The sequence below is a fragment of the Amblyomma maculatum genome, chromosome 8 (assembly GCF_055883805.1).
Source record: "Amblyomma maculatum isolate TAMU_Amacu chromosome 8, ASM5588380v1, whole genome shotgun sequence".
Taxonomy (NCBI): domain Eukaryota; kingdom Metazoa; phylum Arthropoda; class Arachnida; order Ixodida; family Ixodidae; genus Amblyomma; species Amblyomma maculatum.
Genome location: NC_139351.1, coordinates 67932069 through 67989710, shown reverse-complemented (window position 1 = coordinate 67989710; position 57642 = coordinate 67932069). Strand labels below are relative to the sequence as shown.

At 43.7% G+C, this 57642-nt stretch overlaps 5 protein-coding genes across 7 annotated transcripts; 2 read left to right on the top strand and 3 right to left on the bottom strand.

Moving 5' to 3' along the window:
• Window positions 1–1683: 1683 nt before the first annotated feature.
• LOC146181386 (protein lethal(2)essential for life-like) lies at window positions 1684–2647 on the top strand. The gene has a single exon (XM_084576428.1). It carries the CDS (start codon window positions 1782–1784, stop codon window positions 2319–2321), a length of 540 nt encoding a protein of 179 aa, XP_084432554.1. The 5' UTR covers window positions 1684–1781; the 3' UTR covers window positions 2322–2647.
• Window positions 2648–6928: 4281 nt separating this feature from the next.
• On the bottom strand, window positions 6929–28067 carry LOC146181385 (nuclear pore glycoprotein p62-like). Its single transcript, XM_084576426.1, has 9 exons — window positions 27910–28067; window positions 25378–25485; window positions 24610–24744; window positions 21495–21546; window positions 16491–16581; window positions 14798–15024; window positions 11702–11813; window positions 9467–9533; window positions 6929–7066 (listed from the first exon to the last, which is right to left on the bottom strand). Exons 2-9 carry the CDS (start codon window positions 25436–25438, stop codon window positions 7017–7019), a joined length of 795 nt encoding a protein of 264 aa, XP_084432552.1. The 5' UTR covers window positions 25439–25485; window positions 27910–28067; the 3' UTR covers window positions 6929–7016.
• A 7394-nt stretch (window positions 28068–35461) lies between these two features.
• On the bottom strand, window positions 35462–46282 carry LOC146181384 (uncharacterized). Of its 3 annotated transcripts, XM_084576431.1 has the most exons (5): window positions 45323–45414; window positions 44275–44462; window positions 42629–42760; window positions 40507–40692; window positions 35462–35914 (listed from the first exon to the last, which is right to left on the bottom strand). In XM_084576431.1, exons 4-5 carry the CDS (start codon window positions 40589–40591, stop codon window positions 35637–35639), a joined length of 363 nt encoding a protein of 120 aa, XP_084432557.1. In that variant the 5' UTR covers window positions 40592–40692; window positions 42629–42760; window positions 44275–44462; window positions 45323–45414; the 3' UTR covers window positions 35462–35636. The 3 variants fall into 3 exon arrangements, with proteins under 3 accessions (XP_084432557.1, XP_084432559.1, XP_084432558.1); XM_084576433.1 differs by lacking the exons at window positions 42629–42760; window positions 45323–45414 and adding an exon at window positions 46185–46282; XM_084576432.1 differs by lacking the exon at window positions 42629–42760.
• A 7732-nt stretch (window positions 46283–54014) lies between these two features.
• On the bottom strand, window positions 54015–55089 carry LOC146181383 (heat shock protein beta-1-like). The gene has a single exon (XM_084576427.1). The coding sequence runs from the start codon at window positions 54952–54954 to the stop codon at window positions 54358–54360; it is 597 nt and encodes a 198-aa protein (XP_084432553.1). The 5' UTR covers window positions 54955–55089; the 3' UTR covers window positions 54015–54357.
• A 1328-nt stretch (window positions 55090–56417) lies between these two features.
• On the top strand, window positions 56418–57322 carry LOC146181382 (alpha-crystallin A chain-like). Its single transcript, XM_084576430.1, has one exon. The coding sequence runs from the start codon at window positions 56520–56522 to the stop codon at window positions 57045–57047; it is 528 nt and encodes a 175-aa protein (XP_084432556.1). The 5' UTR covers window positions 56418–56519; the 3' UTR covers window positions 57048–57322.
• The last annotated feature ends 320 nt before the right edge of the window (window positions 57323–57642 follow it).

Below are 57642 nucleotides of genomic sequence, written 5' to 3'. Positions count from 1 at the left end.
TTCTTGGTGTTTTTAATGCAAAGTATGAATGCCATTTTCGAAATGCATTAGGGGAGATTCCCGCAGGAAGTATACATTTGCATGTTGGGAGTCGCACGCACAAATCAATGTCGACACTCTGTAAAGCCACTTGGTTGCACATGGGTGGACATTGTTGAGCAATTATACTCACTTACTAAAAAGTGTATTGGACTACTAATACGTGACTCACAGATAAAATGTTGGTATCCACAGAATATTGTTTATTGTCTTATCGATTTCATGTGTGGACGTGCTGTGAGCATTATATATGGGCATCTACACTCTTGGAATTTGACATCGTATGGGCGTTATATCAATACTATAGTACTAACTTTCATAGATGTCATATGAATGTCATATGAATGTCAGATAGTGGTGGGTATGTACTGAATGTTTATTTAACATGAGCTGGTTGGCTGGGTATTGTAGTTAATCCTCTTTGAGCCGGACATTGTAGTGCAGGAGGAGCTCTGGGATTAACCATGATTGAAGGAATGACAGTTGAAACATAACATTAGCTGGAGAAGCGTGCTGCTTTGTCGTTGAGGTGTATCCAAATGTATGTAGATGAACTTACCCCACTGCAATTTCAGAGTTTGTTACACAGCTGTTGACAGTCTCCTAAAACCATGCTGTGCCACATCTCCATTTGTATGCAGCATGCAGTTGCAAATACATTTTCTTTTTCGGTACCTCGCAAATAATGGTATGTGAAAGCACAATGTATGTGTGTGTGATACTGACTGTAACAGTGTCTTATAAATGCATGTATGCTGTATGAATCTGTTTTATTGAACAGTATTGCTAGCTGTCTAACTCATGAAAAATATATATTGCCTTTTTAAAAAAATTTCCTCCGGGCGTCTGCTTGCTTTCGAAACAACGCTGTGTAATGCCTATAGAGGTCTGCCGGTGCGGAATATATCAAAACACAGTTTATATGCAGTTGCGTCAATTCAGAAACGGAAATTAGAACAATAGAATGGAAACTTTCTTTAGCACGCATTTAAGAGTATGGTGCTTACTTTTTCATGTGATGAATATCACATGCATTATGGAAACACATATATAAGACTAGCTGATTTCATTAATTCCGTATTCAAGAAAATTTTGCACATTCAATTACAGTTTACATGTAAATATAGTTACGTGATATATGTTTTAAGGCACAAATGTCTCGAATTAAGGAACTATGAAATTCCAGAAATAAAGTAAACGCCAATTTTAACATGCTAGAACGCCGCGCTCAATTTCAAGGAACGTGCGCGCGCTTCGCTCAACGATAAAAAGACGCCGGTCGCGGTTCATCGCTCGATCCATACCTAGACTGACCATAAAAGGATGTCTGAGAAATAAGCGACCGTGAAGCTACGTCATTTTATTTCGGCGGCGTCTCACTCCGCGACCAACCGGTCGCCAACACGCGGGCGAGCGGCCTGAAAACCAAGAAAAAACAAAGCTAACAATCTTCGGCCGCGCTCGAAAGCGCGCGAAAATTCTCGAAACGAAACGACCGCCCACCCTACAACCGACAGCGCAAACCGCTACGCAACACGCGTCATCGTGGACACGTGATCACCGCGGACCAATCCGCATTCACATCTCCAGGCCCAGCCGCCCCCTTTCTCTGCTCTCGAGCTTTCCGGAACATTCTAGGAGCAGACGCCGATTTGTATATAAACAAGTGACGGCGGGATAGTGGAGCAGATTTGACAGCAATCTTGCGAGTTTCGTTAAGGTCAACCAAGCGACAACGAAGCATGGCTCTGTTCCCCGTGCTGTACCGAGACTCCTGGGGTCCCTCGGACTTCGCCCGGCGGTTCTTCAATGACGACTTCGGGAGCTCGTTCTTGGATGGTGAGCTGTTCGACCCGCCGTTTTTTCACCAGCGTTTCTACCTTGAGCCCACATCACAGGGGCGCTCCGAAGCGTCGCGGGCGTTAGCCCAACAGCGGCAACAGCAGGGTTCTGCGGTGGCCTGCACCGGTGACAAGTTCGCCATCAACGTGGACACTCGGAACTTTGCTCCCGAAGAGATCACCGTCAAGACTAAGGACAACAGCATCGTCATCCACGGCAAGCACGAAGAGAAGTCTGACGACCGGGGCTGCTACGTGAAGCGTGAGTTTACGCGTCGCTACATTCTCCCCGAAGATGTGGACCCGCAGTCCGTCAAATGCCACTTGACACCCACGGGCGTTCTGGCGCTGGAGGCTCCTCGCAAGAACCCACCGAAGCCGAAGGACCAAGGCAAGCCGATACCCATCGAAGTTCACCACGAAGGCAGCGGTGACAAGTGAAAAGCCTAGTCGGTTCATTTCGACTGGCCGGGGCGTGTCACAAGCAGGCATCAGCATCGGCCGTTGTCTTGCCAAAGAGCATTCCAGCCTCAGCAACAAATTCGGCCAGTCGGAAGCAGCTAACGAACGCTTCGCTTCGTCAAAGTAGAAAAGTTTTCGTACGCAAGCGGGTTCTTGCAGTCGGTCTTCCACGAACTTTTTTTTTTTTCTCTTGTGGACTTGTTTTCTGTGTTTTCTACATTGTGTTTGCTCATCACGTTTGTGTTCAGAGTTGAGATACATCCATCTTTTGTACTTTAATACTTAATAAAGTGTTCCTGAGTTCAAATTCGTTTGAACGTTTGTGGTTAATCTTGATGCAGTAGTGCGCCTGCAGCTTGTGCTGGCGGTTGCCCACTGTATCGAAGGTGTTTCTCTTCAGTAACTCGGTAAGTGTGCGTGCTCGTTTCTCGCGTCAGGACCTGCTTTACAGGCGGTTCTAATGGTTCTAGCAGAGTCCCTCGATACTTTCTTTTGGTTAGGGTTCACGATAAGGACTGTATTGGAGTAGGAGTTAAGTTGCCTGCTTATATCTTTCGTTTATAGTTAAAGTGCCCGTGATTAATTGCTTCCTTAAATAGCAGCTATTTTACTCTGGTGCGCTGAAGAAAAACAAAAATCCCTGCCTGATGAGTGAACGAAGCAACAGCTTGGAGTTACCTGCCTGTCTGGGAGGATGGCAGACTCTAATTTGAATGGCATCAGTTTCAGGCATGCAATAGTTGCACTGCTACAACACACGGAAATTTCAACTATTGTTTCAGTGCCTCTCAGCTGTTCATGAGTCTCCCTAATTCCCTCTCCTTACCTGCTAATTGGTAAGCTTTCATAACCATATATTGTTCTGGTAGTGGTTTACTGGGTGCACTTCGCTATGTTAACATATGACCTTCCTGCAAATGTAAGACCGGAGTTAATCTGCTGGACCTTGAACAAACTGGCTCATACAAAAAGGGCCAAAGATGCATTAGCACACAGGTGGTGGTGTGATATACCAGACACAACACTTGCAACATAGGTGCCATTTTTACTCTCACATTATTTTTACTCCCAATATGTCATGGTCAAAGCACATCACGGCTAAACTTTTAAGAGGGTTAGTTACCTGAGGCGCACAGCAAGAGCAGCTCCTAAAGAGTCCAAACTGCTGATGTACAAAACTTTAATCCGGCCTATTCTTGAATATGCGTCAAATGTCCGGAACTCGTTTAAAAACCATGAAATTGATCAAATCGAATGTGTACAGTGGAAACTAAGATTTATTTGTTGCTGCTACAACTTCCATTTTTCGCCCTCATCTGCAATGTCTTCTCTAAAACTAAGTCTGCTCTCATCCCGCCGTAAAACTGAGTTCCGCAGGCTCCTTCATTCTATAGTGCATTCTTTCAATAGCCTGTCGGAGCATATCTTGTTTTCAGAACCATAATGCAACTAGCAGCCATCATAATCTAAACATACAACCGTACAACATACGAGATCATTCCAGACATGTTGACCAGTACATATTCAGTCACTCAGAAGTTCCTAATATCAAAAATTTTCTGTTCATGTTGTCAAACACGTACGGTTCTTTTTTTTTAAACTGCAGACACGCTAGCATGCATCCTGCAGATGATGCTAAAAACGAAATGAATGTCAAGGAACTATGCCACAACTTAAAGCTCTCTGTAGATGAAAGTAACGTCAGTAATACTTTACTGTGCATGTCATCACTGCAGAATTGAACAGTGCCCGCTTGCAAGCACAAAAGTATGGACTGCAATCACGAGATAGCTTCAGGGTTCATAATCACCGGTCAAGTCAAGCTGAATGCATAAAATTAGGCACTTGATTATGTGTTTTGTTGAAGTTACAGCTAAGCTATCCTTACAGGTGAATTAAATGCACCACAGAAACCGATTCCCTTGTCTTCATTCCCTTTGTGTCAGCTCAGTCAGTCGCACACGGCTGCTTACCTCTCGTGTGCATCAAGTGCTCTGCCCAACTACATTTTTTAGCTGATGCTGCTCTTTTACACTGTCCCTATCATTTTTCATTCTATTACTCACTTCACAGTGTTCAATTTCTTTTCAAGCCATTCTGTTGGCATCAGACTGGACTGTATCTCGAATCTTTAAATTATTTTGTTCTGTGAACCATACTAATAACTCCCCACTTCTATTCCTGCTTGCTTGATTTCTGCCTACCTTGGCACTGAAGGTCTCGTTGATACAGAGTACCATGCTTTAACTTTGTCTTAAAAGCTTTCGAGCGTATGGTCATCGCAGCTTGATGTAAATATGTGAGCCTATATCACCTTCAATGTGATCCTCTATAAGCTAACACAATTAGTTTACACTCAACAGCTGGAGCTACAGGAGCTATAGCTGAGGCCCTATGGGAGTTTCCCCTCTTGTAAGTCTTCTTACTGTATGGTGGGGTGGCGACGTGTCTTGCTTTATTAATTTTTTTCTTGCCTAGTGGCTTGCGTCGAGTCGAGAGAGGAGAGGAGGAACACAGTTTTCGTTTTCGATTGCCGATATGTTTGGTGCTAAAGAAGCCAGCTTAAGAAATTTTGCGCTGTGGAGAGGACTGATGGGATACCTGTTGCTCACTTACCACACCAAGGACCAGTAAATAGCTTTTCGTGGGCCGTTTAACAACGCAGATATGGGCAATTAAAAAAGGCGCTCCTCCTTTCTCCACTTAACCAACACTCTGAGACACCGGAAAAAAATCAAGAGTACAGCAAGGGGACTGAATCCACCCATGAAACATTACCGACGGTGCGCAGATTTCCGGTTGTTGGCCTAGTTTTCTCGACCGTGAATTTTCTCCTTACAACGAGCTCCAGAGTCTCTGATGAATATATGTGGCTATGGTAAATCGTAATAATATCTGCGAAGGCATTGACACCACTCACGCAAGCCTGACTAGATCATGCACCACAAGAGCAGATGACTTTTGCAGCTACCGAAGCGCATTCGTGACAGCAAATGGCAGCCTCTAGTGGCCTGTCACTCATCATGACATCGCCATACTTGTGATGCATTAGTCAAAAATTAGCCCAGGAATATCAAAAAACACTGCTGTGTGCAAATTTCCAGCAAGGCTGCCCAGCTGAAAGGCACGCACCAAATATCTTTTAAATTCAAATCAATTGCTTTGTTCCAAGGAGCTATACTTAGGATGAATGCTCAAAACCATTTTTTCTGCGCATTGAACACATTTATCGGTAATCTCTGCAGTCATTTCATAGTACATTAGCAACATTGCCTGATTCCTTGGCACATTTTCATAGCTGTTAGAGTTCTTTGAGCCAAAAATGTTTGATAATCCTTGTTTTAGGCCATTGCCACAATCCAATATTGTCTTTGATTTGCATTTTCAATCAGTGCAACACATGCACAGCTGTTGCCATTCTTCGTGTCCTATTAATTTGCTGTGGAGAGCAGGCCATGGTTTGGCAGCGCTGTTTGTGGACACATCTCAGCTGTTCAAATAAACAGAATTTCCAAGACATACTGTGACTGCCCTCAATATATTAATCTGCAACAACGTGCATTTCCTCAGGTCAGCCAACAATAAATGTGGCAAACTATCGACCTTTGCAACGAGGGCCTCCTGGGCGTCACCATATTGCTCGCTGGGCTGTTGTCTGCGCCTGACGTCAATGCGGTGGAGTCTGCAGTGGAACCGGTTTGCAACAGTCCAGAAAGGAGGCGTTTCGACAACCTCCTCACCCGATGCAAAGGTCTATAAGATCCAACCAAGATCCCCTCATAGTCTTGAACCTTTTGTTACAATGTACTCACAAACAATGCCAACCTCACCCTTCGAAAGCACAAATTTAGCCAAATAGAAAGCATTTGGTTTTGAATGGTTTCAAGCTGGGTAACATTAACATAATAGAAAATCCACCTGCCGTGGTGGCCCAGTGGCTAATGCGTTTGGCTACGCTCGACTACGGGTTCAAATCTGACCGTGACCGGCCTCATTTTGATGGAGAAAAATGTAAAAGCGTCTATGTGCTGCTGTGAGATGTCGCAGTGGTTAAAGATCCCCAATGTCCAGGTGATCAAAATTGCTGCGTAGACCTCCGCTCTCTCTTCTTTCACTCCCACCTTCTTCCCTTCCCTTGTGGAGCAGTTCAGGTGTCCATAGATAAAAGTGTGACATTGCTGCGTAGACCTCCGCTCTCTCTTCTTTCACTCCCACCTTCTTCCCTTCCCTTGTAGAGCAGTTCTGGTGTCCATGGATAAAAGTGTGACGGGTACTACGCCTTTCCTTTCCTATAAACCAACAAACTAAAAGCCCCAATTGGTTTAATAGTCACATCATGCCCCAATATGCACCCAATAACAGTCCCAATATGCACCACCTCAGGCCAGCACAGGACAGAGGAGGTGGTGCTATCGCAATCATGCGCACCCAATTGGCCTCCACGCTGAAAACATTCATGCTGTTGAGACACTTTTAAACCTGAAAAGATCTGCCAGCAAGAACTGGCAGGTTACAGATGTCATCATTATGTGAATGTGCATGTATTTTTTGTTGTGTTGTAGAAGTATGGCAATAAAGAAAACAAAAAAACAAAAACAAAGAAACATTTATTAAGCGAATATGGTGACTTGTGTGCGACGTGGGCTCTCAGTGTTTCTAGAACGGCTCACTCCTCTATTCTTGGAAGGTGCGCTCCATGTCTTGGATCTTCTGCTTCATTTGGTCTGGCAGACACAAAAAAGAGACACCTTTAGCCATATAGCATGGGTGTGGCACGAGGCAAGGGCATCACATTAATTACCCACTAATTATAGCTAGTCAGTATACAAGCAGGCAAGCCTGTCTGTAGTACATATAAGACGAAGTGTAGTACAACCATAACAACACCGCAAGAAAGCAGGTGGGACAAATGCTAACTCTGGATTATTTCAAGGACAAAAAATACTTTAACATCCACAGTTTTCGTCACAGAAGTGGTGGTAAATTTAAATGAGGGACACAGCCCTCAATGAAGAATTTTTAAGTCGGAAAGTCCAAAAAATTCGATCCAGGGGCAGATGCGTGTTCAAAACACCACCCATAAATCTGGCGCTTCCTGTAAATGAAACCAAGAGGGGAAAAAAAAAAATAAAAAAAAAAAATGAACGGCGATAATTTAAGAATTTGGGTATAGCGAGAAGGCAGGAGAGATGCTAACCTCTTGTTATATCCATGCAGTGATTTTGAGCTCCTGTTTTTTTTTTTTCCTTCGCTAGAGTCGGAAGCAACAAGTCCAGCAACATGACATGAGAGCAAGAGCTGCACTGCACTCCACCATAATGTATTTGGTCCAAGGCCAATATGGACCAATATAAACCAGGCCTCACATGGGCCTAAACAACCAGGCCTCGTTTGGGATCACTGGGAACATACAGGGCCAAGTCCTCAATCATGCAGTACAACCTCAGGTGCTCCCACTCATGGGCCCTCTCGGATAACACTGGCGAATATGGGAATACATCAGCTTTCGATTACAACGCGCTACGAGACCAACGCTGTTTACCTCTGATGTAAACTCTGAGGTAACTTTAAGGTAAATAGAGCAAGTCCTGTGCACAGCCACAGCTCTTAAAAGCATAAGACAGGAAAACAAGAAAGACTGAAAGGTATTTTTCCACCTGACTTTGCTGTTATCTTGCAACCCTTTTAAGTGGAAGCTGTTAACAAGGTTTGCTGTAGCCACATAGCCCTACATTTTACCCTGAAGTCTAGTGTCAGCCGTAAGACATTAATTACATACTTAATTATTTATTTCATTAAATTTGATTTGAGATAATTTAATATTGTTTCGGAAAAGAATATATTTACAATTTACACAAGTGAGATAACATCAGCTGTGAGCAGCGCAGAGAACAGAGAAAGATCTTTGTCATCATCTCTACCCGTCTTCGGTTCATTTAATCATGAGACGCCGCCTGCCCCTATTGGCAGGTGGCGAAGTGGACAGAGAGAAATCCCCACTCTGGACTTGCAGGCGAGGGGAGAGAGAGCATAAGGTGGCTGCCACAGTATGAACCGAATCAGTGACTAACACAAACGAGGTCTCAATGTGGGCAGAGGACTGTGCAACCTGATGGTGGTTGCCACGGAAACAACCTGGTGGAAGGCTCTACTGTGGAAGGTGGGGAGCCAATTAGCCACTGCCAATAAATTTTCGCTGATTAATGCACCAAGCCGGCAACCTTAGATGTACAATTTTTAGTGTGAACGCGTTAACCCGGAGGTTACTACCTCTAGAAAAATTTTGCCTTCTTTGCTAGTGGAGCAGTTGTATAGCAATGTTATGAAGGTTAGCCAAGCATAGGCATGACGATGTGCCTATATACGATAGCCATGACCACGATCAGTCATGACCTGACCATAACTGGGCCTTTGACCTGTACCATGCTTTTTGTTTCTGACATTTGACTTTGACGATTGGAGCGAACTCGTCTTCAATACTAGAGTCTATGCCGAGGCAATGGTAATATCCGCAGTACAGCACTGTAGCCATGCAGCCAATCAAAATTCTAAGGATGATTACGGTATTCCCCAATGCAAAATTTGAGCGCAACTACTTAAGCATTTTTTTGGTATACTGAGGCAAAAAATTTAGAGATGCCTGTGTGCATGTATATACAGTTACAAAGCACTCTTTGTTTTTCTCATGAGCCAAAGAGGATTTCTCGGAAGAAGAGAAAAGAAGAGCCGCAAATAAGGAGTCTTTTCTGAAAAATTCTCTTTGGCTCATGAGAAAAATCTAGATTTCTCTTTCGCTCGGTTACACTGACGGCACAAACGACCAATGGATTCATAAGAGCTGCGTTCTAATAAAAACACAGATTTAATTGGTGACGAATGTGTGTCTCAATACAGCCAACTGAATGAAGCTAGGCAGCAGAAGAGCAAAATCTGTGTAACATCGCTTTTGCACGATATTAGAATTTTATCCAAAATTCTTTACACTTTTTTTCGGTCTGCACCTTGGCAAGGAAAAAGTATCTCCAAAATTAGTCGCCGTGTAACTGGCTTCACAATCACGAGATGATCAGATTAGCAATCCAAACTGCCCGATCAGGCTGGGTGCAATGACGAGTGCAGCTCACCTGCGTTGTGCTGTATCCACATGAGGGCATCCATGTGTGAATTCAGGACCTTCGAGATCTGCTGCAGCTGCACATAAAAAGCGAATAAACACTGAGGAAGATGCGCACAGGGCCCAGTGCCAGTCTTGTCAAGTGAACACTAGATTCGTGCTCGACGTGCTCACTCTCCACTGGCCCGCTATCAAACGGAATATAACCTAGGAGAAAGGCAATAACGCAAAGATGCTCTCAGTGGAATTATCGTCATAATTAATCTAGCATGTATGCTTCAGGACAGACTCCTCTGCGGCATTCAATTCCCCAGTCACGTCATCACACCTGGTTATTTACTCACACTGGCAATACCCCCCCCCTCCCCCTCGTGTTATATCTTTTATTCACTGAAACTTCTTTCTTTCCAGCTTACCCGCAAAGACACACTTTAAAAAATCAGACCTGCAATTTCAAAAGCAGGACTTCTGCTGGGTGGAATTGCAATAATGGCACAGTTCTTGATTGGTGAAACAAAACTGAGTGAAGTACATGGTTGCGGGAAAGGCAACAAAGCGCATACAATGAGGCAAATTACATGCAACTCTTAATCCAGTCACTAATCAAGATTAACACAGGCACATTGATGCTCACATTTTCAATGCCAATCATGTCTGTAACACCACACTTTCTGATCCAAGCATTTGTCACGGAATGGAGATGAAAGCAATCCAGAGCCTTGCATGCCTCCCACGCAATTAGCCTGTCCAATACGCTCAGGTGGGAGCAATCATGTGCCCAAGCCATGCAAGATTATCTACACGATCTTCGCAGTTTGACATAGGAGCAAAATTTTAATATAGATTTAATGATTTTAGTGGCCTCACAGCAAAATATATAAAGCACACGCATACTACAATGATGAAAATGAATGACATCACAGCAGCAAGCAGAATATTAATTTATTAGGCAAGGAATTAAATAAAACCGCTAAACAATCTTTCTCCCAGTGATATGCTCAACTGAAAAATCTCTCGGCGTGGCACTAAACATGCCAAGTTTCAGTTATGTATTTCAAATTCCTTTTTGTAATGACTGCTCTCATTCAGTGAGACATCCTGCACATTACCTGCAATGATGCTGTGGAAAATCTTGAGCAGCGAGAGAGAATTGTGGCAAGTTTACCTCCGGAGAACTCCTGGCGTAAAACTCATCTAAACTATAAGTGCAGTTGAACCTCGATACAACGGAGTCGCAGTTTACGGGAAGCACCACAATTACACGAGGGGACCAAATGGCTGTCTCAACATGTCCGTGCATGGCAGCGAATGAAACAGACACTTCCGAACATTGAAACATCACATTCTATTTCGATGTCAATACACCAAGGGCTTCACGGAGGGGAAATTTTTTTCCTGTTTTTTTTTTTTTAGATGTGTTGCCTTACAAACACTTCATATTTTAGCAATAAAGAAAAAATTTTTTTTTTGTTTCTATGTGATAAGAGTTTGCAAAAATATGCTTTTCACGCTCGCTAAAACTGCTGCATCGAAACTGTAGGTTTCCTCTCTGAATCCTCGTGCTAGTGCAAAAAATCCGAGTCTGATTGATATAATCTATGCACTGTGTAACTTAATTCGAGTGCCAAACATTTAATCAAAGCGCCAGCATATCTAATCCAAGCGAGAGCTTGAATAATGCCAGCGCCAACCAATTTAATCTGAGTGCCAAAGCAATTATAATACAAGCGCCAGCGGATTTAACCCGTGTGCCAACCAATTTAATCCATATGTGGAAAATGAATGTGGTAGAGGGCTCCAAAGCACGAAACATGAATTCCAGAAATAAATCGATTACAGTGCTGGGTCTGTTCAGCGAAAGGAGGGCACTATAGCACTTGGGATTGCAATTCCCGCAAACTTTACGAACCGTGCAAATGTTTTTAACATTTGCTGTGGTCAAACAAAGAAGCCGAAGATTAATGTCAGTGAACATGTTAAAAACAAACCAAAATGCATCTGAATGCTGGAAAGTGGACTCTCGGAGATGCTTTGAGGCCATGAATAAAGGAAAGGCATAGTATTTCAAGGCAAGGCCCCCACACAGACTAAAAGTATGCTGCTCAAACAAGACCGACAGTGGTGTGTGAATGCAGCCTATAACGAGCTGTTCTGGTGAAGTTTAGCCCTAACAACAACAAACGGCACTGGTGCCAAGTTCGAGCTGGCTAGTGCCTCTGTTGTAGTGACGTCGAAGGAGACTAACCGGTTTTCCCTGTGCAGCGGAAGCACTAGCAGCATTAAGCTGCTCCACAATGTCGCGAATGTCCCGGGACATGCCACTCAGCTCGGAGCTGACATCGTCAGCCAGGTGGTACCTGCAGTGCACCAAGCAGAGAAGCAGACGTCACTCTGAGGCAGACGACAAAGCCATCGAGAAAACAGCACAATCTCTGGTAAAGATGCAATGACCCCACAATGACAGAGATATGGAAACTGGTGCCAATTTGAATGGTCGGCCAGCTTTGATCTTTCAGACGAGGATTATTCCTACTAATGAAAAAACCTGAAAATTTGTGCGCATATATTTGTAACCCCTTTTTCAAAGCAATGACATGAATGGCTCAAAAACATTACAAATTAATTCATGCTGTGTAGCTTCAGCTCGGAGAATTACAGCAACAATATTAAACAAGAAAAAACAAAAAGAAACCTCTCTTATGTCCATTATTTTGTTGATCTGAATATGCGTCCACAAACAAAACTTAACTACAGTGTCCTTTAGGGAAGCATTCCACCGTCCAAGAGAAGAAGTTGCTGCCCCGAACAGACTGCCCTCCTAGACACACTGTACAACTTTGTGGCATCTATCTACATTTTTTGTCTTGCAAAGCGATCCTTATTTTAATTTTTTCTCATCAACCTGTGCATCAGGGACTCCAAATGCGGCTGGAGTCACCAACTTAGTAAGAACGCCTTCTGGACGGTTCAAAAAAGAAGAGTTGTGTGCACACAGACATTGTGACGCAACAAAAAGGCTATGCCGCACCAAAAATCATCCAATTTTCATGGCCTTCACTAATCGTCTATGTTTAGCAAAAAAAAAAATCTGGCCCCGCAAACTTTTTGCTGCCACAAAAGTAAAACTTCGGCACCAAAACATGGCCCTTTCTTTGGTGCCAGTCTAAACTTGCTTAAGTACAATTGCGAAGGTCATTATGCTACTGCAGTGCACTCTTTCATTTGGCCTTCAACGGACTAGGAAAGGTGCTAGAATTAGCCTAATGTTAATTAGCGAACGGGCCTGAAAAAAACTGCTGAAAACTATTTACATCGCAGCAATTTTATTTGATGAACATTGCCCCACGGTGGTGGTACAATGGTAAGACGTCCGAATACTGGGCCGGAGTACCTGGGTTCGATCCCGACTGCTGGCGGCTACGTTTCAATGGAGGTGAAATGAAGTGGCATCCATGTGCTGTGCGGGTTAAAGATCCCTAGGTGGTTGAAATTACTCCATAGCTCTTCACTGACTCCTCTTTCTCTCTTTCCACTTTTATTCCTCCTTTCCTCTACAGCTCAGTTCAGGTGTCCACAGAAACAAGTGTGACAGGCACTGCGCCTTTCCCTTCCTGTGAGCCAATTATTTATTATTATGAACATCTGCTGTATGACGGCAGTCAGCATTTGCAATCAAGCCTAAGCGAGAACGACAATTTTTCCCAGTTTTGTCACGTACTTTGCTTTGCACACATTGTCGAAAACACTGAAGTAGTGCTCCAAAATTGCAAAGGCCTCTGCTACCATTTCCACAGTGTGGTGCCATAGCAGTGGTGCCTCACCACAATACACGCTACGCTTCACCGCACACTGAAGATACCCAGGTGGTCAAAATTATTCTTGATGACTTCCTCACTTTTGCAGCTTCCTTAGTTCAATTTCTTGTCCATCCAGAACACGGCTTAGGTGTCCATTGAGATTTGAGACAGTTACTCGCCTTTACCTTCTTCAAGAGCAATTTATAGTATAAGCCATATTGGACGCCACCAACAGTCCCATTTTCAAAGTGACCACGTGCCTTGGCTCGCAGAGCTTTCACTGTAGGCAGCCTTGATGGCAACGTAGAGTGTGCCATTCTGGAGAATGGTTTGGTTTTTGTTTATAGAGTTTAACGTCCCAAAGTGGCTCAAGGCTATGAGAGACACTGTAGTGGAGGGCTCTGTAAATTTCCGTCACCTGGGGTTCTTTAACGTGCACTGACATCGCATAGTGCACCTTGCTTTTCGCCTCCACCGAAAAGCGGCCGCCGCGGATAGGATTCGATCCCATATTCTTGGGCACAGCAGTCTAGCGCCCTAACCACTGCACTACCACGACAGGGCACTCTCGAGATGATTAAAGTGTAAATAATGGGGCACGAACAGCTAAGCCTACATAAAATCCTATCCACCTGACTGACTCTATTCAAGTCCAGGTTGGGGCTTTCCGTGGTGGCGAAAAGCCGGTTGGTTTTGACGGTGATGCATGCCCATTTCTATGTTAGATACAAAAATTACTTCCCAAGCACTGCTGCCATCTATTTTAGTCTCAAAAACAACGAACAACTTTTGGACTTCTTGGACTCTACAGTCTGAAGTTACAAAAAGCCAGTGTCCTTCAGTAAGAAACAAGTGCTCCACACACTGGTTTCCACTCAATACACCAGTGGCCAGTGAAATTAGATGACGGTGCACTGGGAAGATACTGGATGTACTAACATCATGTTGGGTTATGCTGAAAGAAAACCACTGTTGCTTAAAAGCTCAGACAGCATTGGTCCAAATACATATTATTGAAAATGAAAAAAAAAAAGCTATCTTCTTGGCATACATTTTTATTTTCTTGCTCTTTGCATAGCTGAGATAAGAGAGAGACAACCTGTCTCGAGATAGCGCCATCGGCATAATGGCATTTGTCAACACTTGCAATGGAAAAATAAAAGCAATAATTCAAGCCATTGCCACCAATGTGAAAAATACTGTTCCTTGTTTGGGTGAACAAACCACTCAAGGCTGGTGGTATTTTTTACATCAAGTACAAGATGCTGGTACAATGAAGGGCTTTAGTCACTGCGACTAGCAACTGCGAGGCTAGTGGTATGCTGCCAATAAGGGCCATAAACCTGGTATGTAAAAATTTAATTCAAACAGGTAGTTTTTCAAATTGACATTTTGGCTACCGTAATGTCAACTGCAATAAAAAAAGCTAATAGAAATTCAACAAAATTTCCATTCAACAAAGTATGCGCTATCGAGAGCTGACAAAAGTGGTGCAGGCTTCACGGTGCTGCGCTAGAAAGAACGGCTGAGAGGGCCACACGCACGTGTGCTCGCGTTCCAGGTTGGCGTGCTGCTGCACAGAGAGAGCCGGTGTGGTGCGCATGGCACTCTCCAGGGGCTCCAATAGCCGCTCCAACTCCGCCTGCTGGGAAGCCACGTAGTCCAATTCATGATCCAGCCGCTGCTGGTCTAGTTGGGCGCGCTCCACCAGTCCATTGAGCTGAGCCACTCGTTCGGCGTTTGCCAAAAGCAACCGGTCCCGGGTGTCCACCTGCGCCACATGCGCAACAAAACACTCAAAACACTCCACCCAGAAGCCCTAAAAAAGGAATCAGCACAGCTCAGAGGAGGGGCAATGACCCTAAAAGATGAGAGAGTACAGTTGCCACTTTTATTATCATGCTTTCATTTTCATCATCACAATCAGCCGGACTATACCCACTAGTACCGACTGTGTGTTCACGTTTTTTTAGTTTTAGTAAACGCCTTTTCAAGGTCCCTTTAGAAAACAATGCACTGCAGAGTTACAAGGATGTCAGATTATCTTGCTGTAGCATTCTATGACTCACTGCTCTTCAGCTATCTTCTGGAGTGCATGTAGAGCATAACACTAAAATCTCTTGGAAATTGAAACAGGTAGCATAATAAACTGCACCTAAACCACAGTATAGGAACTTAGGATTTAAATTAATATAATTATAAAATAGCATACTACAGACCGCATTAATTTGAAGCCATTGAGGTCATGGAAAATGTTCAAAATAGTGGGGTTTCCAAACCCCAAACTGACTGAACAGAGCAAGACAAAGACCCAACTTCATCCCGCTGTCACAATTTGTTTTGCTGTTCCTCGCTAGATGGCATCAGCAGCCACACGCCCAACTTAAAACAATAAATTGTAAGCATGTTACAATGCCAGTAGAGATCAAAAGGGAAACGGCTTTCCACACTGCCTTCCACAGTTGAGTGCGGCCCGTTTGTCCTTGTGGAAAAGTTGCTTTCTCAATACCTACCACTTTTCCGAGGAAACCGCAGTGTGTATGAACCCGTCAAATTATTTATCAGAACCTGTTCTTGCAATACCTACCACTTGTCTGTAGAACCGTGCGTGAGGGGCATAGTTTCATTGGTTTGCGGCGAAATTGGGAGCTAGCATTTACGCACAGTTCCTCAAAAGTTCAAATTAACCAGACAGGGGCAAGCAGCTGCTTTGAGCTACTTCGCTATTTGTATAAAAAAATTGCAGGACCGCAGAAATTCTTCGAATTATAAAGGATTTCAAATTTATTGAGTTCCGAATTATTGAGGTTTAACTGCATGTGTGACATCCCTGGAACTCTGCTACAATTAACCTCCTATTTTTTTAGAGGTTCTGCCCAACTGAAGCTAGGCTCACCAACATAAAATTTTGTTGAAATTGGTTTTCAACTTGTATAATGTTGCATAATGCTTATCCCATTAGATGAAGTGTTCAACCAGGAGACTAATATTTTTGTGTGTGTGTGTGTGTGGGGGGGGGGGGAGACAACGTGCTCTGCTGGAATGTACTAGGAAGACACAGTGCTCTGTTGGCATCATGAACAGTGTTGTACACCGTACTCACTTCGTAACTAAACTGCCTCACGAGTCCAAAGAGCATACAAAATGCAACAAAAAACAGCGGCTAAGTCAATGCTTTGCCTTGAGCATCTCCCAAGAAAATCCGCCATCCCCCAACAGTAGCGCAGCGCACCATACCTGGGTGGCCTGGTTGATGATGTTCCTCTCAAGCTCTTCCAGCTCCCCTTTCCAGTGGTTGACCGAATCCTCCAGCAGTCGGTAGTGCGACCTGCAACATTGTCCACACACGCTGTCAGGCACACTGCGCACAAGTCCTAAGGAATTCCATAACTTCTTATCAGGGACGGGACAAATTTGTGCTGGCAAACAGACGATGGTGCACCCGGACTTGGAATACAGGTGAATTATCAAACTATTCAGCACATTTTTATCTTTTTTTAATAGCACTGCTTAGCAATATGCACGTTTTCACAAGTGCAGTAGTGCAGTTCGACGTGAACCATTCTGGTGGGAAAAAAAATTACAAGAGTTCAACGCTGCTGAACCAAATATTGAGCGAAAGCATTAGCTGCGGGCGACCGAGCGTTCTTCTCTTTTTCTTCTTCCTCAGCCCACATATAAAGCCCCGCTTTAACAACCCATATGAACGTGCCTTAGTGGCCTATAGGGGTAACGTGAATGCCAGGGTCCTAGCAGGCTGATTCTGACATAACCGTCCCATGTGAAACGAGAGACCCAAGTTGGCAGCTCCTGCCAACTGAGCCGCAGCTCTGACCACGCCACGCCAACCGTTTGAGTTGGGAGCCCATCTCTCGCCTTTGTGTCACGTGGGATGTGGTGTCACAGCGTCACATGGGTAAGACGTACGTGGCTACCGCCGCTCTATGCTGAAGGCTTGAAACCTAGAGTAGTACTGCTTTCGCAATAAAAATGTATTGGAAAAGTGGTCCAGCTTTCCAGCCTTTCCTGAATCAGTCAGCTGCCTCGTAATACTCCTTGGAGAAATTTTCAATTCTAGTACAAGTTCCCTTATGCGTCGAAAAGACTGAGGTAAGGGCACAAACTACAATTGAGATCTTTTTGCAAAGTGATCTGTACCAAAGTTTAATCCCCCCCCACCCCCTCACCCCTTTACAAAGCCAGTGGTCGAAACGGCTGGAAATGGAATTAATAAATATATAGATACCTTCTAGGTTCATTTTTATGCATGCATGTGAGGAGTATATGGAGCCTAAGACGCATAAAGGGTTGAGGCTGCCACGGTGTTGCCAGGCTGAGCCATTCTTACTCCAGCCTCTTCCTCTCCTTCTTTATGTGTTTAAGGGGATTTCCTTCATCACTTGCCACTTGCCATGATTAGCAGATGGTGAGAGAAATTCCTCTAAACGCCGCCTGTCACAGTTGGCATGAGGGAGGATTGACACAGACGCCGGTCAATTTTCGTCTCCATGGCGATCTTAACGCTCTGTATTAAAACACAAAAGCTTGCCTCGGAAAACAACCAGCGCTACCTCGAGGTTAAAATGTGCGTGGGGCCATTTCTTCCATGCTTGCTCACGACATCTGAAGACGTGTAGAATGCTGCCTCGACGCATGCTACTACTGACGGAGCATAAACCACTTAGCTCTCGCTTATTGGTATCGCTGTGCTGACAGCCATGCAACGGCCGCAAATGCCATCATGAAACAGAGGGATGAAAAACATTTACGCTGCTTGAGATGTAACTGCGTGAAGCTCAATCTAAAGCAGCTTTTTATTTGATTTTTTTTTCTCGCCCTCTGCAGCTTAAAATACAGGGTTCCCGAGTTCTGACACATGAAAATTTGTGCAGAATGACAGTGGTCACCGCGAGCTAATTGCAGGAGCACGTGTTCTATGGCTTTGCTTCTTCTGGGACACGAAGCAAGAAACCTTTAGGAGTGGAAACTACGCTGTTTGTGACGACCAGAAAAGATCACAAGCCCGCGGCGCCACTATCAAGCTGGTGGCGCCTGTCGGCGTGGCTAGAAATTACCGCCGTTTTGGTTGCCAAGGCAATCAGTCCAGGTTTCTTTTTTGTCATTGCGGCTTTTACAACGCGCCACATGCCGCCGCCACTGCATACAGCCGTGTCATGCTCCGTGCCGTCGGCGCTACAATTGTGGCCTTATCTGGTCGCCCGCGCTCGCTCGTGCTGACGGGAGTTTCACCTCCTAAATGGTTTCTTGCTCTGTGTTCTGGGATCTTCTCAAGAAGTTCCTTTGCACGTGCCGCATCTTAGTTATCAAAACCGATTCAATCGTGACTAAGAGTTAAACAAGAATCTAATTCAACTGCAGCAACCTGGAAGCTGTCGAGGATGTCACCAGCACAAAGAAATGAGGACTAATGAAGAACTGACACCATGAATGCTAGACATCAATTTGAGGTGCATGCTCGTCCTTAAGTTGTTTTTTTTGTGCTGGTAAGAATTTGGTTATGTTGCTTTCAAAGCCACAAATTTACCCAAGTGTCCACACTATGTACAGTAAAATCTCGTTAATTCCAACCTCGCCAATTCGAATTTTTGAATTATTTGAACTGCACTATTTGGCCCAGCCAAGCTCAATAGAAGACTATGTATAAAAATGTTCATTAATTTGAACGCAAGCTGGTATCGCCACGGAAAATTCTGATTATGAACCGCCGTGTCTGGGCGGGCACCCTCGAAATAGGGTGGCAAAGCTAAAAGGCTGTGCCCCTCCAAAATGGAGAGAGAAGATGAAACCAGGTACTAAAACCATAGAAGAATAGATAAAGCCATACCAACGTGGCACGCAGAGGTAAAGAGTGACGGCCGTGACGTCGGCTGTCTACTCTTTTTTCCAAGACTAGCAACTAAACGCTCATTAACTCAGCCCCTTGATTTATAGGCCCATGTCATCAGCTACCTGCTCTCTGATCCACGTGACATCCGGAACCTGCAACTAGCGCCTCGTTGACCTAAGTCTCCTTAATTCAGAAGTATAGACAAGTCTCGTCAGTGCGGTCCGAGCCAATGCCCATGCAAGGCTATGGCATTGGACGGGCGCTATGGGCCTCGCATTGGTTAGGCTGCGTCTAGGTATGATTGGTGCTGTAAGCAATCATCAAAATAGTGCTCCTCAAACCTGTACTACATGTTGGTGAGTTTACTGAACACCTCTGACTTGCTCGAAACAGAAAGTGCTGACAAAATAGTCGGCCTCATCTCCAATAATAGACAGAGTAAATATTTCTAATTTCACTTTTATGAGCTGCCAGCCCGCGGAAATGACAGCTATCAACTGTGCATCAGCCAGCTAACCAATTGTAGTTGCTGGTTTGACTGGTTTGTTTTATGGGGTTTAACGTCCCAAAGCGATTCAGGCTATGTGAGATGCCGTAGTGGAGGGCTCTGGAAATTTTGACCACCTCTTTAACGTGCACTGACATCGCAAAGCACACGGGCGCCTGGCTTTTTGCCTCCATCGAAAAGCAGCCATCGCAGCCGGGATTCAATCCCGCACCTTCAGGCACAGAAGTAGAGTGCCCTAACCTCTGCGCCACGGCGGCGGGGTGCACGGCGCTTTTGGATGATCATTGGTAGTACTGAGCATTCTCTACGCTTCCATCTACGTGGTTCTTCCACAGCTCTGAAAATATGCACTCAAGTGCCATTCAGCGCGTCGTGCAGTGAAGTCTCACATCTGACAGAGGCTGTTTGTGAGGTGGTACCGAAACTACCATGTCGCACCATGAAGGATGCCAGGAAGGCCCTTAACATTTTCGAGCAGTTCTGCTTTGATGCTTCTGACAATAAAGCATTATTAGAATGTAAAAAATAGCCATTCGCAAGCTGTCCTTGTCTCAAAAACAAATGACATATTTTGCCAAATAAATTTACCGTAATGCAAGTGGAATTCACACATCCTTTTAAGGCGATAGCATTTAATGGCTCATACTCTCGGATCGCGTCCATCTGTCCGTCCGTCAACGCTTTCGCTACGTGGGAGGCGGTAGCTGGCAGCTGATATGGCTGAGCCCTAACTGGACGTAGTGATTTCTGAAATTACGTTTTGGCAGGAGCTGCCAACTCCTCGGGGAAGGTGATATCACAATCAGCCTGCCAATACCCTTGCATTCACGTTATCCCTTTGCCACGCAGGCACGTTCATACGGCTTGGTTAAAGCGGGGCTTTATATGTTGGCTGGTAGCTTACGCTATTGCATCATTTCAAAAGTGGGAGTGAAAACAGAGAGAAAGAGGTGCCGTAGTGGAAGGCTTTGGACCACCGCGCTATAGATGCTTTCGCCTCATCGCAGTTTAGTGATCCAAAGTGCCCCCTAGAATTTTTTCTTTCCCATGAAACTGGAATCAATGAGCTATTACTGTAATGGTATCAAGGGAAGAACCATCCTCAAGCAAGATGCACAGCAGCAACTAGCTTTTTTTTTTTCGCACTCCAGGATAACCTCTAATGCTCAGCAGAGCGGATGAAAGCCTTGATAAGCGGGCACCAGAGTAGTTTTGCAAATAGGAACTGACCATGTAAAGATTTCTGGATCGTTCACAGTAGGGAAAAACAAAATACCTCCAAGAACAATAAACAAGCACAAAAACAAAAAACCAAGCCACTGCTGTGGAGTTTCTTGAGTCAGGATAATTTTTCTGTCAGTTATGACCAATTAGTAGATTATACTAACGATGCGTGGAAGCAAAACATTTTTGACCACTTCTTTCCCAGCTGCATTTTGCAGAAAAAACAGTTTATTTTCAAATATCCATAGTACTTTATATCCATATCCGTAGTATTTTACAAATCACTCGAACATGTTCTCTTGCAACGAAATTTAATTATTTGCATTCACATTGCACCCAAAAAAATTGACATCCGCACACCTCTAATAAGTTTGCCATTCTTCTGGCTGTGTTTTGCACACAATTTCATCCGTCAAAAAATGTTAGTCTCGACTTGCACTCAGTTTTAATCTTCAAATTTGCTTCGCAAACAATATTTTCCTATTTCTAGTTCAACTACAAACTACTAGTACTACTAGTTCTAGTACGAACAATGTAATATGCACGAAGCAGAAAATGTCTCTCTTTCCAAACATGTACTCTACTCGTGGAACAAGCAACGCAGCCTCAAACGGCCACGGATGTTGCTGCTCTGGTGTACACTTTTTGCTAGTGCACTTACGATGAAGAGGGTTCATCAGAGCTGGACGTTGGTGCCGGGGCTTGTGTTGTCGCTGAAAACAACATACAAGCGATAAATACATCTGCAAAGAAAACACATGGATTTGCCACCGGCAAAAGCAATCTGCCCTTTGGCCTTTCTTGGTGTGGTGCTAAACATAATGAAATATACTGTGGTGGGATGGTCAGTTAGGTTGGTTGACAACGATTCATATTAAGTAGAACACAGCGCAAAGGGAAGGCGCTTGTCTTTCCACATCTTGGTCCTCTGTCCACCGCCTTTTTGAGCTGTGTTCCAACCAATATGAAGCGTAACAAAAGCTATGTCATGGAGCTCTGAGAAACACAAAAAGCAAAGTGCTTATAAGGTGCACTTGCATCTGAAAAAAAAAAAAAAGAAAAAAGAAAAAGACAAAAACGAGGAGGGAAATAGTGATGATGACATGACCCATACACAGCCATTGCCCCTCACACTAGCCCCTTTGACAACTGTGATGCCTAGAGGAAATGGTGATAGCACTGCAAAACATGAATATGACGCTAACGCAGGCGCATTTTCAGCCAGAGTGGTTACATGGCAGGTGCAAGTGCTTGCATACAGAGTACCATAGAAACCCGCGTATACTACATTTTTTTTCCCCCGATCTTATCCTGCCTGATTTTCGCCTCATATTATAAATGCGGATCCAAACAAATTTCATTCTAAATGCACATTTCAGATCGGGTCTCATTATTGCTATCAGCAGGCCTCCATCTAAAGGCGGCGCTATCCAGCGGTGTCCACGATCTAGCCACGCCCTAAGAGCCAGATCATGGAGGCAGGAGCGCGTCAACAGTGCTTTCAAGAAATGCAGGATCCCAATCTCGTTTTGAGGTACCAAAGAAGGGTTAGTATAGAAAGCTGTCTCTAGGAAAGAAGTCTCAGCAGATGATGCGCCGGACAACGGTGATAGTGAAAGCCATAAATCTGAGAATATTTGCAGGCGCATGCGCCATATGAGGTGCTAGATGCAAACAGGCAAAAGCGCGGTGCATGATGGCCGGCAGATTGTCCACTGCCATCCCATGCCCGAGCTAGATGTAGCCTATTGGTCTACAACATCCGGAGGGCTGTGTGGCTTTTGCAATTGCTGGAGTAAATGCGAGCTGCTCTTCTCCTCACGCCATTGCAATTCTCTGATCAAGTGTGTCGGCACGAGAACGGGAGCGAACCAGCACCGGCGCATGAAGGTGCTTGGTATTATTCGACGCCTGGCATGGGGTGGCGTTGGATATGCAAGTGCAGAGCTCGTACACCTCTCAGGACGACAGCGAAATGTAAAGCAAATAAATACTTTCGGTGACCTTTCCTCATTCGCATTATACGTGGCTGAAAACTTTTTTTTTTTTTCCATTTTTGCTAGTTCGAAATTACACCTTGTATTATATGCGTGTTTTTATGGTATGTATAAGCAATTCTGTAAACAGTTCAATCCTTGTGCAGACTGACTACAAGTTATGAGCAGAGTAACATGTTGTCTGGCGTCCTCCAGATTTAAAGCAAATGCCGCAGCCATGCCTTGCTGCAAAGCATCGGCTAGATTCACAACTGTTGGAAAAGCCTAACAAGAAATCAAGTCTTTGCGCATTTAGCATGCTGAATGCACATAACCTGCATGCAGTAGCTGCGGCCAAATGTGTCATTCCATGCTTAGCAATAGAAAGCCTCAAGCAGACAGCAGTTGCATATAATGAGCACACTATGTGTTACACAATAAATTTTAATTATGACTGAAAATTTATATGTATGCCACAACCTAGCGAACCATGCATAAGTATGAACTCTAAGAGAAAACCAATACTTTTTTTCACAATGGAACGTGAAATGATGTCAACTTCGAAGGTGGCATATATGAAGACATTTATGCTACGCATGCAGGCAGCGCAGGCACGCCGGCGTTCACTCATCACTATCACCATCATCGCCAAGCTTCAAACGTGACTACACACTTTTATGTGAAGACCTCACATCTCTAGCACTTATGCCAACTGCTTTGAACACAAATTTCAAGCCTAAATTAATGTGAAGAATGACACACACACAAATAGCATTAAAGGAAGCATGGTCGAAACAGAATAACGAAGGCCATCATATGATCGCTCAAAGGTGCTATGCATTTCATGGCGTGTCGTTGTACAGTTAGCTGTACATAAAATGCACTTCTGTTAAAATGACTTCCTTATTGTGTGTAACGATAACTTTTCTGGCAATTGTACTACAGATGCTGTGTGGGCTACCCTAACAACCTGTGCATTTTGTAATGTACAGCTAGAAGAAATATGAAAGGGAACACGGGAGCGTGTGGCCTCCGCGCTTTGCAATGCGCTGCCGCCAAAGCAAGACGAGAATGGGTGGCACCAAAGGTATGCTTGGAAAGAGTGGCTGACCAAGCTTACTTTGGATGAGTCTTTACCACTGATTCTTATCACCAGTCGGTGACAGCGCATTTGAAAGCGCGGAGGGCACGTGCTCCCGTGTTTCCTTTCATATTGCTTTTAGCTGTACACTGTTCCCACCAAAACAAAAAATGGTATTAAAACTTAAAAATGAGTAGATGAGTGGACAGAATGCCCCACTCATCCGCTCTTCTGCACATGCGAGGATCAGCGATGCGAATTTAAGCATTTAACACGGAAATAAGTGTTACACCAGCTATAGACTTTTTTTGAAGCTATCGTTGTTACAGGCATCAGTGAGAACGACAGTATGTGACTATTTTACCTTAGCTGCAAGAATACAATGCAAGAGTATGAGCTAAAGAATTTGAGAGAACGTTAAATAATGCAATCTCACTGTTCAGGTCAACCATAGTCGAGGGCGGAACAAGGAAGTGCAAACAGCGTGCTGATACAAAAAGGCAGCGGATACATCAACAATATTTAAGAGGCAACATTCAGGAATCTCATAACTGGTTGTCTGTCCCATAGGGTGAGGTGTATTACGCAGCTGTTTCAATAATAAAAACAAAGAATGCCTGCTAGCATTTGCTATCATCATCAGCATAGGAGAAAAGGGGGAACTCATTAGCCAAGTAAATATAGCAAAGAAGAGAACTGACAGGTGCCAACGACCTCACCCGTCGCTGCTGCGGCAGTGGCGGCTGCAACGGTAGTGGCTGCAGTGGATGGCTGCGCGGATGTGAAACCTGTCGATGGTTGTGGCTGGCCAAAACTGAATGTCGTCTTTGTTTTGTCGGTCCCAGAAGACAATGCTGCAAAGCACAAAATGGACACTCACTGCTGTTCTTCCAGCCAGTAAGCATCCTTTTTCGGGCAAAAAAAAATCTTTTCCTGTCTTCCTTTCTTTCTCTAGTCTTCTCCAGTTTCATTTCCACTTCAGCCCACAGTCAAGCGAGGAGAACAAGGAACTGTCTCGTATGTGCAATCCATAAGAGTGAATTTTCTCTAACTCCAGATCAGCTCTGGCAGCCAAATTAGTAATATACTCAGTACAACATGTGACTGAGGCTAACATAAGATCAAGTGAGAGAAAAGTGGTTTCATTTGATCGCTTGTAACAAAAAGCTGGCAGAAGGCACCAGCACATTTTTACAGGAATGAGGGTCTTGAAAACATTTATCATGTAGTAAATGTACGTTACCTCACCATACCAATATCTAGGCCAGAAAGTTACGGGGCTGTTTTAGCAAGACATGATGCACAACTACAATCTACTAAGGCAAGGTGATAGGCGGCGAATGCACCGGCCAAAGAGGAGGAGTGATTAAAACCTCACTGACAGGGACTGTAGTGAAGCACTGTTAATGCAGGTACAAAAAAAAAAAAAAAAAAAAAAAAAAAGCCACGTACGACAAACAAGAAATTGAAAAGAGCAGGCAGTATACCAGTTATAGTGGGTGTTATGGCAAAGTTGAAGCTGTTTGTAGTCGTACTGCTGCCCAACATCTTCCCTGTGCAAGATGGTCACGAGATTGGCACAGGGGACAAGCACCCTGCAAGAGAGGTCATTCACCCATGATGTTACAAGTTCTCCAAACAGGACAGGCAATGTGCTTCACAGCTACGATTCATTCAGTGCAGAGGCACAACATATAATATGCACCTTCGATAACATGAAACATCGAAAAAGCAGACAAATTTTTGTGACAGTACCCAAGTGAGAGGTTGTTGCAGTGCGACTGCAACCAAAGGACCAAGAAGCGGCCCTCCTGCTAATAACTTTCTTCTATACAAATCCCGCATCTCGGTAACGAACACCCCAAACTGCATGTGATCACCTGAGGGGTCAAAATGGGATGCTGGTACAATAAAAATTAGAATTGAAGGGCAGCTTTGCCTTCTGGACTGTAGCTTCTTTATTATTGTGTATGTTTCAACCCTTTGACCTAAGAAAAAATACTGCATACCTTGACGATTTGCAAGATATGGGAGAAGAGTTACACTATTATGTTTCATTTTCCTTTAACAGATTAACACCTAGGATTCTTCGGACTAAAACAAAATATAAACTGAAAAAGATGTTGAAATACACAACTGAAAATTATGTTAATGACTTTTTGTACAATTTTAACAGTTTTTTACGTAACGTCTTGGCGGTTTCTGGGCCATACTACAGCCATACGAGTGCAAAAAAACGCACTTACAGAATGAGTTAAAAGTTTTTGATATGTAGGAAGATATCAGTTTCATGTTCCATCTGTGTGCATGTTGAAATATGATCTGTGATTTTCTTGCGCAAACTACTACATGAAGAACATTCAGTCTGGAATGCAGTTTTGTATTATTTTTGTGTACCTGTTAGTTTTGCTTGCCAAAAGTATGAGACATGTCATTTTTTTTCCTTGTGCAAACGTTTAGCTATGCATTTGGTTATATGTGAGTGTTTCCACTGGCTGTCAGGCTCTGCCACTCAAGCTCTACGAGGCTTAGGCAGGCCAGTTATTTGCATTCACTCGCAATTGGTGTAATAAAGTATTATTATCATTATTATTATCATGTGAAAGTTTTGACTGTTGCTGCTCCCAAGATAGACGGCAGGGTCAAGTCAGGTAAATGTGTGGGCAGTGCCACATGGCCCCTCCAGTTTATTTGGGATTTAGTGCATCTAAATTCAAGCTGAGAGTAGGATGGAAAGTGAAAAAGTTGCAGGCATTACTCGTTATAATATTCGTCACCCGACTGAGAAGCAACCATGCATGTAAAAATTCAATATAGTAATGATGTCGGTCTGTCGCCCCATCACCGAGGTTTTCCTGCTGAATAGCTGCTGCCCATCTTCGACCTTCTCTGACCGCAAGACGCGGGGAAACATGTGCCGCTTCCTTGTGCCTCGCGCCGTGGTAGTTCAGTGGTTAGAGAATTCGACTGCTGGATCCCAATTATAAAGACGCGGTGGTCTCAATTCCGGTCACTTTTTGATCAAGGCAAATAAGGCACCGCTTCACTGTGCGATGTCAGTGCATGCTGAAGAACCTCAGTGGCAGGGCTTAAAGACAGGGGGTTCTCGGGGGGTCTAGGACCCCTCCCCCCCCACCCCCCCAACTTCCTATTCCCGCGCTCGAATGTGTAAAGTCTGCATAAGTTCCCTCGCGCTCGAAAGGGTAAGAACTGCATAAATTCGATTGTCATCTTTTATTCCTGTCAGCGGTTGTCAGAAGATTTCTTTGTTGATTTGGCATTTTCGCAGTGAGCTTTAATAATAATCGTTAACATATGTTCTAAGAACCAAGACGGAAGATGATCATTTCTCCCTTTTCTCCCTAGTTTTCTTTGCACCTGTGCTCGAATCACTAGACTCCTCTCTGATGGAGGTGGTCGAAGTTATCGGAGCACTCCACTACGGCGTTCATCACAGCCTCAGTCGTAACGGCGGTAACAGAAGGCTGACTCTTCGGGACGCCACGGCATCTACCTGGGATTCTTTAAGTGCGACCATCGCCTCCTATAGAGGAGGCAATGGCGCGACGAACACGGGCGCCTTGCGTTTCACGTCTGTCAAAACGCAGCAGTGATTGAACCGGAGTTAACGACACAGTATACAGGCGCCTAGCGTCCATCACGATCGCGGTGTAATTACAACGAGAAAATGCACATCGTTCCAAGCAATTCTGAGGCACGGCCGGTCTCGAGGGCGAGCGCGCGCTATCGTTAGGAACTTAGGATTCGCCTAAATCAAAACACGGCCGGGGTTGAAGCCACGTGTCCGGAATCAGTAGTTTAGCGCCATAAGCCCTCGTCTGCCGCGCGGAGCGGAATCTTGAAAACACAAAAGCAAAGTGAACAAGTGTCAACTCGTGTTCCTCTATGCTCGTGTCAACAAGTATGCGAGCTTCCAGACAGCAGCGAAAGTGTAGCCCGTGAAATTAACTGCGATGGAACAGGGTGGACTTCACAAAGCACAATGAGTAATTACTTGCCTTCGAAAAGGATGCACTGTTACAAAACGATGAATGGAGGGCTGCTCAGAGCCTTTTCTTTCCCCTTCAAACTGCCAGTATCAGAAACTTGATAAAACTCGCGGCGATTCATATATTATCTGCCTTGACTTGGATTGCTTACTGTTGGAAATTGTCGGACTTTTCTTAATGACACAATAATGCTGATACTGCAAATATACTTTGTCATTTTTAAATATAATAATAATAATAATAATAATAATAATAATAATAATAATAATAATAATAATAATAATAATAATAATAATAATAATAATAATAATTGGTTCATAGGAAGGGAAAGGCGCAGCATCTGTCACTTTTTTTTGCGGACACCTAAACCGCGCCGTAAGGGAAGGGAGGAAGGTGGGAGTTAAAGTGTAAAAAGAGAAAGAAGAGCCGTAGTGGAGGGCTACGGAGTAACTTCGACCGCATATCACGAATTCCTACATATTATTTAAGAAATAAACAAAACATAGGCGGATGTGAAGCTTTTAAGATCAAATGCGATAGCGATAGCGCCTTTGGGAAAAGGAGGTTGCAAAACCACCTTGCCTAGGTGAAGTTTGCGTCGCTCCTCCACGGCGTCGTTATCGAACGTGCCAAGTTTCAGAAAAGGGAGAGAGCTATAGGGATGAGCGGGGCGGTCTATGTGATAGACATCATTGTCATAATTGCAGGCTGTATGATGCCCCATGTGTGTACCCATGTGTGTACGAGGGAATACAGAAAAGAGTGGGAGAACCGTCCCTTATAATCCACCACCAAACGTCTTGCTCTACCTGACAGAGTGATTTGTGGGGAGGGGAGCGAACTAATCAGGAATGTCGATAGTGTGATGTAATTCCGTAGTACGTCATCATGCATCGCTGGCACTGTGAAATGAGGGCAGGCCACTCACTGTTTGACAAATCCTCAGTGGTGTTCGTGCGCAGCCATATTTGCTGGACGTCCACAGCTAGTGCACAGGAATCTAGATGAGTGTAACGAGCAGACTATAGTGGTACAGCACTGTTAAGAATACAATGTTCTGGTGTGTGAATCCATTGTTTGGCAAAATTTTTAATGACTGATTTAGAATCAGAGCACATCTATTTTGCATTTGAGTAATGGCCTGGGCTATAGCTGCTGCTTCAGTCCTGATAGGAGGTTGAACTTAATTTAAAGTTTTGCAGGGATTATGATCACAATTATATACCATGGTGGCATAGACAAAGATAGTAGACCTTTCCAAGTCTAGTATGCGATTGTCAGATGTCCAGCATAATGCTTATGGAGTGCTCTTGATTTTGTTTCTTTTAGTTCCTTGTCCCGGTGCTCTTTGCCATTCTGCACCCTATTTGAGCCGGAGCGAATGTACGATTTGTATTAAGTTTCATGCAAGTTCAGTGCTGCCTTTCCATTTATATATTTAAAAACAGCAAAGTTCAGGTTCTTTTCCGGCCCCCGGGGTTCTTCAAGGTGAGCGTAGATTTGGCTGATGATGAGAACAGACATGACGGCAACGGACGATGAAACTCGGAGAGACACAGGAATTACTTTATACAAGCATGAACAATGCATATGCATGTTTACACGAGGATAAAAGTGACTCCACTTTCAGGTACTAACTAGAAAGTGTGGTAACACCATGTAAGCTACACAATTTGGCAAGCGACACAGCTCTCAAGCTCACAGTTCTTTCATTACGGCTTCTTCAAAGCAGGGGCCTGCCTACTTCCTCTGTTGAAGTCTGACCAGGGATCGATTTCCACAATACAACATGCACTTAAGTAAACACTCTCGAAATTTCCCAAAATAAGCGGAGCACTGAGAGTGCAACCCCTGCTGTTGCGCAAGATTGCCCCTATCTTCCTCAGTCCTTTCAAATGTTCCAGAGCCCTCTGCCTGCACCCCCTCGTCAAGAGCGTAACAAGAACGAAGGGCCTGGACCATGCTCTGGGACATGGGTGACTGTCTCTTCCAGCTTATTCCAGAACCTTCTTACTTTTTCGCTTTCAGGTCGAAAACATCCTTGTCTTACAAACACACGACGAGTAAAGTGATCAGCTGTCAGCTAAAACATGTTTGAGCCCAGTTGCTTGCACTGCAATCCACCAGGCATCTAATGTTTTACTGTTACACTAAATGAGACACTTATGTTCTTCCAATGACATTATGTGTAAAGGCAGCTTCCTCACAAAGACAACAACTGCAAGAGCTTTCTGTGGCAACTGCATAATTGGAACTCTGTAAGAATTAACACACTGCATACATTATGTCAAAAGATTTGGACAACCCTGCAGTGGCCACAGGATTGGAGGAGGTCAGTTTACATCCCCATTCCAAAGAAAGGCAGTGCCAAAGATTGTTCCAACTACCGCACGATCGCGCTTATTTCGCATGCTAGCAAGGTGATTTTAAAAATCCTGCAAGGTAGGCTGCAGCAGTATGTGGATCGGGAGCTTCCGGACGTGCAAGCTGGGTTTCGCAAGGGCAGAGGAACTAGAGACCAAATTGCCAACCTTCGCTGGATCATGGAAAAAGCAAGAGAGTTCCAGAAACCCATTTACTTCTGCTTTATTGATTATGCGAAAGCGTTTGACTGCGTAGATCACAGCAGATTGTGGCAAGCTCTCCAAGAGATGGGAGTTCCAATTCACCTCATCTGTCTCCTCAGGAACCTTTATGAAGGGCAAGAGGCCACAGTCAGAACTGGGCATGGTCTTACTGATTGGTTTCCGATTGAGAAAGGGGTGAGGCAAGGCTGCATACTGTCGCCCTGCCTATTTAACCTATATGCAGAGTGCATCATGAGGAAGGCCGGTCTGGACGAGTCTTCAGCTGGAGTGAAGATTGCTGGAAAACGTATCAACAACCTTAGATATGCGGATGATACCACTTTAATGGCAGAAAGTGAAGTGGAACTCAAGAGACTTCTGATGCGCGTACAAGAAGAGAGTGAGAAGTTTGGGCTTAAACTGAACATTAAAAAGACGAAGATCATGGCGTCTTGCCCTATCAAGTCCTGGAGCATCAATGGACAAGAAGTGGAAGCTGTGACAGATTTTCTGTTCTTAGGCGCCAAGATTACCTCGGAAGGAGACTGCAGCCATGAAATTAGGAGACGCCTGCTTCTGGGAAAGAGAGCAATGGTTAGCCTTGACCGCCTAGTAAAGAGCAGACATTAGTCTGCCAACCAAGATCCATATAACCCGTGCTATGGTCTTTCCAGTTGTGATGTATGGATGCGAGAGTTGGACTGTGAAAAAGGCTGACCGCCGAAGAATTGACGCGTTTGAATTGTGGTGCTGGCGAAGACTCTTAAGAGTTCCTTGGACTGCCAGAAGATCAAATCAGTCGATATTGTCGACCATAAACCCTGACTGCTCATTGGAGGGTCAAATTCTAAAGTTAAAGCTCAGCTACTTTGGTCATCTGATGAGAAGAGAGGAGTCGCTGGAGAAAGATTTGATGTTGGGAAAGGTTGAGGGTCGCCGGAGAAGGGGTAGGCAGCGAACGCGATGGTTAGATGGCATTCTCGAGGCATTGCAGATGAAGCTATGTGATGTTAAGAAGATAGTGAGAGACCGGAAAGCGTGGCGTGACATGGTCCATAGGGTCACGAAGAGTCGGACACGACTGAACGCCTGAACTGAACTGAAGAATTAAAAGGAAATCTCAATTAGATAATAAATGGAGAAATAAGAATTCTCAAACAGCAACTGCAGTAAAATGCATAAACTGACCAGAATCACGAAAAAAGGACAGATTTAGTACAAAAGCTCACAGCTATGGAATAAGATAGACAGGAGCACCAACTCCGCTAATAGAAGCTCAGTTTTGAAACACAGGAGAAAGCTTGGTGGGGCATCCGACAAGCAGCACTTGGAGTTAGCAAAGGCACTGGCATTGTCACATGGTGGTGAGAATGTTGAAGGCACCAGACAAGGAGACTGGGATTGCTCTGAAATAAACTTTTTATTGGACTGATTTGTGCCCGCAGAAAAGTTAAGCAACTCGGCGGCACTCTTTGGTCATTGAACTATGAATGTCCATCGCACTCAGTTTAAAGTCAGCGAAGAAACATCTAGATAAAGCCGCCAAAAGCGACTAGAACAACCTGTAACAGTATGAAAACAGATTTCAGTGGCTACAATCATTCTAGGTACATCATGGTGCATCTAGAGCAGCAAAGAAAATGATAAAACCTGAGCGTGCATAAACAGAAAAAACAAGAATACTGGGATTGCACTGAAATAAACATTTTATTGGGTCGACTTGTGCCCATGAAAGAATTAAGCAACTCAACAGCGGCAGTAGCAGCAAGCATGCTCATTAGTTGTCGAACTATAAATGCCTGTTGCACTTGTCAGCACTCAATTTAAAAATTTAAAGTCTGCAAAAAAACATGCAGACAATGCCACCAAAAGTGACTAGAACAACCTGGAACAGTGTGGAAACAGGTGTGAGTGGCTGCAATCATTTTAAGTACACCTTGGTGCATCTTGCACGACAAAAAAAATGATAGAGCTTTTGAGCATGCACAAACAGAACGGAATGTTTGCACCACTGCCTAGATCAACCTGGGTGTCACAAGCTAAGTGGCAACTAAGCATGCTTGCAGATGCTGGAAGCAACAAATAAAGATGACAATAGTCTGCATTCTACAATCTTGCCGTTCTGTTTTTTTGGTATTCCGGTGACTATAGAACGAAGGCTTCCTTCCTAAGTGCAGGCCGTCATGGTTGTCTGCTTTCTGGTGCAGTGCTGGTACATACCCTTGGCAATGCACTTATCGTCTACTCCTTTCTGCTTCATATGGCACCCCTGCTGTTTCATGCTGGCTCCTGTATGCGAGCACACCCCATGCCTACATCATTCTCATGTCACTTAAGTCCTTTCTTACACTTCATAAACAGCTTTGAAGTGAGTATTACTTTAACAGGGAATTGGTAAGATACGAGATTTAATGTCCGGCCTCTACATATGGGCTAAGTGAAAGACCATAGTAGATGGACATATTCTTGGGCCACATAGGGTACAAGTGGGCTGACCTCGTAGAGTGTACCAAAATGCCTGCATTCAGAAAGTTTGAGCAATTCAACCTCAGAAGTGCAACACTGTCATCACAAGAAATGAGTGGTGTTCACAGGTGTATGCAGACAACACTGAAAAGATACGTGGGTGGTGCATACATGACTCTGCATTAAGCCAGATCAGCTTATACGACCAGCATTAAAATGTATTTTTGCAGAGCTGGCTGCAAGGCATGTGACATCAACGACAAGTTAAAAGCGAAGATAACGGAAATGTAAATATAAAACATTAAGAAGTGAGGTTAGCCCTTTTAAAGAGTAATATTGTGAGGAAAATTACCACATGCTAGTACTATGTTCTCGTCTAAAACCATCTTATTTTGCTTTGTTTCAAGTGTCTTGTCCACGTTTCATTGGCTGCTGCAGGTATGTCGACTGATTCATCAAAGCAAAAGTATTATTTTAAAAAACAAATGAGTTTGTGTACCCTCAATGATAACCACGGTTCTACCTTTCTTGAACATACGATGAACATTTCATGCTGTCTTCTCTTCGCCCAGCAGTCACCACAGCATTTCATTCCATGGTAGTGTTACCAGATTGTGCGTCAATAGGGAGCAGCAAGGAGGAAAACGTGAAAAAAGTGACATCAATGAAGGAAAGGAAGTTTAGAGTGAGAGTGCAGTGGAAACTGAGTGCCACGTTTGGTGTTTGTGCCTCAAAGCCGAGTCTACACAATGCACTAGCTGTGGCACAGCAGTGTCAGCGCTACTTTCTATAACATGGTGCTCACAACAAAAAGCTGTTCTAAAAGCATAAGTAAAAATGTTTCTTAGGACATTAATTTTTCTAAAGTGCAACTTCACAAGCTGTTAAATATTCCTGGCAAATGTAATAAAACAAACTTGATTGTGTTTTGATATGCACAGCATGTGAGGCCTTGCTGTAGAAATGCCTAAATGTTATGAGAATGCTAAGTAAAATGCTATGGCTATGGCAACGCATAAGAGAAGGCTATGGCAATGCATAATGCAGACTGGTGCAGTGAGTATTCTATTTTCTAAAAATTGAAACCAAGACGACACTCAAGAACTGCCAGCAAGCGAGAAATACATATCTAGAGGCTGGACTGTTCAGCTATTTCTGTCTCCCAATATCACAGGCACAATGCAAGATTGGAATATAAAATAAAGCAGGATAAGTACACCCTGCGTGTAAATTTTTATGTTTTGATTCTCATATAGTACAAATCGGCAAAAGGTTACAAATACAGAAATGTGCCTTTGCTGGTACGCTTTCATGGCATCTCAATATTTTGCTTTTCACCGAATTTCATAGTACAGTACTGACATCAAAGCAATATTTCACTCTTGTGGGCTCACGCATGCCCGTCAAGAGCTGCTCGCGCACAAAGCCTATTGAGCACAACCAGCATTGATATGGCCCTTCATTTGCATAAAAGCAAGGATGTCCCAACAGGCCACTTTTCTGACCAAAGCCACTGGCATAGTAGATGTCGCACCAGTACATTCTGAACAAAGCTTCCCGCACACCGGTTTCACTTGTATGGATGCTCAGCTGTGTGGATGCAAAGGCATACATCAGTTTACCCTTTAAACTAAATCCCATACATCAGTAGCCACACTAGTATGGATGATTGCTGGTGTGTCCTCATGTCAATCTTCTGAACAAGGCTCTTAACAGTCAGATGAAGACAGTCCGACGAAGATGAAGACAGTGGCCCAGACGAAGACAAGTCCACTTGCCGAAATGTTGGCTCGACCTGCGAACTGAGGTGTAACCCCTTTACCCTTGCTCAGTGCTCCTTCATACCGTGCTCTTAACAGTGGCCACTTATGTGCGAGCTCACCCGTGTGGGCTGGAAGTCAGGTTTGTTTCAGCAAAACTCCAACCTGCTACCCCCATATTCATAATGGAAGGTATGAACGTCTGGCAGTGCAAATAAGCAGTCGGGTCAGTCTTTAGAGCAAAGCTCTTTCTGGTCACAAGTGTGGAAGCTCGCCTGTGTGGTCTCGAAGGTGTAGCATCATGGTGCCCTTTCGTGCAAATCCCTTCCCGCAGTAGTCGCACTGGTATGGCCGGTCACCGGTATGGGTTCGAAGGTGTGCATTTAAGTTGGTCCTCTGAGCAAAGTTTTTATCACACTGGTCACACTTGTGTGGCCGCTCACCTGTGTGGAAGAGAAGGTGTTTCTTCAGGTAGTTCTTTCTCGAAAAGCTCTTCCCGCAGTCTTCGCACTGGTGTGGACAGCCTTCGGTGTGGGTTTGTAGATGCGTTGTTAGCCTATTTTTCAGAGCAAAGCTTTTTCCACAGAGGTCGCATTTGTGTAGCAGCTCACCAGTGTGGGTGATAAGGTGTTTTGTCAAAGTGCTCTTCTCAGAGAAGCTTCTCCAGCAGTGGTCACAGTGGTGTGGGCGCTCGCCTGTATGGGTGGGAAGGTGTATTGTCAAGGTAACCTTCTGAGCAAATCTCTTTCCGCAATGGCCACACATGTGTGGAAGCTCATCATTGTGGGTCACAAGGTGTAGTACCAAGGCAGATTTCCTCAAAAAGCTCTTCTTTCAGTAGTCGCATTGGTGTGGACTGTTGCCGGTGTGGGCGTGAAGGTGTGCTGTGAGGCAGGTATTCCGTGAAAAGCTTTTTCCGCACAGGTCACACTGGTATGGACGCTCACCTGTGTGTGTGCGATGATGTGTCATCAAGGTGCTCTTGAATGCAAAACTCTTCCCAGTAATTGCACTGGTGGGAGGGATCACTGGTACGGGTGAAAACATCTGGCTCTAGGTGGCTTGTCTTTGCAAAGCCATCACTACAGTGGCTGGAGAGGTACAGCTCCTTATTCACATTTTCTCCTTGGTTTCCACTGGTGGTAGAGCGATACATATGAGTGGTTGCATTTTGCAAATTTTCCCCAGGTGGCACACCATGCTCCGGATTAGCTGTGACGCCTGCATCACAGAAGGTTGGGTATTTTCAATCACATGTCACAGTTCATTTGAAGAAAGATCTGAGAAGGCATTCATACAAAATTTTTAAGCTCCTTATTGCCAGCCCAAAGGGTCGACTGACCGGAAAAGAGACCTGTGCCTTTAAACAAAATTAACTGCATAAATTTTTGATGCAGTTAAATGATGTTTTAACTCTTAAAGAATGTTGGAGAGCTTTGACTTGGAACACTGCACTCCTGTCCTTTAAAAGTTCCAATGGTAATTACCTTGGCCATTGGAAGAAAAGGCACCGCTTGGGAAAAATGCTGCAAGACTAGTTTTTTCTACAAATGCAGCACAATGCTCAAAATTAAGTAGGAGCTAAGCTGCCACTATGAATTACAATAACAAAGAGGCTAGCACTAGAAGCTATTTTCAAAAGTTTATTAAACTAGCAAAGCACTCAGTTTTCCTGAGTTGGCTCGGGGTTGATATTACCATCTTGACTTGCACTGTTACATAATAAAACAAATATCAAATTTTAATGTAAAGATACAATAAAAGGAATCCAGGTTCAAACATATCTTTTTCGCACAACTTAGAATACTGCTTGCAGTTTTGAAAAAAAAATTGTAGAACAGAAGTCAGGCTTCAAAACACACAGACAAAAAAATAACTCTGCAATGTAATCAAAAGCATTAAAATAAGCATATATTTATTGTCAAGGCACAATGATCCTGATTAGACAATTTTTTTTAACAGGAAATCAAAAGAAAGTGCACTGACATCAGATGAAAAGGGCAGTCTATCAACTTATCAACTTTTATCAACTGAATTCTTTTTCAATAATCTGATGCTCTTTACCCTAATAAACAAATAGTCAAATATGCCACTCAGAAATACAGCAGAACAATTTAAAACCTAACTTTCCTATGTCAGTCTCATTTAGACGGTGTTTGTGAACCTTGATATCAGGTATGTGAAATGTGGTCACCACAATGGCTTCAATATGCTACATGTAGGTGGTTTTAAATATGCAAATGATAATTAAAGCTGTTAATAACTGCAAAATATACCACAGCTATTTTTGCCATCTGCAGCATCCTTGACAACGGCGCCACTCCTAGCACAACAGTGTTGGTGATGCAATTTCATTTTCAGAAATATTTCAAATGGCTTCAAGTCATATTATAAAAAAAGCACTTCATTTCAGTCAAAGAGCAGAAAGTATGCAGCTTAAGTTCATACACACAAACTGCGTGTACGTACTCATGAAATGAAGTAGTATTTCACCCCAGGCATTCACCACAATAGCTGTTTTGAAAGAATATAGCTCAGTGAGAGCATCTATTCAAACCTGACCATGCTGCTTATACACACAAATACACTGTGCATGATAACGAAATATACTCATAAAATGTAGCAGTACATTCACCCCAGGCATTCACCACATTAGCTGCAATGACAGAATATAGCATGGTGCTAGCATCAATCCAAACCTGACTTTTGTTGCCAATGTGAAATATAAATTTCTTGTCAAATCACAAGTTCTGCCCTCATTTTCCTTTACAAGGCAAGATCAGCCAGAATATACTGAAATTTTTATACTCAACTCAAAGAATTTTATCCAATTTTTTTTTTACCTTGATGCAGTTAGCACTACAAATTTTTTCAGTATACATCAGATATACTTCAATGGTTATTCTCAAATTTTCCCTTTTCTATTGCAAGAGTATTCTTTTATACTGTACAATTTTTTTCTGAATCTTGTGAAAACCTTGTACAGGACAGAGTGTAGCACAAGGCTGGTTTATTATTTATTGCATTCTTGCAGATACCCTACAAGACAAAATGATTTTTTCAGCAAAATGCATATTTTCATTTTTAAACGTTTGCAATGCAGTGTCCAGTGGGAGGCCAAGACTGATAAGACTTCAAGCAATAAATTTCAACTACAAGATTTAGAAAGCAACTAATACCTTGACCTGCATAACGGTACTAGAAGTGCAAGAGAACAAATGGAAAAGATAAAACAATCGAGAAAAAATTTCAACTTCAGCAGAGTCTAGTCAGAAAATCTAAACAAAGAAAAAGGCCAAATGAGCATTCCTGCAACACGAAAAGCCACCATGGTTCACAATACACTTTTATGCGATATTTTGTGGTGAATTTTAGAGACTAAATTTTGGGACAACATAAAAACAAGGCATACAAGCGGCTAAAATAATATTACGATAATCAAATCTTTTGTCCCCTTTTTACGATTAAGGCATTGTCCCAGCTTGGAACTTATCTCAAAATGTCTGACTACACACACATAAAAAATATTGTCATTTTTCAAAGCTCATCTTATAAGGAAATTGTATGCAAAAGAATAAGGAAAACAATGAGCAGCAAATAATGAGACAAGATAACTGCAGGGTTGCAAAGCCACAATGAAAACACAAGGAAAGACCTAAACTGCAGAGAGCACAGGAAAAAAGCAAGATGAAGTAGGAAGCCGAATAGGCACAGGTGCATAACAGGCACTTTTTCAACTGCATATTAATTTTTCTTTATTACTCAGCTGCACAGCCTAAAGAGATAAAGTGGAGCTTGCTCTGTGATCTGCCGGATCCTAAGTTTTCCACAGCACTCGCAGTGCACTCACACACTCAGCCATATATGGATAGCCATCGCTCAAGTTCCAGAGACAGTGAAAACCCAAGATAAGGCAGGGTTTGATATGCCCTTTTTCTATACCACCAACCACTGGATTCGCTTATTTCACATGTAATGAATGCCAATTAAGCATCCAGCCCACAAGTGCTATCAGCGGTGCTTTTTTAAAAAAAGGAATTTCCTGGTAGACTGCATTTCCTGGTAGACTGCAATAAAAACTGATGCTGGAGAGTTATGATTGCAGGGAATTCAGTGCAACACGAACACACACAAGAAAGGGATACCATGGGCACTTGTGTATGTTTGTGTTGCGCTGAATTCCCTGTAATTATGTGTGACAACCAACTAGCTCAGCAGTTAACTCTCTTAAAGTTTTGATGCCTGCAAAACGAAACAAGAGTAACAAAAGTGGGTAGGAAAAAAAAAAAAGATCTGCAAGACCACGAGCAGCAGAACTTTGATAAAGGAACAATCTCCCGATTTATAAAAAGGCACCACTAGCATCTACTCGAGTACAGCCATACAGCAACGAAGTTATACAGCTTCTAACAAGCACTTAGGATGAAAAAAAGAAATTGGTCTTGGTAACCCAGGACCACAGCTTCAGCAAGGCGGTGGTCCTGAGGGAGCGAGCAAATATATCAACACTTTCAAGAACAGCTGGAACAGCGTTGGCCCAATGTTTAGGGGAATTCTTCAAGGTGGAGTAGGCCGACCATATACAGGGTGTTTAGTTAACACATTTTAAAATTTCTAAAAGCAGAGGAATTCAATGTAAAACAAATACTTTCAGGAACAAAGTCTCACCCGTACAGGATATAATTTATTGCAAGAACTACATAACTAGCCAAACTTCACTGTTTACGTTTTTTAAAATGAACTTAACTGGATGGTTAGTGCCACTAGATGGTTTGAAGCCTTGGACAAGGCAATGCCATATCAGTTATTAAAATGAACAAAAATAATTTTCTAAGTGTGGCGATGTCAATACTATGCAAATAAACCCCCTTGCTCCCTTCGTGACTTTAATAGACCAGCCAACCTTTCTTTTTCATTCATTTAACATTCCCCTCATTTTTTTCATCACAACTACACCTTTACACCCCGAGGGAATAAACAATAGTATTAGAAAAGGATAAACTTTGTTACTTTCGAGCTCCCCCTACTCCAAAAAAAAAAAACAAACCCCAAAATGATCAGGGACAAGGCGATCTGAATAAGCAAGCACTCCGGGGGCCCCACACCTCTAACACAGCATGGGTGGAGATGGGAGGCGTAACCATAAAGCAATGCCAAAAATTATGAGGGACTTTAGCGACTAAAGTAGTGAAAGAGGCAAAAGCCTGAGTGCCGCATTCTGCTATGCAACTGATCATTAGGCAGTCATTAATTAGATGTCAATTAAATTATCAATCAAGAATTAGTAATTGATCATACTTTGATAATTGATATTTAGTCAGTAACTAGTCATTAATTATGTAATGATTATTTAAATGACTAATTACTCAGGCATTACATCAATTAGCCATTAATTTATATACTTAGTCATTAATCAGTAATTCATCATTGCACATTGATAATTGATTGTTAGATCATTAATTGGTTATTAATTGGACATTATTAGCGATTGCTTATTAGCCATCAATAATTTGTCATCAATTAGTCAACAATTAAATTAACTAACCATTAATTAGTAATTGATCATTTACTGGCATATGGCCATATAAGGCATGCATTCGCGCATACTGTGGTGGTACTCTGATTGGTCGAGACCTCCATGACGTCATCCCGTCTCGACCAATCAGAGCCGCCGCAAAAGCGGGCCACCTCTTGTCCACGACAGCATGAGCCATTAAAGGCTTTCGCCTTAATAAAGTTTATGAAGGTAACGACAGACGGGCAGCCTTCTTCCTTTTGAAACAAGCCTCGAGAAAGCACAGATATGTGAGCACCTTCATTTTTAGTTGACCAACGTGACGGCTGGGCAGCATTCTCTGCGCTTTTGGACTTCGGCGTCTGCGTGCACTGGGAAGCCATCTCTGCCACGCATTGTGATGACTTTGACGCCACCCTGAGGACATACACTGTGAACCAAGTGGCCTTGAGCACGTTGCACTGTGTGGCTGCATTTTCCCGTCCTGCACAGGAAAATTTCACATCACTAACAGGATGATATAAGAGAAGAAAAGGAATGCGAGCTCAGAACAGAAATGACTTTGCGTAAACCGTAGACTATGTTACAACAAATGCTAAACAGGGTCAACAACGTGAGCGAAATATGACCCAAGAACTAGGGGTTTATATAGATACCGTATGTTTTGCAACCAAGCTGCACCACTCACATTCGTTGCAAATGGGAGCTTCCAAAACAAAAAAGTAAAGCAAGAGTTGCGCAGGTATACAAGACACACCTGTTTACTCGGTAAGTGATGACAAAATGTGCTCAGTGTCCTCTAGTTAGAAACACCAACAAAAAGTTTGGATACACTGAAGCTCCGCCTTTAGGGGCCTGACACAAGAGATTAATGGCTCCTGTCTGTGGCTCCCTTGCAGACCCTTGTTTGCATATGTGTACTTTACTACTCACTTAATCACTAATCTCCCAATTTGTGCCTTTTGCTCGTTAACTGATGACAATATGTGCTCAGTGTCCTCTAGTTAGAGATAACAACGAAAAGTTTGGATACACTTAAGCTCCGCCTTTAAGGGCTTGATACAAGAGCTTAATGGCTCCTGTAAGCAGCTCCCTTGTGGACCCTCATTTGCATACGTGCACTTTGTTAATCCCCTAATCACTAATCTCTCAATTTATGCCTTTTGTTATCTCACAGAAGCCCATTCAATTTTCTATGGCTGTGCAGTGTGTGTCAGCGAAATTAAACCCTTTGTAACACCGACTGCTGCATGCTATGCATTCATTAGTAATATTTCCAAAGTGCATTATAAGCTTAAATTTATAAGTTTAAGTTTGCCTATTAGGACAGCTCTGACAACGGCAATGATTTGTATTTGTGGCTAGACATTCACAGCGTTAAGTTTCGACAGGTAAAAGCACTAACAGGTCTAGGACTCACAAAGCCGAGTGTTAATATGTAGCCGAGACTAGGCTTGTCCAGCACACACAAATGCACAGCAATTCATGAGTGAAATGCTGCAGTTTCACATGCAATGAGCAAGTTTCACATGCAAAAAGAGGAAAGGAAATGTCGAAAATGAATTGGCAAATGCCTGAGTTAGCTTGCTACAGTCACCCCCACTCGCAACTCGAAGTTGTTGCCCATGAAAGTAGAGTAAAAACCTCATTAAAATGCATGCCCTTAAACAGTAGTTTCATTTTGAGAGCCATAAAGTCAATTCTCGTCTTGGCATCCATTAATATTATGAATTTTGTGTGTGCACAAGACATACCAGCTTAGCACATATGTGCCGGTTAACACGAACTGGTTAAACTTTTTGTTGTACTTGCATGCCAAGAAAGCACTATGGTCGCGTCATTGTCAAAGATGGCCATGTAGGCAGACTATTGCATGCAACGATGGCAAGCCATACGGCTAGCGGCAAAGCTGTAGCCAAGCAGAGCCACTGCTGATGATGATATTCAGGAATACAATGCCTGTTAAAGTCACTGGAACCCTAAAAGTACTACAGCTGTTTTTTTCACCACCATGCTGTTGATTGGCCAGTTTCGAAGACATGGTCGGGAGCGGGCATAGATGGTCCTCTTGTTCGAGTAGCTGACCAAGTGCCACGCTACCGCAGCACTTAGTTTATTCAGTGTCACTCAATGAGCTTAAAACATGCATAACATGGTACTATAACAAGGTTGCAACGGAAGCCAAACTGTTGCACTTCCAGGCGCAGCAACAGAACAAAATCTGGCAAAGTGCTGATTGTGAGCAAACAGAGGCCTGTGTGGGTGCATCACATTCGACTTGACGAGCTTGTCCCACAAAAGGGTATTTCAACGCAAGATGGCACCGAGTAGTGAGAAGCTCCCCAAAACTATTGCTGTCCGAAGTCAGGAAAAGGACTGGATAGATGAAGCATATTAGTGCTTGACTGGATCAAGTCTACCTGCTGTCCACGGCTTGAACCATTGCCGGGGTTCCCATTCATCAGTGCCTGTGTTGAATGACTTCCGCTGCCAGCTAGCGAACTCGGTGAAGCAACAGCTGGGCGACTTTCACACCACACTCGTCACCATTCCTGGAGGAATGACAGATCAGTTGTAACTGCTAAACATTTGTATCAACATGCCCTTAAGAGATGCCATCAAGTGCTGCCACCTCAAATATAGATGAAGTCAGATGATGACTGAACTGGGCCTCTTCAACAATCCTTTGTGGGTGGATCATGGATGCTCGGGCCAGCATCCCTGAGAAGCCTGCCAGTTGCTCTATGACATGAAGGCACTTGACGAGACTGAAGATGAGTTTTTGTGGGGAGAAATGTTGCGCATGAGATATTCGAGTTTTTATGGTAGCTGGAGTGAAGTGAATGCCATATCAGGGTGAGATGGCCTTGGTGCGTGGGTGTGTGGGTCACTGCTGGTGGTGGCAGGTTTTAGTGAATGCTGTGTGTGCACCGAAATAAGTCCCTCATTCACCCACCCTTGTGCACTTTTGTCATAACTTTAGTGATATGGAAGCCTCTACAGTTAGGATCTAGATGTTACAAACCTCAATATAGTCAGTCACTGAACATTTATAACCTTTTTTGACGCCCAAATGTTACCACCCCTGAAAAGTGTGTTTGCAAACACCTTGATATAGCAAATTTTCCAAGCCAGCTATCCATTAAATCTCATCGTTTTACTTGACACTTGGATAAATCCGACCAAAGCTGCAGGATAACACAACACAAACCGCCAAGTGAGAAACATCTACGATTTCTAAAAACAAACAAAAGGCAATAGTGGAACGTGCTCTAACATGACCAGTGCGTCTCCACAGCAAATGCAAAAATCTCTGCCGCTTTACCAATACAGTGTTAAAAAGAAGGGCACTAGGACAGCTCATGTTCAAAAGAAGCACAAAACGACAGAAAGTAGCAAAGAAGGCAAACAGTGTGCACCCCTAGCTATTCCTCTGCTTGGTTGATTACACAATTCAGACACCAACAAAAGACATGCACCTGGAACGCAGATGAAAGAGAGTGCCAGCAATGCAAAGTAGAGTTAAAGGGGCCATAAGCTATTTGTTGAAACTAGGCAATGCACATGAGCGATATGTGTCCCGCCAGTACTCGGTTGAGAGCTGTCGCAAGCAGCACTTTTTAAAAATTATTTGTAAATTATAGGCTTCACACCACCTCTATGGATTACTTATAAAGGGGGCATACTGAAGGAGACGTGCACTTTAGACTCCTCAACTCTTTTCAACCCATGCATTGCAGTGTCGAGCTTTTGTCGTGTAATTCATGACAGACAGAGGAGACAGCTATCGCATTCACATTATGAATATAATCACAAAATGACATTCCATGCTTCGAGCAGCGGGTGTTTTACTAAATATGTTTTCTAGGCCATTTCATCTATATCTTCATTCTAGGTCCGATTCTAGGCAGCACTTTAGATTTTCCACAATAAAACTGAATGAACCAAACATGTAAAGAAAGAAATTTTAGACTTTTCTTGATTTTGTTACATCCAGGTTTAAAGTGAATGTCACATTACCATTTTATGTGTGCAACGAAACGAGCAAGCACGGATGTTTGCCCACCTTGTTATTGAGTCAGATGCCGCATCATCTGGACAGCAGCCTCGGGCCTCTTGGAGACCGCAGTCTGCGTGCATTGGGACATCACCTCCGTGGTGCTCTGTGATGGCTTTGACATCAGCTTGAGCGCACACGATGAAGACTTGGTGGCCACAAACACGTTTCACTGAGTGGCTGCATCAACCTCCCCTCTTGCATAGAAAAAAAAAAAATCACATTGTTACGAGACACACACAAAAAAAAGGGCTACAAGGTTGACCACGTGGTCAACCAGAAGGTATTGGCTTTCTACCCTGCCCTGGAGGGAAGGATAAGAAGGAACAAAAGCTCAGAACACAAGGGAAGTAAGGTCTTCACATACATTACAACAAATGCTAAAGGACGCCAACACCATGAGCGAAATATGGCTTACACAAGTAGAAGTTTGTGTATTGTAGATTCTGATCACAAGTTGCACCCTTTGCATCCCCTGCAAGTGACAGCCTTATAAGAAAAAAATGTAGAAAAAAGGCAGTAGTGGATAGCTAAGCTATACCTCTTTAACTATAGTAAGCGCTACGTGCGAGGTATCACTACAATGAAAATACATCCTCACTACTAATCCTCAAGGTACAACCAGCGTTCTTTCTATAAAGAATTAAACAATGATAATCTTTACACCAGCTTTTATATTGCATTTTCAGTTACAGGCCTGTCAATACCAAGAATCGTTAGAGTAATTAGGCGTAGAAAATTAGTGAAACAGCAACAGAAAATCTGAGACAAACATCACCTAACGAACCTGCCTTTACGAGGTCAGAGAGAGAGAGAAAAGATATCAGAAAATGAAGTGCTTGACATGAAGTTAGTCACAAGAATAATCAACAAGCAGCAGCGATTTCTTTGGTTTAGGTGTCAGTTACGGGGTTCCACACCCCCCCAAGACGACTGAGGTATGCTATAGTGTAGGGTTCCGGATAATTTTGACCATTTGGGAATCGCACATTAACAACCAGCGCCTTCCACATGAAACTGCAGACAGACACTATATGAGACACATTAGCATACTTACTGAAATGACTGTGCCCTGATATTTTCCGCCTCTTGTTCAAGCACTAGAATACCTGGATTACATCTCCTGAATGCATCTTAAAAGCAATCGTTTCCATCACGAATCGTTCCGCTCTTGATGGCATATATAAATTATTCATATTTACTGTCCTCTTTATTCCATTTCCTCTCATCAACTTTTTCAGCTACCGATATATGCAGGGGCTCAAATATTCCAGCCTCGAATTCGATGTCCCGGCTTCCCGCATCTTAAAAGGTGCTGGGGAACTCTGCACAAATAAACCGACGCACCCCCCCCCCCCCCCCCCCCCCTTCCTCCCCAAAAAATCCTACCAGCGACTAACTATGTAGCGATCAATTGCGCCGTGAACAGTTCCGGTGTGATTGGTCCCAAATTTTGAGCAGGCAAAAGGAAAGAGCCAGCTAGTAAGCAGTGGAATACAGAAATCCGATATAGATGGCATGATTGCAGTTTAATTTGCTCTAAAATCTCGTGATCACTCTCTACAAACCATACCGTCAGTAAGATGCAAATTTCCGATTACATTCTGCGTTTTATATATAAAGCCTATTTAATTTCAATCAGCTGCGCCAACCTTGATCGCGGATGCCCACTTCGAATGGCAAAGCCTTCCATAATGTATTTACAATTTAACGGCCTCAAATTGATCTGCACCTATGGCGACATTTACAGAGCTATTCTGTGACTTAATAAAAGAGGAGAACGGCTGGAATTCGCCGAGAGGCTCGCGCAGAGACAAAACACAATTATGTATGACGCGGCTTTGCATGCACTGACCCCACCGAAGCCAGACCTGCAATATAAGCTCAAAAGAATTAATTTGAAAGTACGATAAACGCACCTTCGCAACTCGAGAAAGTTGTCGCTCCTTGCCATCCATTCCGCTGGAAAACCAACAGAATGGAGAGAGCTGACATACCGCCGTGGGCCAGCCCTCGCTGCCCTCACGTGGCTTTACGTCACCGCTACGCCATGCGTGAGCGCGGATGCGGCACATGCTGCCGTCTGCTTCCCCGCGGCGCGCCGCATGGGCGTAAGAAACGCGCGTTTTATGTGAAAACAAGAGGTGACACTGAGAATATTCAGAAAAGTTGAAGCAAGTCATAATCATATTCATAATCATCATCCTCAGCCTGACTATACCCCCTGCAGGGCGAAGGCCTCTCCCATATTCCTCCAATTAACCCGGTCCTGTGCGAGCTGCATCCACTTGACCTTTGCGAACTTCTTAACCTCATCCACCCACCTAATTTTCTGCCGCCTCCTGCTACAATTTACTTCCCTTGGAATCCAGTTTTTTGCTCTAAGCGACCATCGGTTGTCCTTTCTTCGCGCTGCATGTCCTGCCCATGCCCATTTCTTCTTGATTTCCATTAGAATGTCAGTGACGAGTTATTTCTCTGAAGCAAGTATAGTGACGTTTTCAGGCAACAGCCAAGTAGCGGATGTGTGGCCGTGCACATAATCCAAACATTTTCATGGCGACCATGTCTAACTAAGGTCTAACATGTCAGTCGTAGGAGAAATAGTGAACCAAATAAACACTAAGAAACAGAAGAGACCACCGCGCGGCGCGCGCACACGACTGATCAACTTTCAGCGAGCTTACGTCTCCCACATATAAGGCACTCATTTTAGAGCCAGAGACCTTCACAAGTCGAGAGAAACAATTTCAATCATTTTTAAGCTTGTGACAGCAAAAATGAAAAACAAAAGAGGAAATGATCATATTTTTATTCAAAAAGTCCGCTCCGCCGCCTTTGTGCAAACATTATGTAAATATATTCGCTAAAAAAAATGCATGCTGATTCTCGAGAAAGCGCCTTTACGAGGTCCATTCATACGCTTGTTTAACGTTCACAGAAAACAGCAGGATTAAATAGCCTATGCACATTACCAGTGCAATATATCCCCCTCGCCAACTTAAAGCTATAAATTTGAGTCTGTGTGTTACGCGCGATGCTCAGAGCACTTAGGCAACCTCGTGGGCAGCCAACCATGGCCCTACTTTTGTCCATGCTTGGCTGCCAAACATTGGGTACATGCCGACGAATTCCTATACCTTTGGCCGATTATTCTTTGAAAAACTATTAACCAGCGTAATCGGCAGCCAGCAATAGCCCACCCTTGGGCCTGCACTGCATGGCTAGCCGAAAATACTGTCGAGCTCTCTGTCCAGTCGTTTACCGACTGTTGGCCAATATCAGTTGGGTATGTCCACTCATCGGGACACGGCGCGCCGTAAAGCCTAATTTACTCGGAACTTTCAGAGCGGGGACGCCGGAACAGGAGGGGGTAGGCGGGTGAAGAGGCTCCCAAAGTATTCTTATGTGGATTTCCATCCATGATTCCCATAATTTCCATAATTTCCTGCCTTATTTACGTCTCTGGCTGGAACCTAATTCAGAGCCCCGCATTTCCTTAAGGTTGGCTAGCTACTACCGACATCGTAGCAGGCAAATTTACGGTGATGACACCCACAAAACTCGAAAGCAGCTAGGTAAGGATTATATAGGGCTGCATGTCATGAACCAATACCACCACTTCAGCGATAACGGCTTTTAATTCGCTATCACCGCAGACGATGTAAATACTCGAATTTTTCTGGTCGAATCAAGCAATTGCATCCAGAAAGAAAAAAATGTGGCATAAGACAATTCAACCCGAGCTCGAACAGAATATTAACTGATAAGCATTCAGGGGGGATGCAGCAACTGATTAAGACGTATACGCGCTGTATCCGCAACAATGGTTGCTGCAGCTGGTGATCATTGGAGATAAATCTCTGTTAATCCTGCGTTACAAAAAGAAAGTGATAAAGCGGCGTCCCGGCAACATTTAGCGTGAGCAAACAAATGGCAACTAGCCAATTTCGTTCGGCACTTTGGCATAATAATGTTCTATTTTGAAAAAAAAAAAAAAAAATTCTCTCATTCAGTATATTTCAAGAGCGAAATTCTGGGAAAAGACAATATTCAGATATTTGCACGATATTTTTCTGCTTTCTCTAAACTAAAGCAAGTTCAGTTTGCGGGCGCGGGTGACAACCTGTGCACTCGGGACAACTACACTATTAGTTTTCGACTTTGGAAAACACGAAACCGAAAGTGGTAGCATATGGAACTGACATCCGCGCAGTCAAGTGACCAGGGGACTCGATCGAGGTGAGGGCGAAAATCCGAAAACACTTTTGAAAACTCGAAATCGTAATGCCGACGCTGCACGGATAGCGGAGCTTTATGAAGCAGAGCGGGTTCCGGAACGTTCCCAGAAAAAACGAGCCGGTAGTAAACGTCCCCGGAAAAAAAGGTCCCCATTTGCTAAATAGGAAAAAAATGGCCCCAAACGGGTGTCATCAAACACACTGTAGCATCCAGCTTCGCCTTGCCTGATGCCTGGATTATCAGTGATGAATTGATGTTACAATCACCGGCTTGTACTGATTTTATACTTTACATCTTCTTTGACTTCAGCTTGAAACTAGCTTGTATTTTGTTTCACTGTTCTTTATTTTTATTTCCAAGTGCTAGAATTAAGGTGCAGATTGCGTTTCCCCCTGGCCTATTGCAATATTGCGTGGTACAGCGCTTCACCCGTCGTATTTAAAGCGGCCAAACGGCAAAAAAGCATTGATGGTATATATATATATATATATATATATATATATATATATATATATATATATATATATATATATATATATATATATATATATATATATATATATATATATATATATATATATATATATATTCCCTCAGCACCGACATTTATCCAGTCGACATCATGTTGGCGTGCGTTTTGCGACACGCCGACGGAGAGCACTGTACCGACGGTCACGAACTACGCCACACACATAAGATTAAACGAGCCCTCGATTCGCCACGTACGTAGACGGCTCGTGCGCTGGCCTCTTCCCTTGCTCTTTGTCTTCTCTTTGTCTGGAGTGCCGCACCGTGACGTAACGTAGCCTCTCTCGTTGCCGCATCCTTTCTGGCTCAGGGCGTTCATCGACCCGGGCTGACTGCCGGCCAGCTGCGGCGCCAGCTTAATGGAGGAACACTACAACGGGCGCTGATGCGAATAGGATTGACATCTCTTTTTTTCTTACATGAGTGTGTGTATACGCGGTAAAAACTCAACAACTTAAAGCGTGCCCTAAGAACATCGTCAATCGTTAGCGATATGCACCCATTAGATTTTTTTTTTCGTCCTAAAAATACGAAAATACTTTTCATAGAACATATATGTAAAGTTCATTTACGAACTTTACCTACACCAGACCGCCATACTGATGATATAGCAATTAAAACAGGTGCACACAAACATATCAAAATATATAAACTATTGCTTTTTTAAGTCCATTTAAATGCCCGCTGCGAGAAATCCTTATCAGGTCAGGGTCGTGATCGAAGGTTCAAGGGAGTTTGAGCGCTGAGAGAGGTCACCGTGCCCGAGCCTATATAATAACCAGGGAAGACGCAATCAAAGGCTGGGTGAGAAGAAAAAAATTACTGGGCCGCCGAATCAATAACTATATATTTCTTTTTCAAGTGAAACTCCGCTTCCAAGAGATATTTATTGAGTCCCCGTTTCGATCAGAAGCTTGCCTTAATCAGGACTTAAATTGCAGACAATTCGCACGTGTTCTAACCGAACTGCCATTGTGTGTGTGTGTGTGTGTGTGTGTGTGTGTGTGTGTGTGTGTGTGTGTGTGTAAAGGAAGGATGGCAGGCTGGAACTTTAACTTTAGATGAGAACAGCAGTGTATTCAAGCGAAAAAGTAAAATAAAAATCACCGTACCGTGGTTTAACGTTTACCGTAGAATACACGTTATACCAACAACTCGTGCGAAAGTAAGGTCAACTCGGTGCATTTATGTTGGTCAATTTTCGAGTGACTAGGGCCGCCAAATTTTGGGGGTGGCCTGTGGCAAATTTTGGTGCGACCATCAAAATGGGCGCGATAAATTGTACTTGGATATTAATTTTTTCGCAGTTTGTGGCCGAGGCCAATTTTTAGGTTACCAGGGCCAAATTTTGAAATGACATCAGCCAAAGTGCGACCATCAATGCGGAACGCCATGAATCGGGTGGGCGCTAGGATGTTCCAATGCGCTCCATTTCCGGCACAAAATGCTCTGTCCGGATGCGCGAGTGCACGTGACCGGGACGACATCCGCTGTTTTCGGTTGTGTCTTCTGCTTCTCGCGCAAGCCACACATTTGTTGAGGCTGAACTGTGCCAATAAGTCAGCTCGCGATACATTTAATTAAGTCAAGGCCACATTGTATTTTAATTCCACTATTTTTAATTTTTTGCTTAAGCCGGTTTCTGGGGAACGGAAGACACAGTTTCTGGCTTCACTCAAGGTCATTCAGACCAAATTGTGAGGCGAAGTCCGAAGTTTCCCCTCAGTAGTAAGCAATTAATTACGCTCTAAGATAACTTGTTCTAGCTCCTGCATTGTCAGAAAGCTAGACCTCATATATGTGGACCACTGAGTTTTTTTTTAATGAGCTTGATCATTTATGTGTATATGACACAGTTATATATATTTCTATTTTTATAGCATCTGTAAAATATGCTTCATTTTGCATGTCATATTTTGCAGCACACACATTCCCAGCACTTTGAACAACTATGACTAATTTTGCTTTAACTGCGTATGATGCAAATCTATTTAAAACCTGTGATTATTCTTTGAAATAAATCTGATCAAACATACACACAGACATGTGATAATGAGGTCACATTTCTGTTTTGACTACTGACATAAATCTTTTCATCAGAACAAATTGAGCCATGTATGTGCATTATGCGGCCTCCACTAAGGTGCATCAGCTAGATAGAAACTAAGGTGGCAGTTGAAGCTGAATTACACAATGATCATGTCACAAAAACTGGTCTGAGCCAGTCAATTAGCCCTCACACATATATAATGGTCAACATGCTTGGCTGTCGGAGTCAACCATTATAAGCGAGGCTAATTGATTGGTTTTTGACAGGTTTGGATTGTGGAATTGTTGCATAATATGGCCCCGGTGCAGGTGAGTCCTCAAGTAATTGTGATATTGAGTTGCAATTATTTTGCTGTCATCGGCTTAAAAGATACCAAACATATGTGATCTGTACTATATGCAAGAGTGTATACATATGTGTCAGTTTGCCTATATAGCCAAAAAACAATTCCGTCTTTTAGCCAGACAGACTTCACATAATACTGCTATGCTCTTGTGAGAACCTTTTGCACAAAGGCATCAGAATCAGTTGTATTTCTATGCGCTATATATTAATGCTTTCATAACATGTTTATTTTAACTATATAGTATATAATAGACTTATAATCAGCTGTGTGACATTAATGAAAGCTTGATTATAACTGCATGCACACATGCAAATTACAATCTCCAAGAGCCACTACTTCTTGCACACAGTTCTAGCACATATTGATCTTTCCCATGAAGGCTGGCAGTGTTAATATCCTTTAAAGAAATAGTTCCTACATGCAAAGCAGCCAACCCTAGCATTCCATGCAAATGCATGGTTTCAGTGTATTCATAAGGAATGATGCACACTGTAATCGAAAACACAAAATTATGCATTTGTTTGCACAGCAAATAAATTTACAAAATGCATTATGCTCATGTCTGAACTACCTCACAAACATGCACAAAGGCTCCTCCATCAACTCAGGAGCCATGTTCATTAATTAAGATGCTATATAGATGATCTAGAGAAGAGAAGCTAGAAAAGTCAAGAGCAAATAGACGTTACTGAACTCAGTTGTCAGTTACAATAAAAGCTTAATAAGCCCCTAATATTCTTAAATGGCTTGTACTTGCATAATGAATCATTCCGACATGTTCTGAATGACATGAATTAAACTTATTTCATCTATAACAAAGCATAAGGTCATGGCTTCAAGATGTAAACAGCATTAAAAACTAGTAAATGCAGTTCCTCATCTATGATTAAAAGGAGTTGTAGCCCATATGCATGCAACACATGGGTTTCAAATTAAGAGTGCTCTGTAATATTTCTGAGTAATTTCGCACTCCATCAGCAATTGATGAAGTGCGAATGAAACAATATTTTCTTGTATAGTACAGGCACACATACTCTGCCCTGTCTTCGTAAAAACAATCAGATGGTTACATGCTATATTGGTGAACTTTACTGCCTAGGATGGTGGTGGTGGTGGTGAAAAGCACTTAGTTGGCAGTATTTACAGAGAGGTACTCAAGAAGAGGCCTCTAGTGTGTCTCGCCCCTTACAATACTAGATGGAGTCCATAATACCGGGATCCCGTTTGTCTTGACCGCTGCACAGGTCTGCCAAAGCAGGGCCTGTTGGGCCGATGGTCTTTGGCAGCTGATCAGAGCCACCTGCAAGTCCTCTGGTATAGTGCCTACCTCCGGGGTAGGGGAAGGAATGATGGGGGGAGAGAAGGGCTTTGCCTGCATGCCCAAAACATGTGGAAGCTTTTGGCCACCTCCCACAGAATGAGCAGTGGCCATCTAAAGAAGGGTTAAACTGCTTGAGAACTGCTGGGCACAGCAGGGTATTTGTTAAGAGCCTATGGAGAGGTTATTTGCCAGCTTTACCCAGCCCCTTCATATGAACTGGGTAAAACCATTGTTTATCAGGATAGTGCTTAGTAATATCTTTAAAAGACAGAAGAGGGCTATGATATGGGCCAAGCTCCTCTGAAATGATGTCTGTTGCCCAGTAAGTGAGTGCATGGGCTGCCTTATTTACTAATTAAATATGCAAAAGGAAAATCTCACAGGAGAAATGAGAGTTCAAGTCGATGGCTGTGTAGCTAAATGCTCCAACTCTACAAACAGCTATGGCCGCTAGGAATACATACTGTCTCATGGTACATATATGTTGTGCCTTCGAAGAACTTTTGTAGTGTAACAGCACTTATAAATGGGATGTCTTGTACTATTTTCAGTCACACAACTAAACCTTGATGCCATGATAACTAACAAGAAGCTATGTAGTGAATGCTAAGGATGAAAGATATACAGAGCAAAAGAAGCAAACTTGAAAGCTATTCACACAATGACTATTTAGAGAGCATGGCAATAGCCATGCACTAAACAGCTATAAATGCATAAATTGTTTAAACAAATTACACATTTACCAACAGAATGACTTTCCTATATAATTGCTACACAAGAATGAAATCATATTGTAATAAATTATAACAGCCTGCCTAACAGCATGGATTGATCCAGGTTGACAATCCATCATCATCAAAACTTTGTTGATTAACACTCAATTAATGTGAAAGGTTCATGCGGAGGAAAAAATGAAGCCTCAGCTATCCACTAAGAGGAATTGAAATGCAGGACACTGAAGGAACACTTTCTGAGCTTCTGAGCAGGATTTCAATCTCGTAATGGTCTCCTCACTGTTCATCAAATCGGTAACATATAGACCTTGCACAACTGGTGTGAAAAGCTATTTGCTCTTTCATCCCAGAAAACTGCATGACATATAGCAGCCACAAAACTTTAAACTGACTATTGCTTCCAACCAAGCCTATTGCTTTCACTGCATCTAAAGCTTGGTCAAAGACAAACAATACACCATTAAATGCCAGCAGGAAGCCTTAATTGTGCTTTATGGCTCATTGCCGCAATTAAGAGTCCAATGAAAGTGCAGTTGAACAACAAGAGTTGCTTTATTAAGTAAATGAAGAAACTTGAGGTCACACAAACAGGCATGCAAAAATAACGCGAAGAGTTCCCTGGAATGCACTTGGTACATCTTAAATGTTCACGTGGAATGGTGAGGAAAAAGAAAACACAAAGAACTCTTGCTCCACCTCTCGAGCTAAGACAACAAAATTCTCACATCGAAGTCCGTTTCCCAAGACACAGCAAACACAAAGAAGGCAAAAACGTTCACACACGTGCACACAAAATGGAATGATGCCAGGGCGCTACGCAGCTAAGGCGCGATATATGGCAGTGGCAGTTGTACGGCGAGTACGCGTCGGCTCACTTTTTCTTGTCGCCACCAGCTGAACCTTCGTGCTTGATTTCAATGGGGATGGGCTTTCCGTCTTCATTCTGCTTGGTCCTCTTGCGCGGGGCTTCGAGTGCCAGCAATCCGTTGGGAGTCAGGTGACACTTGATGCTCTCTGGATCGACGTCCTCTGGGATCACGTAGCGGCGTGTAAACTCCCGCTTCACGTAGCAGCCGCGGTCATCCGACTTCTCTTCGTGCTTGCCGTGAATTACGACGCAGTTGTCGCGAGTCTTGACGGTGATCTCTTCCGGAGCGAAGTGGCGAGTGTCGACGCGGATGGCAAACTTGTCTGGAGTGCAAGCGACCGTGCCGCCTTGCTGGCGAGCAGGGCAGACGCTGTTGGTCGACGACGTCAGTTGGTTGTGCGGATGGTGATGAGGGTGGTAGCGATGGTTCTGGTGGTTGTTATGGTTCCGCGGTTGGATGTAGAAGCGCTGATGGTAATATGGCGGGTCGTACAGCTCACCGTCCAAAAACGATCCGGCCACGTCGTCCTCGTCGAAGAACCGCCTGGCCAGGTCAGACGGGCTCCAGGAACCACGGCTAATCAATGGGAAGAGCGACATGACTTTTTCGCACAGCTTTCGTTACTTCAAACTGAACGAACAAAGCACCCGTCACCCCAACAACAAACGAAAGACGTAACGCCGGCGTCGCTGGTTTTAAAGAGCACCGCCTGCTTCGAGAAGCATGCTCTCGAACTCACCAGAAAGGAGGAAAAAAATAGAGGAGAGAGGGTGAGACTTTTGCGCGAGACGTGATTGGTTCGATGTAATCACGTGGTACGTCTGGGGCATGCGACCATGCATGCGACGATCCGACCTTGGCCACGCCGGCGACGCCGGCTCTGCTGCCGGTAGTCATCCTCGCATCGTGAATGGTCTCGAATTTTCTATTTATGTTACCATTCCGCTTCTTCTTCTCTATTTTCTCATCTGTCTGCACGAGGCAGCGGAGGTGGCTCAGCAACAGAACCAGTAGCAGGCCCGTGCATTTTCGTTTCATTCTTCCTACAGCCACAACAACAACAAATGTTTTGCTTTTGCACGCGGCTGCAACAACTGCAATGACCTTTATTTGGTTCAGGAAAATTCTAGTGTTTCTCGCGTTTCTTCAGTTGCGTGCAGATATTTGGAATTTCTGATCATTTGAAATAAACGGGACTCAACGATTTGCTCTCATACTTCACTTTGATGTATTTATTTTATTCTGAAATGGGGGGTTGGTATTTCACGGCATCAGAGCTCTGCAAGCAAATCGCACCCTATAGCTTTTCCGGCGTTTTCTCGTTGCGCCAGCTGGCGCATTTCTGACTGGCACATATGTTGGCTACAAGCTTAAATTACTCTCTCGCCGTGCTCGATAACTCGCTAACGGCACGAAACAAAACTCAACAAAGAGATCGAGGTTTAGCATTAAATTTAGCCCTGCATAATGCACTTCACATCTTGCAGTCGATATATGGCATGTACCTTGAAGCCTTATCTTGACATTTAAATGACAAATTGTGGCGGCAGTAAATTTTCACTCGCATCTTTTCGCAGCTGATAATCCAAGGAGGTTATATAGAACTTCGGATAATCAAATGCACGATGCTGTTTAAACAAAGAAAAACGCCCTGTCCTACTTATTTGAGCGCACAAAATGCTATCACGGACCATTCAAGGTTGTTAGTGGAACACAACCAGCCTCAGCAACATCAAATGTATTTTCTTTCTCGTACCGAACAGCGCTGCGCCGGAGCCGATCGCGGCGGCCACGCGTATCGTTTCTCGCTTTGGCATAGCGGCGAAAGATGGCGCCACCACACCAGCCAAAACGAACGAATGTGCCAGAACAATCGCGTCTTTTCACCTGTCGGCATGCCGGTTATGCGAAAAGCAAAACGCGCCAGACACGTCACGTGACGTCGTTTTAACCAATCACGTTTTTAACCCTTTGATACTGCCGGTCGTCGCCCCCGCGGTCGCCGCCGCCGCTTCCGTCCTTCTCGCGCTTTCTCGCATGCTCGGAGAGAAGCAGACGACGCGGTTTATAAGCGGCGTCTGCTCGTCGCGCCTGTTCAGAACACACGAAGCTCTCGTGTTGGAAGCCTTGCGCGCAACGTCTTCGCTGTGAAAAAAAGCATAACATGGCTCTTTTTCCATTGCTCAACCGTGGCTCCTGGGGTCCTTCGGATCTGGTGAGGCGCTTCTTCGATGACGACTTCGGCGGCTCGTTCCTCGACAGGGAGCTGTTTGACTCGCCGGCCTACAACCAGCGGTTCTACATCGAACCGCGTCACCAGCAGTCATCTGGCGCCGTGTGCCCCGCCCAGCAGGGAACTTCGGTCGCCTGTACCCCTGAAAAGTTCGCCATCCAGGTTGACACCCGGCACTTCACTCCCGAGGAGATCACCGTCAAGACTCAGGACAACTGCGTCCTCATCCACGGCAAGCACGAAGAGAAGTCGGACGATCGCGGCTGCTATGTGAAGCGGGAGTTCACTCGCCGGTACGTACTACCGGAGGACGTCGACCCTGAGTCGGTCAAGTGCCATCTCAAACCGAATGGACTCTTGGCCCTCGAAGCACCGCGTAAGAACGTCCCCAAGAAAGAAGAGGCCAAGCCCATCCCAATTGAAATCAAGCACGAAGGAGGCAGCGATGCCCGAAAATAGACTGCCATATATATCTTGTCGCCGACAAGAGCGTGTCAGGGCCCGATTCCTTCTGTGGTGGGAACAATAATATTGCAGGTTAATTTTTTTTTGCGGACATGGCGTTCCTCTTGTGTACTAGAAGTATTTCGCAAACGTTTTCTATAGTTGTTTTTTTAGTTTGTAAATCTGTTTTATGTAACTGTGTGCTGTTTAATTCGTGTCAAGGGCATTTTCCTTCGTTTTGTACTTCGTGTGTACTTTGAACTCTGCAATAGAAAACATTAAAAAAAATCCCCATGCACGTCCATTTCTCATTTCCTCACACGCACATAATGCAGAGCGCTGTCGAGACCGGCTCATGCGGATGTGGCATCGTTCGTTGTTCGATTTAAAGATATCGATCAGTACTGAAAGCTTTCTGCATACTTGCATACGCCACGCAACTCACCTTTTTGGGAGGATCGAAGTACATGGTAGCTACGAAAAAAAAAAAAAAAACAATAATGACGCGAATGCGGTCGGGACAAGGAAATAAATTTTTTACTGTGTGCTACAGCAACGCTCAGGCTTTCGCATTTCTCCAGTACTCTTGGAATTTCTGTTATTTCTTATT

Bases quoted from the DNA above. Each gene is read 5' to 3' on its own strand.
- LOC146181386 (XM_084576428.1), top strand. From the start codon at position 1,782: ATGGCTCTGTTCCCCGTGCTGTACCGAGACTCCTGGGGTCCCTCGGAC.
- LOC146181385 (XM_084576426.1), bottom strand. From the start codon at position 25,438: ATGTTGGGCAGCAGTACGACTACAAACAGCTTCAACTTTGCCATAACA. The intron at 16,582-21,494 runs GTAAGTGCACTA...ACAATGTTGCAG, and splicing joins TCTGATGAACCCTCTTCATC to GTCGCACTACCGACTGCTGG. The intron at 9,534-11,701 runs GTTAGTCTCCTT...TTTTATGTGCAG, and splicing joins CCGCTGCACAGGGAAAACCG to CTGCAGCAGATCTCGAAGGT.
- LOC146181384 (XM_084576431.1), bottom strand. From the start codon at position 40,591: ATGGCTTCCCAGTGCACGCAGACGCCGAAGTCCAAAAGCGCAGAGAAT. The intron at 35,915-40,506 runs GTGCTCACATAT...TCTGTGATGCAG, and splicing joins TTGGTCAACTAAAAATGAAG to GCGTCACAGCTAATCCGGAG.
- LOC146181383 (XM_084576427.1), bottom strand. From the start codon at position 54,954: ATGTCGCTCTTCCCATTGATTAGCCGTGGTTCCTGGAGCCCGTCTGAC.
- LOC146181382 (XM_084576430.1), top strand. From the start codon at position 56,520: ATGGCTCTTTTTCCATTGCTCAACCGTGGCTCCTGGGGTCCTTCGGAT.